The 72,089-nt window shown below is 37.2% G+C and overlaps 4 protein-coding genes and 1 non-coding gene across 5 annotated transcripts; 2 read left to right on the top strand and 3 right to left on the bottom strand.

Moving 5' to 3' along the window:
• Nucleotides 1–33,405: 33,405 nt before the first annotated feature.
• On the top strand, nt 33,406–43,461 carry LOC142643302 (uncharacterized). Its single transcript, XM_075817866.1, has 10 exons — nt 33,406–33,588; nt 33,688–33,798; nt 33,886–33,951; nt 34,565–34,741; nt 34,850–34,963; nt 38,226–38,297; nt 38,471–38,554; nt 38,663–38,763; nt 39,103–39,187; nt 42,656–43,461. The coding sequence occupies exons 1-10, from the start codon at nt 33,505–33,507 to the stop codon at nt 43,043–43,045; spliced, it is 1,284 nt and encodes a 427-aa protein (XP_075673981.1). The 5' UTR covers nt 33,406–33,504; the 3' UTR covers nt 43,046–43,461.
• Nucleotides 43,462–46,095: 2,634 nt separating this feature from the next.
• Nucleotides 46,096–50,432, top strand: LOC142642255 (uncharacterized). Its single transcript, XM_075816589.1, has 2 exons — nt 46,096–46,955; nt 49,985–50,432. The coding sequence occupies exons 1-2, from the start codon at nt 46,248–46,250 to the stop codon at nt 50,069–50,071; spliced, it is 795 nt and encodes a 264-aa protein (XP_075672704.1). The 5' UTR covers nt 46,096–46,247; the 3' UTR covers nt 50,072–50,432.
• TRNAQ-UUG (transfer RNA glutamine (anticodon UUG)) lies at nt 48,386–48,457 on the bottom strand. Its single transcript has one exon. It is a non-coding gene; the product is annotated as a tRNA-Gln (tRNA).
• A 1,245-nt stretch (nt 50,433–51,677) lies between the features above and the next one.
• On the bottom strand, nt 51,678–53,362 carry LOC142644037 (uncharacterized). The gene is made up of 3 exons (XM_075818726.1): nt 53,090–53,362; nt 52,564–52,661; nt 51,678–52,185 (listed from the first exon to the last, which is right to left on the bottom strand). Exons 1-3 carry the CDS (start codon nt 53,360–53,362, stop codon nt 51,678–51,680), a joined length of 879 nt encoding a protein of 292 aa, XP_075674841.1.
• Nucleotides 53,363–55,308: 1,946 nt separating this feature from the next.
• LOC142644036 (uncharacterized) lies at nt 55,309–56,537 on the bottom strand. Its single transcript, XM_075818725.1, has 3 exons — nt 56,354–56,537; nt 56,009–56,125; nt 55,309–55,607 (listed from the first exon to the last, which is right to left on the bottom strand). The coding sequence occupies exons 1-3, from the start codon at nt 56,535–56,537 to the stop codon at nt 55,309–55,311; spliced, it is 600 nt and encodes a 199-aa protein (XP_075674840.1).
• Nucleotides 56,538–72,089: the final 15,552 nt, after the last annotated feature.

The following is a 72,089-nucleotide window of genomic DNA, read 5'->3' as shown; positions in this document are numbered from 1 at the left end:
AAACCCATCTTCTTCTTTTTCTTTTTTCTTTTTTCATTTACTCACATATGAGTATAACATCAATTTATAATATATGTATATATATAGTATTTGGTTCTATTAAGTTAAATTATTGAAATCAATTTACTTAGGGTTACAGGTTTTTTTATATTTTTAAATGGCTATTAATACTTACATAATATATGCTGCAACCCAGCAGCCTGAACACATTCCCTTTGCCCTCCAAGCACTTATAGCTTTAGGGTGGTATCAACTTGACAACTAGGCAGTGGTAGGTTATTATAGTTATTAGTTATTGCAATTTGTGCCCATTCGCTTCGCATGTAAGAAAGCAACAAATTTCAGTTCATGAGACAGCGGTGGAGTGGAGTAGCCGTGACATGAAATGGGGAAGCTAAAAGATTTTGTACTAGAGATTCTTGCAATTGAGAGCATTGAAGCCTAGAAATTCAATGTGAAGATAGCCAAGCTATGAAGAACCACTGCCATATACAATTCTGCTTCCCCTTTGTGCTTCCAAAAAATGAGATCTACTAGTTGATTAAAGATTTAGGTGAGTCAATCCATTGAGTTATTAACCAGTGCCACAATTGTTTGGGAATCCAAAATGAAAGAATAGCACAAGCCACTATTGCTCTGGAGCCTCCGCTTTGCTACAGTAGCAAGTACCACGAGCCCCTCTATCCCACACATCTATCGAGAAGCAAGTGTCGTTCACTAGTTCCATTGAATGCTCCTATCTCTCTGTCTGAGTAAATCGGAAACTAGGGCCACTAGCTCTATTTTTGAAGAAATACCCGATCCAAGATTTCTTCAAAAAAAAAGTCAACAAGTATTCTAGGAAATGGTGCCCGTGAAGTGAAATTGTATCATGTTAGTTAAAGAGGTTGATGTTCATGTTTACAATTCATATCATAAGTCTCTTTGTTATATGTAACAATTATGTTAAAAATGTTTACTATATAATTTTGAACTGATAATTTGATATGTTTTAACAAAATGTGATTAATATATATAAAAAATTAATGGCAATTTTGAAATGATAGGCTGAAATAAATTAGTGACGAAATATTTAGTTTTAATAAATAAACTAGAACAGCCACTAAAAAAGGGAATAGGCAATTTGGTGTGATACTTTTTCCAAATGATAATTTTTTATTTTGACATGCATATATGGTAAACTCATTAGGCTTTATAGATTTTTTTTTTTTTTTTTTTTTTCTGATGGGGGTATAGATCATTATTATTACAGTACGAATGCCATACAATTGACGGTAACTTGTACGCCTCATAAAGGGATTTTTTTTTTTTTTTTTCTATATAAAATATAAAGACATAAAGGTTCTAGTTATCTACTTCTAGTTCTACCGGCATAAACAGTGCCTAAATTTGCGTAGCCACTAGCCAGGATCGATCAAGGGATCTTCTCATATTACAATATTGGTAAATTTTGGTTCACAATTGCGTATTGTAAATATATTTTAGACTGGATTACAGGTGTGCAGTCCCTTAATTTAGTGTGTGTAGTATTTAGTGAGATCTGAATCTAAACATGAAGTCAACTCTTGTTGAATTTTTAAACCTAAAACTAGCCAATGCTGGAGCTTACACTCTATATACTAATCAATGTGTACATACAACCATACTTCAAAAAACAATTCTTCCACAGATGTGCTACCTTGAATCATGATAGATGACATTAATAAAAAGTTTACTAATTGAGTAAAAAATCTCTTTTATGTGATGTTTGAATAGAGTAATACTCTCAGAGCATGGAAAATGTTGCATCTTTTGCTCATACTCATGGTAAGGTTCATTATGAATGCGAGAGATCGAAGTGAGCATCATTTCTCCATGCTTCGAGAATACCTAAGAATTTTCCTTTTGAATTTTGAATGGAGCCATTATTTTTTCTTGATGATGATATAAATATAGAATTGGAGGAGCCATTGTCTAATTTGTGTATATCTTTGGAAGAGCTTATTATTAAAGTTTAAAACAAGTCACACGACCTAATAAATAGGTTATGTGATTAAAAATATATATGAATAATTTTATATATCATCATATAGTGAGTTAGAAGAATCTTTCTCCAAACTGATTTAGAGATAAACTTTGTCTTTAAGATTTATCAATAGTCTCTTATCAAAATAATAATTATTATAATTATTATTATCAACAATAATATCTGCAAAGGCAAAAGAATATAACTTTTTAAGGGTCAATCATTCTCTCTTCTCTCCCATCTGCTCTCAAATATCCATGAATTTTTTTTATTTAGTGCAATAAAATATATAGTTGAAGCTTTAAACACAATCAATTTGAGTTGAGTTTTTTACAAGTTTGGCTTGTTAAATATTATAGGAACTCCCTATTCAAATATATATATATATATATATATATATATATATATATATATATATATATATATTTTAGGAACTCGAGCTTAACTAAAGCTATTTTGAAGCTAATTAAGTAAGCTTGGCTTAACATAAGCCTCTAAACCGCTCAATAACTTGATAAGTTTACGTCCAATTTAAAAAATACGGCCACTTCATCACTAATGGCCTAGCCATGATAACAAGGCAATAGCTCAATAGGACAGCTGATAATGGATATTGGTGCAGGCCTACATATTAGAGTTCGAAAATGGAAACATATTTTTATATGAAGTTTGAAAAAATAAGATTATTTATAGCGCAATAAGTAATAAGTCAGCAGTTCCTCAATTATTCACGACCCTCCCTTAAAAAAAAAAAAAAAAAAAAAGAAAAGAATAGTCCTTGAGCTTTGTAACTTTAAATAAGGCAAAGCAATGAGAACAAGAAAGTCTTCGTAAGAGGGCCATTTGGTATGCCATTTTAAGCAATATTTTTTTAGTTTTTTAACAATATTATACATATTTTCACATACTTTTTTACCCATACGTATTTTTAAAAAATACAAATAACGTTACTAAAACAACGTTATCAAACGGCCCTAAGTTTCAAACATTTGTGTGTATATAAATATATATATATATATATATATATATATATATATATATATATATATAAAGATTTAGATTAATTAAGATCCCACAACCACTCTTAAAAAAAGACTACTAATCAGTTAATTTGATAATTTTTTTATTGGATTAATATCAGTTTATTTATCTTTTTGTTGATTGTTTTTAAGTAAAAATGAATTAAAATATATTTATATTTGAAAAAATTAAATGAAATTTTAAAAAATTATACATAAAAAAAAAAAAAAAAAAAAAAAAAAACTAAAGACAATTGAAGGAGTACGTGGCAAATAGACATTGTACATGAGACACACGGCAACACATAATCAAGAAAAGTCAAGCTTTGCCTTAAATTTGGAGATAAGCTTTATTTATTTAATAAATAAATAAACAAATATAAAATAAGTTTTCATCTAGTCGAGTTTTCAGCTACTCACGAATAATTTGGCTAATTTGCGAACTGGAATTGATCATAAACAATTTTTTTTATTTATTTTTTGGTAAATTGCAAATTATCCAAAAATTTTGGGAGTAATTTGATTTTACACCCTAAAATTTCAGAAATTAGATTTTACCCCCTAAAGTTTAGGGCTGTTTGGATTTTACATTCCCAAATTCTGAAACTTTGGGGTGTAAAATCTAAACACTCCAAAACTTTAGGAAGTAAAATTCAAACACTCCTAAACTATAGGAGGTAAAATTCAAATTTTGAAATACCAGGGTATAAAATTCAGACATCATCAAACTTCAGGGGGTAAAATCCAAATTCTGAAACTTCAGGGTGTAAAATCTAATCACCCTCAAACTTTAGGAATGTAATTTGCAATTTACCCTTTATTTTTTGTTATTCTTTCTCTCTATATTGCGTTATTTGAAGGGTTGTACAAGACCTGTGCTTCTGTCTTCGACAGGTTTTAGTGATGCTGATTAGGTTTTTAGCCGTTCTAATTGGTGGTTCACTTCTAGCTATAAGGCTATTGTACCTTTGTCGAATGTAATCTTGTTACCTCGAAAAGTAGTTGTTGTTGGGGTTTATGCCCTAAAATCCAATTTATTGGCATGTTATAAATAATTAAATTGTTTAATTATATGAGACTATTTATAATGAACTAATGAGACATTATCATAGTCCATGAGATGCATTATATGTGATTTATGTGAAATGTCACAGAAGCTGTAAATCACAAGTTTCTTGTAAACTCAAAATGTAGTTCGTAGTCGGTGATGAAATTGGGCATTTCATCTACGAAGACTATAACATATCAACTGAGATGATTTGTCTTGATCATGGAAGTGGAGACTTCTAGTTGATGTGTTGATGTGTCTTAAGAGTTAAGACATATTAAACTAAACCGCTGTGAGATTAATTATTCAATCAACAACTGTCACCTGAATAATTAAACTCACGACTTTTAATTTCATAAACTCTCAATCCTGAGAGGGTAGTGGACCTAATCATGAAATGTAGGTTATTTTGATATATCAGGAGTGAGATCTAATATTCACAGTCAAAACCTCAGTATGTTGGGTAACCACACATAGTGTTGAGGGAACACATATTCTCAAGATAGAATCCATAATTTCTTTTTGTAGAGACATGAAATATCCCCTGAAGATAAGTTTAATGGGAACTGGTTATTCAAGACATCCACTTTAGTAAGGAGTTACTAAAACTTATATTTATTGAAATTGGATTTCAATAAATGTGAATAACTAAAAGATTAAACCTGGTACTCAAGGATAAAACAGCTATTTACAAAGTAACAGTTCATTATGACTTTGTTCACTATGGATTTTTCATGGGGGGTCAAATGATATCATTAGAGTCTTGAGATATAATTTATTAATAAGGCCTAGAGTGCAATTATATTTATATAGTGATATTAAATATAATTAATGGTAACTTTGGACTTGTCAAGAGTTGATAGAAAACCCAAGACCCATTGGAGCTAGAGTCTTATTTGTTCCCTTTGGTCCCATCTCAAGTTACAAACTAAAGCTTAAGTGGAAAGGTCCAATAGGCCAGCCCAATTAGATAATCAATTTTTATTTAATAAGAGTTATTAAGTAGAGTAACTACCAAGGTAGTTAGAATGTACATATGATAAAAGGAAAGAAATAGTTTTTCTCTACAAGGAGAACAAGAAGTACTTTCTTTGAGAATCAACGTACATGAAGACTAATTGAGAGACCACACTTCTTGAGCACCATGTGGAATTGAGAAGAAGATTAAAGGTATTCTCAAGTCTTGGTTTTGAATTACACTGCATCAAGGTATGTTTTTTATTCTTTGTTCTAAAATTTAAGGTTACATGTTATCTTCCATGTATGAAGTAGATCCGTATTTGTTGCTTCCGCTATGTGTTTTGTATGAGATACAAAACCAGATTTTCCAACAATTGCATGTTCCAGTACTAAGGTTCAATATAGTAGTGTTTAGCAAAAAAAAAGGTTCAATATAGTAGCGTTATGATTCATATCGCTTTTGTTATGTTATGGCTTTGCTCTCTTCTCGTGACTTGGGTATTGATGTTCCTACTTTTATAGGTATAGGGACGAACCAAGTGGGGGCTCAAGGGGGCCGGGCCTCCTGGGTTTTTTTTTTTTTTTTTTTCTATATAGTTATTATATATTTCATTTTTGTAGTTGGGTCTTTCAAAACCTTATGCCCCATTCTCTCACAATCAGTCAAAGGTGGCTCTATAGCCAGCATAGGAGGTTCAAATGAACCCCCTAACTTGACCAAAAACTATATATAAATTTTTTTTTTTACCCCTAAAATAAATTTTGAATACTCCAACCCTAAATTTTGTTTAATCCCAATTGAAATAAGCTTGAATATAATCATTTTAGTGTTATTTTCACAATAATTTTACAATAAAAGTTAAGTGGTAAGTTTTAATTGGTTATTATCTAAACTCACAAATGATACCACTTTTTTATATATCTTTAACAACTTAGCCACCTAAATTTTGTTGTGAAAGTGTCGTGTTAGTAGCTAGCTGTACACTTAAAACTGCTACTTCATTTTAAAAATAAATAAATCCTCTCTCCGGAATTTGGCTTACTTTGCCATTGGCCGCGGAATGAAATTGTTTTTCCTGCACTTTTCTTCTTCATTAGCAAAAAATTACACAACTTTTAGCACAAAAATTACAACATTACTAACCCCCTTAGAAAAAAAATCTTGGAGCCGCTGCTACAATTAGTCTAGCTAGCAACTATATAGCCCAAAAACTTATCAAAAATAATAAAAACATTTACACTGGTGATTGTATTTTAGCAAAAAAACTATTTTATCACCAAAAAACCAAAAATCATATGTTATTGGAAAAGCTAAAGCTAATTTTTTTGCAACTACAATAAACTAGTATAAATACCAATTGACTGTAGCAAGTTATTAAAAATTAAATACAATATTTTATTAAGATTATATCTCTTCCTTCAATTAAAAAACTCAAATTATCTCTCTTCCTTTATTATTTTAATGAGTTGTTTATATTATTTTTAAATAAAGTGATAAAAAATAGAACATTTGATATTGGATGTATTGTAAAGTGATGTGGTAAATTAGATAAAGTAGTTTTTTGAGGTACTAGTAGCTAAAATTTTTAGCATCACCACTGTGAGCACAAAAAGTCCAGGGCATGTTCTTGGGCCTTAGGCGTGATCCGAGGGTACTTACTTATCTGAGGACGGTTTAATGGTAATAATGATATCAAACTTAAAGGGCCACGAGCAAACTGTTACGAAAGAGGTTGGTAAAAGTAGTTCGAGAAGGGGTATCTCCTCGACTAAGAGAAGTGAAGATCAGATGGTACGCTATGTTGATTAGAATAATATTCTAAAAGGTCTTGTGGATGAAGATATGTTTCACAATGGCACAGAGAGGAAGAACGGATGAGAAATATTTTAGAGAAAGCTGCTACCACTGCATTAATTGCTCTGCACCTACCTCTCTGGCCACATTAATAAGGAAATGACATTTGAACAGTGATGATGAGTCTTACAGCTAATGTCTGAAGACTTCAGGAAGGGGCTGATGAGACAAGTATCTTGATTGGTGATCTGATCCATACGTGGAAGATGGGAAGAAAGAGGAGGATGATATAAAAGGAAAAGAAAGGCATTCAGGAAGGGGGGATAGGAGAAAAGAGAGAGAAAACACTGTACACATCATCATCCATAATTATAATTTATCTTTGAAAGAGGAAAAGACAATACAAGTCATCATCGGCTTGTGTATGAGGATAAATTCTGTTACATAAACAGTTGATGGTGTGTGACATTGCAATAGAGCCCATCATTTTTGTTATCTAACATCATTAGAACCTAAATTTCAAGCCCACTCTTTACAAATTTCATTGTATTGGGCTTTTTGGGCCTATCCTCTTCTTACTGTTGGGTTTTGGTGCAAATTGTGACCTTACAATTGGCGCCGTCTGTGGGAAATCTTGTGTTTTAGGAAGTTTAACATTATGGTAGGCTTAAGTCCATACCATGTAGAGTCTATGGGGTCCCAACGTGAGGACCACTTCTTGCATCTTAAGCAAGAAAGAGATCAGGAGGGCAGTGTGCATATGGTGCACACCAACAGGAGTCATTCACGAGGTGGAAGTAGAATTCCTCACGAGGAAAATGTTAAGGCCATGCAGCAGGAGATTGACCACCTGAAGAAGAAGTTGTGCCGCGAGAGGCGAAGGTGAACTCCTTCTTTTTTTTACCCTTCTTCTGAGGATTCCCAGGGTAGTAGTTACAGGCTTAGGTCAAGAACTCCTTCTAATGAGTCTTTTTCCTATGAGGAGGATAATCTTCATGGTCATGGTCGTGAGAGCAAGAAGCCTTCCTCCAGAGGTTTGGGAAATGATGCTATGAGTAGGGCATTGCACCAAATTTCCAAGTCACCCTTCACACGTAGGGTGGAAAAAGGGAAGCTCCTTCGGCGCTTCACCCAACCAACATTCACCATTTATAACGGCCGAATGGACCCCGTAAAGCATGTGAGTCATTTCAATCAGAGGATGGCTGTGCATTCGAAGAATGAAACTTTAATGTGCAAAGTCTTCCCCTCCAGCCTAGGACCCGTGGTGATGAGGTGGTTTAATGGCTTTAGGGCAGGTTCTACCGATTCTTTCATGGAACTTACCCTGGCATTTAGGTCTCGCTTCATCACATGCAGTAGAGTTCCTTGACCCTTGGATTCGTTATTGTCCATGGTCATGAGAGAAGGGGAAACCCTGAAAATATACTCTGATAAGTACTGGGAGATGTTCAATGAGATCGATGGTGATTTTGACGATGTAGCAATAAGGACTTTCAAGGTTGGCCTCCCTACTGAGCACGACTTAAGGAAATCTCTAACCAAAAAGCCTGTAAAGAGTGTATGTCGGCTCATGGATCGCATTGACGAGTATAAACTGGTTGAGGAAGATCAACAGCAAGGTAAGGAAAAGGCGAAGGTTATCCCTCAAGAGATGAGGGATTTCAGGTCAGACAGATACACCAACAACAAGCCCCGGAGAGATTTTGCCAGGCAATCTGATCCTACCACTTCTCAAGTGGTTAATACTGTATTTTGGGAACCTGTGCATTAGGTGTTGGAGAAAATCCAGAATGAACCATATTTCAAATAGCCCAACAAGATGGCAGGGGACCCCATGAGGCATAATCATAACCTCCATTGCCACTATCATCGAGAAAAGGGTCATACCACTGAGGATTGTAGGACTTTGTGGAATCATTTGGAGCAGTTGGTTAAGGAGGGAAGGTTAAAGCAATTTTTATATCGGCCCAATGGGCAGGGAGACCATTCAGGTTCGGTGAACTAGGGGAACACTTCATCAAGGCCTCCTCTAGGAACGATCAATGTTATTTTTGTTGCTCTTGGGAGGGCTGGTTCTCGTCCTTTCAGGGTGATGTCTGTAGCACGAACCCTTGCCGAGGATTCTAGTTCTAAGCCAAAGAGGATTAAAGGGAATGTCCCACCAATTTTAGGTTTCTCGGAAGAAGACAAGATTGGGACTATCTAACCGTATGACGATGCTTTGGTGGTTACGCTGAGGATAAGGGGCTACGATGTGAAGATGGTGATGGTTGACCAAGGGAGTGGTGTAGATATTATGTACCCTAACTTATTCAAGGGCTAAACTTAAAGTTTAAGGATCTTACGGCTTATGATTCGCCACTGATAAGCTTTGAGGAGAAGGCTGTCATACCAAAGGGGCAAATTAGGTTGCTTGTGCAATCAAGTTCAGAAGTGGTAGAAGTGGATTTCATTGTGGTAGATGTGGATTTCATTGTGGTAGATGTCTATTCTCCCTACACCGCCATTGTGGCAAGACCTTGGTTACATGCTCTAGGTGTCGTGTCATCAACTTTACATGTCAAAGTCAAGTTTCCATCTGGGGATCAGATCGAGGAACTAATTGGGAGTCAATTTGTGGCCAAACAGTACATGCCGGCTACAATTCTGCATCAGCCTAGGCTAGAGTCCTCGGCCTCAGCTGAGGGGGGCTCATAGCAATCAATGTCTTTGGCCATGCCCAGGGTAGCAGCGGTAGCAGAGCTTGTGTGTGAAGAATTAGAGAAGGTTCTTATAGGGTCCGTTTGGATAGAACTTATTGTTGAAAACTGAAAACTGAAAACACTGTAGCAAAATAATTTTTAAATGTGTAAATAGTGCTGTGGGACCCATTTTTAATAAAAAAATGCTGAAAAGTGAAATTTGTGGGTCCCGTGAACAATGCACGGAACCCACTTATACACAGAAAAGTGGCTGGAAAGTTTACTTTTGCGGCTACTGTTCATACACAATACATGAATAGTAGCCCTTGTCCCTTAAAAGTTGCACAGGAAAAAAAAAAGCTGAAACGTGAACTGGAAACATAGACGCAGATAAGCTGGATCCAAACGCCACCATAGATGATGACCCTGAAAAATTCTTTCAGGTGGGGGTTCAGTTGCCACCTCAGAAGAAGGTGGCGCTGGATATGTTTTTGAAAAAGAATGTGGATGTATTTGCATGGAATGCTTACGAGACCCCCGGGGTTGATCTGAGTTTCATTTGTCACCATTTGAATGTCAATCTAGTTGCGATGCCGAGGAAGCAACCACCTCGGCGCTTATCTAAAAAGCATTCCAAGGCCGTCAAGGAAGAAGTACTCAAGCTTAAAAAGGCTGGTGCTATCAAAAAGGTGTTTTATCCTGAATGGTTGGCTCATACAGTGGTGGTGAAGAAGAAGAATGGAAAGTGGAGAGTATGCGTAAATTTCACAGATTTGAACAAAACTTATCCTAAAGATTCTTTCCCAATGTCTCGTATAAATCAGTTGGTGGATGCTACTGTTGGGCATCCTCGAATGAGTTTTTTGGATGCTTTTCAAGGTTATCACCAAATACCTTTAACTTTGGATGATCAGGAGAAGACAACCTTTGTCACTCTTACAGGGAATTATCACTATAAGGTGAATGCATTTTGGTTTGAAGAACGCAGGAGCTACCTATCAAAGGATGATGACCAGAATGTTTGAGCCACAGCTGGGAAAGACTATTGAAGTGTATGTAGATGACATGGTAGTGAAAAGTAAAACGGTTTCCATGCATGTGGAAAACCTAAATGATACTTTTTAGACACTAAGGAGGTCCAAGTTATGCCTTAATGCTTCCAAGTGTTCTTTTGGTGTGGGATCTGGTAAATTTTTGGGTTATATGGTAACTCATCGGGGAATTGAAGTTAACCCTGCGCAAGTCAAGGCCATTAATAGCTTACAGCCACCTTAGAACCCTAAAGAAGTTCAGAGGTTGACAGGGATAACCGCTACCCTCAACCGGTTTATTACTCGGTCCGTAGATAGGTGCAAACCTTTCTTCCAATTGCTGAATAAGTGGAAGGTATTTGAATGAACCGAGGAGTGTGCTTTAGCTTTTCAATAGCTTAAGGAGTATCTTTCACGACCACCCATTATGTCTCGACCAAAAGTGGATGAAGTTCTGTTTGCATATATTGCTGTGGCTAATCATGCCGTTAGTTTGGTTCTAATACGGGTTGATAATGATGTACAGAGGCCAATTTATTACGAGAGCAAATCTTTACATGAGGCCGAGGTGCATTATTTACCGTTGGAAAAAGCAATCCTAGTAGCGGTGCATGCTATGCATAAACTTTCCCATTACTTCCAATCTTATACAGTTGTTGTTTTAACTTAACTTTCTCTTAAGTCTATACTTTGGAGTGCTGACTACACGGGAAGGATTGCCAAATGGGGTACCATCTTGGGAGTTTTGATATCAAGTACATGCCTCGCACCTCTATGAAGGGCCAAGTCCTTACTGATTTGGTGGTGAAATTTGCTGAGCCTTCATTAGAAAAGAACGCTAAGAGGTTGGACATGGATGAAAAATCAGTTGACATAATTTCGTGCAAGGAACCTTTGATGTGGAAAGTGTATGTTGATGGAGCAGCGAATCAAAGAGAATCTGGTGTGGGGCTAGTTTTGATGTCCCCTAAGGGAATTAATTTTGAGAAATCCTTGAGACTGGATTCTTGGCCACCAACAATGAGGCAGAATATGAAATTTTACTGGTAGGAATGGATATGGTTCAAAAATGGGTGGAAAAACAATGCAAATATTCTCAGATTCACAATTAGTGATGGGCTAGGTGGAAGGAAAGTTAGAGGCTAGAGATCCAAGAATGCAAGAGTATCTAACTCGGGTCAGGTATTTACAATCAAAATTTGAATCTTTTACCTTGTTACATATCTCTAAGAGTATGAATACCAATCCTGACTCCCTAGCCACCCTTGCGACATCCTCAGCACAAGGCCTTCCTCGGGTCATCCTTATTGAAAATCTGTGTAAACTCGCTGGAACGAATAGTGACACCATCCGGATTCATTAAATTAGGGTGGGATCTAGTTGGATGGATCCTATAGTGTCATTCCTTAAAAATAATATCTTGCCCGAAGAGAAGTCTAAAGCAGATAAAGTACGCAGAAAAGCACCTCAGTTCTGGTTGTCCGAAGACCAGAAGTTGTACAAACGCTCTTTTTCAGGACCATATTTGCTGTGTATACACCCTGAAGCAACAAAATTACTTTTGGAAGAGTTACATGAAGGGATTTGTGAAAGTCACACAGGAGGAAGGTCTTTATCTCATAGAACTCTTACACAAGGGTATTAGTGGCCCAATATACAGAGAGAGACACAAGATTATGCAAAAAAGTGTGACCAATGTCAGAAATTTGCTCCCAACATCCATCAACCAGGGGGTATTCTTAACCCTCTGTTTAGTCCTTGGCCTTTTGCTCAATGGGGCTTAGACATTATAGGGCCTTTCCCAAAAGCAGCAGGGAATAGGAGGTGATTGCTCGTTGGAACAGATTATTTCACTAAATGGGTTGAAGCTGAGCCATTGTTAAACATTAGGGATGTGGATGCGAAGAAATTTGTCTGGAAAAACATTATCACCAGGTTTGAAATCCCTCATACTCTTATTTCAGATAACGACTTGCAATTTGATAGTAAGGCTTGCAGAAGATATTATTGTGATCTAAGCATCACGAATAGATATTCCACTCCAGCTTATCCGCAAGAGAATGGGCAAGCCGAGGCGGTCAATAAAGTATAAGTTAATGGGCTCAAAAAAAGACTGGATGATACTAAGGGGAGGTGGGTAGAAGAATTGTCACATGTTTTGTGGACGTATCGAACCACACCTCGAAGATCCATTGGAGAGACACCCTTCTTTATGACTTATGGAGCCGAGGCTGTAATCCCTTTGGAAATGGGGTTTCTAACATTGAGGACGAGCTCTTTCATCCTAGGCAGTAATGACAGTTTATTGAAAAAAAAAACTTAGACCTAGTTGAGGAACGGTGAAAAAATGTCGTGGTTTAGCTAGCTTATTATCAGCATAAACTCAAGCAAGGATATGATTCCCATGTGAAGCTACGGCCACTTGCACCTAGAGATTTGGTATTGAGGAAGGTTTTGGGTAGAACAAAGAACCCAGCATGGGGAAAATTATGACCTAATTGGGAACGACCTTATTGTATCACTTCAGTAGCTAACATAGGGGCATATTATCTTGAAGATCTAGATGGACATGTTGTACCACGTCCCTGGAATATAAATAACCTACGAATGTACTATTATTAATGAAAGACCTTTTTGCCTATGTTCCGTTGATTATTATTTTTCTAAGTATCAAACTGAAACTTGGTCATGTCTAGCTCCTCGGACCACATACTTTGAATAAATTGATATTTTTATTAAGTGTTAAACAGAATCTTAGTTACGTCTGGTCCTCGGACTATTTACTTTGGGAAAATTAACACTTCAGTTCATTTTTCTAAGTATCAAACTGAAACTTGGTCATGGCTGGCTCCTCGGACCACATACCTTGAATAAATTGATATTTTTATTAAGTGTTAAACAGAACCTTAGTTACATCTGGTCCTCGGACCATCTACTTTGGGAAAATTAACACTTCAGTTCTTTTTTCTAAATATCAAACTGAAACTTGGTCATGCCTGGCTCCTCGAACCATATACCTTGAAAAAATTGATATTTTCATTAAGTGTTAAACAGAACCTTAGTTATATCTGGTCCTCAGACCATCTACTTTGGAAAAATTAACACTTCAGTTCTTTTTTCTAAATATCAAACTGAAACTTGGTCATGCATGGCTCCTTGGACCACATACCTTGAATAAATTGATATTTTTATTAAGTGTTAAACAGAACCTTAGTTACGTCCGGTCCTCAAACCATCTACTTTGGGAAAATTAACACTTCAGTTCTTTTTTCTAAATATCAAACTAAAACTTGGTCATGCTTGGCTCCTCGGACCACATACCTTAAATAAATTGATATTTTTATTAAGTGTTAAACAGAACCTTAGTTACGTTTGGTCCTTGGACCATCTACTTTGAGAAAATTAACACTTCAGTTCATTCTTCTAAGAATCGAACAGAATCTTGATTATGCTTGGCTCCTCGGACCACATACTTTGGCGAAATTGGTATCTTTCGTTGTTTGCCTGGGTATTACATAAATCTTAGTCTTAGATTATATTTCTCTCGTTTTAGGTTTATGCACATTCACTGGTTTTCATTTGTTTAGTACTGCTTGTTAATCTTGGAAAGAAAATAATCCCAATATACAATTGTATTGAGAGTTCACTCATCCATTCAAGAAATGAAATTATTTCCTTGTTAGATTACCTATATTATCCAAATCTGTATTAAGATTTACCCTATTCAATTGAACTTCAAATCATTCATATTGTGTATGTGAGTCGCATAAAGACAATTAAAAATCCAAAATAAATAAAATATGTACGAAATGAAGGATAAAAAATCTTGAACTTGTCATTATAACTGTGTATAATTACATTGAAGATAAAAACATGGGCAGATTTGCAAAAGTAAACTCATAACAAACTAAAGCTATCCTAAAATTGGGTAATGGTGAGGAGAGAGAGAGTCTTACGCAGTTTACGCCTTGGTCTTCGGCAGAGGGTCTTCTTTGGACTTTGATTCAGCTTCTTTTATTTTGTCTCCTGTTCCTTTTGGTTTTGGCTCAGTCTCTTTAGATTTGGGAGCCATTTCTTTGATGGTGAGGGGAGCATTTGGATCTTTGGCCTCAGACTAGAGCATAATCTCTTTTCCTTTGTTTTTCTCTCCTGCCCGAGGATTAGCCTGACTAATCTTCCCACTCAAAGCCTTGTCAGTCTTCTCACCTTGCTCTGCAGCTTGGTCAGAACTTGTAGATGCTTTAGGAGGTGGAAGAGAGCCTTGGACGATGGATGGTTGTGTAGGGAGCACTATCTTGGAGGCAGTTGGAAAAGGAGGGATGGCTTCAATTGCATGGATATCTGGGAGATACCACACGTTTTTAGCCTTTCTCCACTCAGAGGTAGCAGGGACACCTGCCACATTGAGGGCTTCTGCCCATACCTGTTGGCTACTGGCAGTAGTCCTTACATACTTCAACAAGTTCTTCAGCCAGCCGGATCTCCGTTTCTTCGACCCCCTTGTTGAAGGAAGCCAGTGATGTGGCCTCCACGGTCTCTTTGATGGTGCGAGCCGCTTCCTTAGCCTGAGCTAACTCACCCTTCAAGCCCAGAATTTCTTGTTGGGCAGTGGCTAACTCTATTCCTTTGTTATGGAGCTGTTTGCATTGCTCCTCCGCTTGAGTCTCGGCTGTTTTAAGTCCAGCCTCAGCGCTGTTCCTCCCTTTCCCCTCTTCTACCAATTTATCGGTAAGCTCTTTTTTCTCTTGCTCGGACTAACCCAAAGCTTTTTCAATCTCGATCCTGATATCGACCTTGGCCTTAGCCTCGTTCTGAGCATCTTCTACCCATTTCTCCACTACAAAAACCTCTTGGATGGCCTGCGTGAGGATGATGAACAAGTGCATTATGACAAGGATAACATAAAAGTATATATATATATATATATATATATATGCTTAAAAGGGTTGGAAGAAAGTAAATCGCAATGATAAGGTAAGCGAATGGCACATACCAAAGCCAAATCCCTTTTTAGGGACAGAAAAAGTTCTGGTTGCCTCATTTTCTTCAGGGCAGCCATGTCCTTCGGCAATAAGATTGGCTGCTCCAGGGCCTTAGCTAGATAGTGAGCGTGCCCTTTTTGGAATTCCTTTTATAGTTGAGTGGCAGGGAATGGGAACTCCATCCAATTCTAATCGAGGTGCCCAATTGGATTGAGTTTGGCACACCTCGGCCACATCATAGCTCTCCTTACTCTCCACAGAAGATGCTTGAGTTTGACCTTTTGCCGTCTTTTGTCGTTTCTATTTTTTTTGCTGTGCCAACTCCTCTTCCTCACCCTTATCTATTCTATTCTTTTTGAGGTCAGGTATGGGAATAAGGGTGCCTAGAAGAGGAGGAGGGGGTGGGAGATTGGCAGGAGGGTGAGATCCCGAAGCGCCCTTCATAATGGTCTGTTTACCCCTTGCAGCAAGAAGAGTCCTCAACCTTTTTCCTTGTTGTAGAGACATGTCTTCTTCCTCTTCCTCGGCGCTACTATCCACACGCACAACTACAAAACCTCTAATACCTGAGCTATCGTCGGATTCGTTTTCTTCGTTTGAGAGGTTAACAATGTGGCCCTCTGAAGTTTTCTCTACTTCCTCAAGTCAGAACTGGTCTATTTCCTCCTCGAGGGACAAATGTAAAGATGTGGATTCTTCTCGGATGGCTGCTGCTTTAGGTTATACAGGTGGGGGGACTGTTGTTATTGGACGTACGTAGAGGATGACAGAAGGGTCGTCCGACAGATCACGTGAGGCAAGGAATCCCGTTATTGAGACGTTTATCCTTTTACATCTCCGGTCACCCATGATGATTGCGTTACCGATATCTTGGAAGGTAGTCGATAGAGGTTCGTACCCCAGGATGAGATGGGCTGCCCTCAACTGTCTGTCTTCACTCACAAATACCTCAAATCTTAAAACTCTGTTGAGGTCATCAATGTTGGGCAGGCTCAAACGAGGTGATTCATGCTGTTTATCTGCAAAGACATCCGAGAAACCAAACATGGTTAGACCAACAATAGACGTCAAACAAAGAGAAAGTAAAGTGCAATGTAAATCTAGATGATAAAATTAGAAGAACTAAACCCCAGGCTAGGGGACCTAAATTCTATGGAATCACACCTAGTGTTCCCTCTTTGACTAGACAATGAGGACCATCGTACCACTCCCAAGAAGCGATTAGGTAGTCGGCCTTCATGCCTTTGTTAGATTTGGGAAGACACGATATGAGTCTAACGGTGTTGTACCTAAACTTAAGGTAATACCCCACGTTCTTAAGTGAGTGATAGTCATATATATGGACAACGTCGTGCCATGTGAGTCTCAAACTCATTTGCTCGTTGAAAGCATTGACACAGCCTAAGATTCTAAACATGTTAGGTGTACATTTGTCTAGGCATAATCTATGATTATACAAGTAGTCACGGGTTACGTTCTACATGGGAAGTGTCATTCCTCTTTCTAAAAATGTGATTATGGGAATGACAACTTCTCCTTCTTCCCTATCGTCATATATGACGTCTGGGGCACAGTACCTCAAACCCACTCCTTGGGGAATGTGGTATTTGGCTCGGAAACCCTCCATACCTGCGGGAGTATCTACTAAGCATTTGAATCTACCCATTTGGTTGAAATAAAAGTGAAGATTTAGAAAAGAAAATAGGTAAAATTAATGGCCGAGAACGATAGCCGAGGAGAAAAAGAATTTAGAAGCGTGAAAAACTTACGAGAGAATGAGTAGGCGACTATTCAGGAACTTCTTGGGAGTTAAGAAAATGAGGAATTCTTAAGAGTTGGTCGATTTCCAGAGTAATGGAAAAATTGCAACTTCCCAAGCATTTTATATGAGAGGCGGCACCGAATGGGGGTTATCCCGCTCAAAATTCAAGGAAAAATCCAAACTGTTAGATGTACATCTCACCATTGGACGTGGAAGACAATGCGTTGCTTGGAGCAATTAATAGGGGCATTGTGGATTTGGAGGCGTCAGAAACAGTTTTAAAGGAGGGAAATGACGTTTTAACGCGTAGCGGTTTAAGAAGCGTGTGAAAGCTGTGGCATTGGGTCAAAACCTCAATTTTCTCCTTGGATGGAGGAGAAAAATGAAGTTTTGAGGGGCTATTGTTAGGACAAAAGGTCCAGGGCATGTTCTTAGGCCTTGGGCTTGATCCGAGGGTACTTACTTATCCGAGGACGGTTTGATGGTAATAATGATATCAAACTTAAAGGCCCACGAGCAAACTGTTGCGAAAGAGGTTGGTAGAAGTAGTTCGAAGAGGGGTATCTCCTCAGCTAAGTAAAGTGAAGGTCAAATGGTACGCCATGTTGATTAGAATGATATTCTAGAAGGTCTTGTGGATGAAGATATGTTTCACAAGGGCACAGAGAGGAAGAACGGATGAGAAATATCTTAGAGAAAACTGCTACCACTGCATTAATTGCTCTGCACCTACCTCTCTGGCCGGATTAATGAGGAAATGACATCTGAACAGTGATGATCAGTCTTACAACTATTGTCTGAAGACTTCAGGAAAGGGTTGATGGGACAAATATCTTGATCGGTGATTTGATCCATACGTGGAAGATGGAGAGAAGGAGGAGGATGATATAAAAGGAAAAGAAAGGCATTCAGGAAGGGAAATCGGAGAAAAGAGAGAAAAAACACTATACACATCACCATCCATAATTGTAATTTATCTTTGAAAGAGGAAAAGACAATACAAATCATCCTTGGCATGTGTCCGAGGATAAATTTTGTTACATAAACAGTTCATAGTGTGTGACATTGCAATAGAGCCCATCATTTTTGTTATCCAACATCACTAGAACCTAGATTTCAAGCGCACTCTCTATAAATTTCATTGTATTGGGCTTTCTGGACATATCCCCTTCTTACTGTTGGGTTTGGGTGCAAATTGTAACCTTAAAACCACTGTGAATGCTTTAACTTTAACAACAACAAAAAAAAACCTAGCCAACCTAGTATTAAAAAAACATTATTTTGTTTTTGTTTTTGTCTTTGTTGTTTGATTGCATCTTATTGCATTTAGAAACAATGATTGTGTATTTTGATACAATATGGATGTCTATTTAGAGTTTCTTTTTCTTTATACTCTAGTCCTCGCTAGCTTAAAATCCTGGATCCATCCTTGTACTCTTATGCTAATGTTTTGTGACTACCAGACGACTATCATTATTGCTAACAATTTTGTTTTTCACGAGCATACCAAACATATCAAGTAAGCAAGAATTGCACCACCACAAATCTACTAGCTATTGTACACCCTTAAAGCTGGAAAGAGCATGCAACCACCTCAAGCACACGTTTTAACTCCCATTCACGAATAAGGAGGCCCCAATCAAATAGAGGATAAATGCCCTAGCCATCCATGCCTAATCACCCTATGTCACTTGGGTCTAGGACATGAAAGGACCTAGGAGATCATAATTGCAGACAAACTCACCCACAATAATTTACCCAAGCATAACTTGATCTAGGGCTTAGCCCAAGACATTTCCCAAACCAATCCACTTACCTTCTAGTAAACCTATAGAAGTTTAGGGGAGCCATAGTTTTTCCCCCTGCAATTTGAGCAAAGGACCGTTTCCCATGGAGTTTGAGACAAGGACATCTTCCTAACACAAGGCCACTTTTAACCCAATATAAGGGTTCCTTTTGTGATCCAATATGTGTAACCACACCTTCATTTGGGTTCGAGATGAACGCCAAAATAAGAACTTCGTAGAAAAGCTCAAGTTGTGTAGCTTTCCACTTTAAGTTTAAGACATGGAACTTAGTACCAATTTGCTTAAAGACGAGTAATGACTCAAGCAGCTCATGAATTAGACACTATTCAACCCGAGAAGTTGGAAAATTTTCACCCCATGTATGCATGATGTGTAATGCATGTGTAGGAAGGCTTAAGTTGTAAATTGAAGAAAAAATGGATCGTCTCTTTAAGCTTTCTACTCTACTTGTTTCACAAGTATCTTCAAAAGAGAGGCAACTATAGATACCACATTTTGCACCCTATATGACTTAAGCCCTTGTTCTCCAATTAACACATATGAAGGACCCATCACTAAGAGACTTTAGTTAAGCAAGACACAACATAACTCAAAGATTTTCTAACAATAAATTGCCTTACCCAAACACAAGCAAGTAGTCAAAGAATACTCAATCAAATTTCTATTAAATTAATTCTTGAGTAAAAGTGAGTTTAATTTCAAAATTAGTTTTGAGCTTAAGTTTTGCTTGACCAAGGCCTCTATTAGGTCATTGTTCCTTTAGTTCAAAGTTTGCTAACTCTTGTTTGTGTGGTAGAGTAGCTGTACAAATCGACTGAGCAAGTGGTCAAATTTCAAGTTTTAGTTCTCGCTTAGAGGTAAGATCACTTTTTTTTCTTTAATTTTACATTCACTTTAATCTATGGTTTTATTTTAGGAATTCAATAGTTTAATTGCTTTCTAGTCTTAGATTTTTATAAGTTATAAATATATTAAGGGTCGAATAGATACATTTTAGGGCTTCTACCTTCGAGTGCTGCAGACTTGACCCTACATACACAACCTTAGTCATGCGAATGTAGGTTCGTCCAAAAACCCAAATTTTTAGTGTTCTATGATTTGTATGTTGTTTTAATTAATTTTCTATTTTTCAATAACATGTTAGTAACATGCCTAGAGGTGTAAATTATTAGAAACATGCCTAGGTCGTTGTTTGAATCTTGTACATGTTTAAGATTGAATGAATTCTAGGTTCTATGGTCTTTTAATTTAAATTTTTCATTGAATCTTGTGTGTGTTGTTACTTTACAAATTTTATATGATTGGGAAAGGCCCCTTAAGGGTGTCAGAATATAGTTGCTAGGAGGTATGTAAATGAAAGCCAACCAACTTGACCAAACGGGTTTAAGGGTGTTTAACACCTTCCCAAGTTCGTACATTAACTTCATACTCAATTTTTGGTTCGTTATGCCTTTGCATATGGTTCAAGATCAATTCCTGCACCTAAAATAGATGGCAACTCCCATTTTTTACCTAGCCCAAATGACTAACGGCATACTCCCAAGCCCGTGTTTAGTTAGGGCTACACCAGGCTGCAACCATGCTTTCCAAACAAGGCGACCATAATCACATTACTTGAAAAGTTAGATAAAAAAAATTATAAAAAAAAAGAAGAAGAAGAAGAAGGCAAATATCTCCTTTAAGCCTAACTAATTTAATTAACTTGCATCATTGTTAACTACTCTTTTGGTTACCATGTTAATTGTTAGTTTTTTATATTCTACCAAAACAAGAAAAAATAAAATGTCAAACCTTTAGAAAAGAAATAATATTAGGTCCCATAAAAAGGTAGGAAGAACAAATATGAAGAAAATTTATATATTACTGTAAGTGCACAATTGCACCTGGACCCAAAGAAGGTTATGGGCTCAGGCCCAATGAGCCTTAAACAATGAAACTTGTAGAGTGTGGGTTCGGAATCTAGATTAAAGGTACTGAGAACTTGATAACGGGCTTTTATAAGCAAACACTTGTAAATAATGAATGATAATTGCAAATGGATCTCCTCGGACTTGAGCCGAGGACTATTTCTTTACTATTTCTCTTTCTTCCTTAAAGATTACAATTCTTAATTTCTTTCTTAGTTACCGATCCCTCTTTCTCCTTTAGCGTTCATCCCCCCTTAAATACTTCTTTTCCTTATGCTTTATCCACTTGTTGCTCCAACCCCCTCCCTCCTAGATATTTCTTTTTTTAGTGCCTTTGAATAGTAATCAGAAGTTTCAGTTCTACTGTTCAGGGGTCACTTCCCCATTAATGCAACCAGGGAGGTAGGTGTAGAGTCTTTGATGTGGAGGTGTCAGCCTTTGCTTTTGGTATTTTTCTAACACCGGTGTACCTCGAAGGTTTAGGGTTTCCCCCTTTTAACCAACAATATTTCTGGAATATTGCCTTGACCTTCATAGTGAAGTTTCGAGTTCTCCTGGGCCTATCCGAGGAGAAACTTACCCTCGGATGTGTCCTCGGATCCTCGGCGTATGGGCCAATTCGTAGAGTTTAATTCTGGAGCAGGTCGGCTCTCCATGCTACAGTCCAAAGGCCCATATGCCCACTTGGGTCCTTTTACTCCCCACAATAGCCCTCAAAACTCTATTTTTCATCATCCGAGGAGAAAAAATAGGGTTTTGATTCAATGAGGACTTACCCCACACGTTTTGTAAATAACTGCACGTATGGAAACCGTTTCGCGTTCCAGAGGATGCCACTTGGCGGTTTTATTTTCAAAAACGCGCGCATTTATTACCGTAAGTTACACCTTGTCCCCCACGTTCAACAGTGAGATGAGCATCCAACAGCCCTTGTTACTCCATGAAAATTTGGGCGGGACAAATGCAATTTCGAGGCCGCTTCCTGCACGTCGTGACGCTTCGGGAACCTGCGCCCTCATTTATTTCCTTAGAGGCTAATCCCATCAAAACATTAGTAATCTCCTTTTGTCTGCAGAAATCTGTGGAAATTCGTACAACTTGAAATTTGTAAGTTCTTATTCCTTTTTTTCTTAACCCTTTCTTCTCAGACCCTGTCCTCGGCTCCCCTTATAACCGTTCTCCCTCTTAGAACTTAGCCTTTCATTCCTTTCCGATGGGAAAGTTTAAGTGTCTAGTTGATACCACCGCTGGGATGGAAGGTTTTAGAGCCAAGTATCATATTCCCAGCGACGTAGGTCTAAAATACTGCCCGGTGGAAGCCGTGGCCGGTTCTAGTAAACCGGAGAGGTCATCATTCCCATGGTCGCCTTCGTAGAAGGTGGGATGACCCTCCCAATAAAACCTGTAACCAGGGAGTACCTCCACAACCACCGGTTGTGTCCCGATCAGTGCGCTCCAAACGTTTTTAGAGTTTTAGGAAGCGTCGATGCTCTAAACGAGCAAATGGGTCTGAACCTCACTTGGCATGATGTTGTCTTTATGTATGAATGCCACAAATTCACTGGAGTAGGTTATTACATCAAATCCCGCTCTAGCGTAGTTAGGTTGATCTCCTGTTTGCCCAAGTCCAATAAAGGCATGAAGGATGACTACCTCATCATTTCTGGCAACTGGCACGACGGCCCCCACTGCCCAGTTGAGTGGGGAGATCCAGGTGCGACACCTTAGGATTTAACATCCCACCCCATAACTCCCTAAATCATCTAGGAATGTGCATTCGCATTTACTTAAGTGTCTAACTTTAATTTATTATATGTTCTACGCATCTGACCATGTTTGTTTATTTGGGTGTTTTTCTTTGCAGATAAGCAAAACGTGCGCCCTCGCTTAAGCCACTGCAACGTTGTAGATTTGAATCGAGTGCTACGCTCCGAAGTGTTCGTCAGCGAAGACTTATAACTTAGGGAGGCTTATTTGATTCTAGGGTACAAACCTATCTCCGCGGACTTTCAGGAGATCGAGAACGCAATAATAGCGGGTGACCGGAGGCGAAGAAGGATTCACTTGGCCAGGCCGCACTTCCTAGCTGACAACGACCTTCCTGACGACCCCAACACCATTCTATACAACCGTCCTATCGCGGCAACCCCCCTCTCAACACACTCCCAAGCAACTGCTGTCCCGGAGGAGCAGGTGTCCTCTTCACACACACTAGACGACGAAATAGATAACTTTCAGCTCGAGGACATCGAAAGACCCCGAGGAAACCAATTCGTCATACTTTCTGACGAGGAAAAAGAGCCCACCGAGGCCTCCGAAGTTGAAGGGTTCGTTGTTGCCCACCCCCCAGTCAAATCTGAGAAGGACATGGACAGACTTCACGGCCTTCTGACCAAGAGAGGCGAAAAAGTCGCCCAGAAGAAGACAGGAGGGTCCCAAGCTCTTCCATCCTTGCCACCTCCCCCTCCTCCAGCTGAACCCAAGCTTCCAGCTGAGGAGCCGAAAAAGAATTGAAAGGGGGAGGCCGAGGAGACTGCTGGCGAAAAACAAAAAAGACCAAGACAACAGCCGCAGCCAACTCAGCAGCAGAAGCTAGATAAGGGCAAAGGCAGGGCTCGTTCAGTTGAGAGTGGGGAGATCCGAGATGTGGCCGAAGTGCGCCGAGCACCGGCCACCTGGTCTCCTGACCTAAGACTGGACGGTGCACCAATTTCCTGCCAGTCTAGTATCAGGGCAATCCAACAAGGCCACGCCCACCACCTGGCTGATGCGTTGGAGCGCCCACTTCTGCTGCCCAAGGACATGGAAACCTTGGAGAGAATGAGCCAACCCCAACTATTCCTGTCTTTAAAAAGGGAATTAGCCCTAGTAAGTTTACTTTTTTATGAATATTTCATTCTTCATAATACTGGATTATTAATGAGTGTCCTGCTACATCTAATTCTTTAACACTTTATGTAGGCCGTTCAAGAAGTCTTTGTAGCCGAGAAATTTGTAGAAGACTCTCGAAAGAAGGCCAGACTGGAGCTTGACATTCGAATGGAGACTAAGAAGTCCCTAGGCCAAGCCCTCGCAGAAAATGAGAAACTCGTCTCTCAGGTGGCTGATCTCAAAAGAGAAAGAGATGGTGCCGAGGCCAGCCTGAAGACTATGAAAACTCAAATAGAAGGGCAGCGCAGGCTTCTCCGTGAAAAAGATGACGAGCTGGCCCAGGCCCAAAGGGAGCGCTCGGATTTGGAGAGGGAGCTTGCGCGAATGAAGGAGGAAGCTGGCACATTCAAACGCTCTCTGGAGGCCGCCAAGCAGGCGAGTTATGAGGAAGGGGTAGCTGCAACAGAGGAGCAACTGACAGAGGCTTTCGCGGCCTTATGCCGGGAGTACTATCAGCAAGTCTGGGGGGAAGCTCTAAATGTAGCAGGGGTTCCTTCAGCCTCGGAGCTGAGGAAGTCCGAGAACGTTTGGCTTCCCTTGGACATACAGGAGATAGAAGAGACTCCTGCTGTTGCTCCTGCCCCTGAGGCAACTCTTCCTGCTCTTCCTCCTATGGCCCCAAAGCTCGTTCCAGATCCTACAGAACCTTCAGGTTCCAACAAAGAGATGGAAGGGGGTGGGGATGCCGAGAAAGGCTTGAGCCAGACTGTGGAGCCCAATGTCCCTCCAACAAATGCAGCAGACAAAGGGAAGCAAGTTCTGTCTTCCTTTGAGTTGGAGCTAAAAAACACCGAGGCAACCAGCACTTCTCAGCAAAACCCCCCTCCAAGAGTTTAGGGACCAGCCTAGGACTTCTCTTTCTTTGTAATCAGAACTTAGCATGTAATGTATGCCAGAATTATTAATGAAAGACAATTTTTGTACAACTTTGTTTTATGTTGCATTTGTTTTACTTTATTATTTTTGGACTTGTCGTAAAAGTTCTCATGAATACATAGTTAAAGGTAGGTCAGAACAAACAAATCTAACTCCAAGGGTTGCACAATTATAACCTCCACACAACCATGCGCACATTTGCTTGGCAAAGTAGAATACTTAAGAACCTGACAGAGAGTAACTTAGTTTGGATATCAAACAATGCCTTAGTTAAACAATACCTTGTAATCTATGGTATTGCTTTTGATAGGATGTAAGGTCCGAGGACCATTCCTTACAAAAATTTGCTTAACACCTAAAGACATAGAACTTAAAAATCCGAATTAATGAATGGTAAGATACTGATTTCCACAAAACGTGTAATAGGAATGAGAACAGTGACAAGATATTAAGAATAGTAACTTTAACTGTTAATTTTCCCAAATTAGGAGGTCCGAGGGCCCGGCCTACCTAAGGTTCTGTTTAACAAATAATAAGATATCAATTTTCACAAGGTTTGTGGTCCGAGGACTACACTTAACCAAGTTTCTGTTTGACTCTTAAGAACAGTAACTTCAAATATTAATTTTCCCAAAGTAGGAGGTCCGAGAACCCGGCATAACTAAGGTTCTGTTTAACAAATGATAAGATATCAATTTCCACAAGGTTTGTGGTCCGAGGACTACACTTAACCAAGTTTCTGTTTGACTCTTAAGAACAGTAACTTCAAATGTTAATTTTCCCAATGTAGGAGGTCCGAGGGCCCGGCATAACTAAGGTTCTGTTTAACAAATGATAAGATATCAATATTCACAAGGTTTGTGGTCCGAGGACTACACTTAACCAAGTTTCTGTTTGACTCTAAAGAACAGTAACTTCAAATGTTAATTTTCCCAAAGTAGGAGGTTCGAGGACCCAGCATAACTAAGGTTCTGTTTAACAAATCATAAGATATCAATTTCCACAAGGTTTGTGGTCCGAGGACTACACTTAACCAAGTTTCTATTTGACTCTTAAGAACAGTAACCTCAAATGTTAATTTTCTTAAAGTAGGAGGTCCGAGGACCCGGCATAACTAAGGTTCCGTTTAACAAATGATAAGATATCAATTTCCACAAGGTTTGTGGTCTGAGGACTACACTTAACCAAGTTTCTGGTTGACTCTTAAGAACAGTAACTTCAAATGTTAGAGGTACTTATAACTTTGAAATGCTAACTAACAAAAGCACATTTTATTAATAATAATACCTTCTAAGGTTATTTACATTCCATGGGCGTGGTACAATTCTTTCATCTAGGTCAACTAGCCGATATGACCCTATGCCTGCTACTGAAACAATGCGATAGGGGCCTTCCCAATTGGGTCTTAGCTTACCCCAAGCTGGGTTCTTAGAAATGCCCACAACTTTTCTTAGTACAAGATCACCAGGTGCGAGCGGCCTTAGCTTCACGTAGGCATCATATCCCCGTTTTAGCTTCTGTTGATAATAAGCCATTTGGATCATAGCTGCCTCGCGTCGTTCCTCAAGTAAATCAAGACCTTTCTCCAGGAGTCCATTGTTATTCTCCGGGCTAAAAGAACTCGTCTTCAGGGTGGGAAAACCAGATTCCAGGGGTATAACCGCCTCGGCTCCATAAGTCATAGATAATGGTGTTTCTCTCGTGGACCTGCCCGGCGTAGTCCGATACGTCCACAGAACATGTGGGAGTTCTTCTACCCATCTGCCTTTCGCATCGTCCAACCTTTTCTTGAGCCCACTAACTATGACCTTGTTAACAGCCTCGACTTGCCCATTTCCCTGAGGATAAGCTGGGGTGGAGTATCTATTTATGATGCCCATATCACCACAGTATTTCCTAAAAGCCTTGCTGTCGAATTGAACGCCATTGTCTGAGATAAGTGTGTGTGGAATACCGAATCTAGTGACGATGTTTTTCCAGAAAAATTTCTTGGAGTCAACGTCTCTGATATTTGCTAAGGGCTCGGCCTCAACCCATTTAGTGAAATAGTCTGTCCCCACGAGAAGCCATCTTTTGTTTCCTGCAGCTCTCAGAAATGGCCCCACTATGTCCAATCCCCACTGCGTAAAAGGCCAAGGGCTGGAGAGAGGGTTAAGAACCCCTCCAAGTTGATGAATATTTGGGGCAAACCTCTGGCATTTATCACAATTTCTGGCATAGTCCTGAGCCTCTCTCTGCATATTGGGCCACCAATAACCCTGAGTCAGGGCTCTATGGGATAAGGACCTTCCCCTAGTGTGGCTTCCACAAATTCCCTCATGCAGTTCCTCCAGAAGTGCTTCCGTTGATTCAGGATGCACACACAACAAGTACGGTCCTAAGAAGGATCGTTTATACAGTTTCTGGTCCTCGGACAACCAGAAACGTGGCACCTTTCGACGTATCTTATTTGCTTCAGATTTGTCCTGAGGAAGGATGTCATTCTTAAGAAAAGATATAACCGGGTCAATCCAACTAGGTCCCGGCCTTATCAGATGAATGCGAACTGCGCTAACAATGGTAAGAGTTGGCTCTAGCAAATCCTCCACGAGGATAATCCTGGGCAAACCCTGAGCCGAGGACGTTGCTAACGTAGTCAAAGAATCTGCATGGGTGTTTCCACTCCTAGAAATATGAGCTAAGACGAAGGAGTCAAATTCAGCTTGCTGATGCTTGACCTGGGCCAAATATTCCTGCATTCTGGGGTCTCTAGCCTCCATGGTCCCCATGACTTGGCCGACCACTAACTGAGAGTCCGAGAACACATGGATTTTCTTTCCACCCATCCTACGTACCATCTTCATGCCCACCAAGACTGCTTCATACTCGGCCTCATTATTAGTAGCCGAGAACGACAATCTCAAAGATTTTTCGAAGACAATCCCCTTAGGGGACATTAGGACAAGTCCAACACCAGACCCTCTCTGATTAGCTGCCCCATCCACATACACTTTCCAAGTCAGAGGTACTGTAGCTGTGATCACACCAACTAGTTTTTCATCCATGTGTGCCTCTTTCAAGGTTTCTTCTAGCAATGGTTCGGTAAACTCTGCCACCAAGTCAGCGAGGACCTGGCCCTTCACCGAGGTGCGAGGCTTGTATTTAACATCAAAGGCTCCCAAAATGGTTCCCCATTTTGCCACCCTGCCAGAGTAATCGGCACTGTATAACACCGCCTTAAGAGGCAATTGGGTTAGGACCACCACAGTGTGAGACTGGAAATAATGAGGAAGCTTGCGCGTGGCGTGAACTATGGCCAGAAGCGCTTTCTCCAAGAGCAGATAACGCACCTCGGCCTCATTCAAAGACTTACTAACGTAGTAGACCGGTCTTTGCACCCCGCTTTCATTCCTTATAAGGACCAGGCTGACCGCTTGGACGGTCACTGCCAGATAAGCAAACAAGACCTCGTTCGCCTTGGGGTGAGACAAAATGGGTGGCCGAGAAAGATATTGCTTAAGCTGTTGGAAAGCTAACACGCAATCCTCGGTCCATTGAAACCCTTTCCACTTATTCAACAATTGGAAGAAAAGACGACATCGGTCAGCTGACCGAGAGATAAACCTATTCAATGCAGCAATCATTCCGGTCAATTTCTGGATCTCTTTTGGGTTCCGAGGCGGCTGCAAATCCTAAATAGCCTTGACCTGCGCTGGGTTCACCTCTATGCCTCTGTGAGTAATCATGTATCCCAAGAACTTTCCGGACCCCACGCTAAAAGAGAACTTTGAGGCGTTAAGGCGCAACTTGTACTTTCTTAACACCTGAAAGGTGTCGGCCAGATCTTTCACGTGTGAAGGTATTGTTTTACTCTTCACCACCATATTATCCACATATACCTCAATGGTCTTCCCTAGTTGCTGTTCAAACATTCTGGTCATCATTCTTTGGTAGGTAGCCCCAGCATTCTTCAAACCAAATGGCATGACCTTATAGTGGTAGTTCCCTGTTGGAGTAATAAAAGCAGTCTTCTCTTAATCCTCCAATGCTAATGGAATCTGATGGTAACCCTGGAAGGCATCCAAAAAACTCATACGAGGATGCCCGACAGTGGCATCCATAAGCTGGTCAATACGCGGTATTGGGAATGAATCATTGGGGCAGGCCTTGTTTAAATCCGTAAAGTCCACACATACTCTCCACGTTCCATTCTTCTTTTTAACCACAACCGTATGCGCCAACCACTCGGGGTAGAAAACTTCTTTAATAGCCCCGGCCCTCTTGAGTTTGAGCACCTCTTCCTTCACAACCTCAGAATGTTCTTTGGAGGAACGCCGAGGTGGCTGCCTTCTCGGGACAATGGCAGGGTTGACGTTTAAACGATGACAAATGAAGCTCGGATCTACACCTAGAGCCTCATAAGGATCCCACGCAAAAATATCGATATTGTCTTTCAGAAATTCCAACAACTCCATCTTCTCCTGGTGCGGCAAGCGTATGCCGACCTGGAAGAACCTCTCTGGGTCATTTGCTACTAAAAACTTCTCTAACTCCTCACAAACAGTCTCATCTCCTGTCACCGCTCCAGGTGCATTCGGAGCTGTTAATTGCTATGACCCTTGGATGGGCAAAGCTAATGACTCGGCTTCTGACTGATGAAGCACTGCGGCCGATATGCATTACCTGGCCACTGATTGGCTGCCGAGAATTTCCTCAACATACTCCCCCGAGGGAAACTTAACCTTAACATGCAAGGTAGAGGAGACAGCTCCCAGAGTGTGCAGCCATGGCCTGGCGAGGATGGCTGTATATGGGGAGTACGCGTCGACCACAATGAAATCCACCTCAACCGTTTCTGAGCCGGATTGGACGAGCAAACGAATCTGTCCCTTTGGCACAACGGCCCTTCCTTCGAAGCTTATGAGTGGCGAGTCATAAGGAGTAAGATCTTCCAACTTCAGCCTTAGCCCCTTAAATAAATCAGAGTATATGATATCTGCACCGCTGCCCTGATCAATCATAACTCTCTTGACATCAAAACTCCCTATCCTGAGAGTGACCACAAGAGCATCGTCATGGGGTTGAATGGTACCAACCTTATCTTCCTCCGAAAATTCCATAACGGGTAAGGTCACCTTCAACCTCTTCGGCCTATAGCTTGGTTCCTCGGCCTGAGAATAGGAAACCGCCATCACCCTAGTGGGACCTGAGCCAGTCCTGCCAGGTGCAGCGAAGATAACATTAATCGTTCCCAATGCGGGCCGAGATGGATTATTCTTTTGATTGTTTGAGCCAGATTGATTGCCCTGTCCACCAGGTTGACACAAGTGCTGCTTTAGTTTCCCTTCACTGACCAGCTGCTCCAAGTGGTTCCAAAGGGTCCGACAGTTCTCGGTAGTGTGACCTACATCCTGGTGGTACTGACAAAAGAGGTTCTGATTCCTCTTTGCAGGGTCTCCTGCCATCTTACCAGGCCATCTGAAGAAGGGCTCCTTACGAACTTTCTCCAGCAACTGATGTACTGGTTCTCAAAACGTAGTGTTCACGGTCTGAGGTGCTGCCGAGCCGGACTGCCCAACATAATCTCTCCTCGGCTTGTTGATGTGGTACCTGTCGGACCTGAAATCCCTTCTCTCCTGCGGGATAACCTTCTCCTTATCCTTTCCTTGCTGCTGGTCTTCCTCCACTCTCTTGTACTTGTCAATACGGTCCATGAGGCGACGTATGCTGCGGACGGGCTTTTTAGTCAAAGACTTTCTCAAGTCATGATCAGTAGGAAGGCCTACCTTAAAAGTATTGAGCGCCACCTCATCAAAGTCAGCATCTATTTCATCAAACATTTCCCAGTACCGGTCAGAATATGCTTTCAACGTCTCCCCTTCCCTCATGGTCATGGATAGCAGCGAGTCCAATGGCCGAGGTACTCTGCTACACGTAATGAACCGCGAAGCGAATGCTCTAGTGAGCTCCCCAAACGAACTTATAGACCCCGATTTAAGGCCGTTGAACCACCTCATAGCAACAGGTCCCAAGCTAGAGGGGAAAACTTTACACATCAGGGTCTCGTTGTGAGAGTGCACCGCTATCCTCTGGTTAAAGTGACTCACGTGCTCCATCGGATCAGTCCGGCCATTGTAGATGGTAAAGGTGGGCTGGGTAAACCTCCTGGGAAGCCTACCTTTCTCAATCCTCCGTGAAAACGGAGATTTGGAGAGTTGATGCAACGCCCGACTCATAACATCGTTCCCTAAGCCCCTAGAAGGAAGCTTCTTGCGTCTGCGAGATGGCTGGTCGTCCTCCTCACCAGAGGACATTGCACTGGGGGGTGAGCATGACCTTGAGCTGTAGCTACCTCCCCGGACCTCCTCTGAGGAAGGATTAGATGAAGACGGTGAAAACCTACGTCTGGCGCGGCGTAGCTTCCTCTTCAAACGATTAATCTCCTTCTGCATGGCTGTAGCACCATCCTCATGGGTGGTACTACCCCCACCATGAGTATGGCTAGCCCCGGGGTATTCTGTATGGACATTTCCCTCACGGTCCCTTCGACGCTCAAGACGTTCGAAAAGATCCTCCGGTTGTGATTCCTGTGACTCTGCATGGTGAGAACCCAGGCCTGCCATAGTATCCCAACCCCTTCTAGACTAGATTCCCCACAGACGGCGCCAATTGTAAGTGCACAATTGCACTTGGACCCAAAGAAGGTTATGGGCTCAGGCCCAATGAGCCTTAAACAATGAAATTTGTAGAGTGTGGGTTCGAAATCTAGATTAAAGGTACTGAGAACTTGATAACGGGCTTTTATAAGCAAACACTTGTAAATAATGAATGATAATTGCAAATGGATCTCCTCGAACTTGAGCCGAGGACTATTTCTTTACTATTTCTCTTTCTTCCTTAAAGATTACAATTCTTAATATCTTTCTTAGTTACCAATCCCTCTTTCTCCTTTAGCGTTCATCCCCCCTTAAATACTTCTTTTCCTGATACTCTATCCACGTGTTGCTCCAACCCCCTCCCTCCTAGATATTTCTTTTTTTAGTGCCTTTGAATAGTAACTAGAAGTTTCAGTTCTACTATTCAGGGGTCACTTCCCCATTAATGCGGCCAGGGAGGTAGGTGCAGAGTCTTTAATGTGAAGGTGGCAGCCTTTGCTTTTGGTATTTTTCTAACATCGGTGTACCTCGAAGGTTCAGGGTTTCCCCCTTTTAACCAACAGTCTTTCCGAAATATTGCCTTGACCTTCATAGTGAAGTTCCGAGTTCTCCTGGGCCTATCCGAGGAGAAACTTACCCTCGGATGTGTCCTCGGATCCTCGGCGTATAGGCCAATTCGTAGAGTTTAATTCTGGAGCAGGTCGGCCCTCCATGCTACAGTCCAAAGGCCCATATGCCCACTTAGGTCCTTTTACTCCCCACAATTACCACATAGCAATCTTACATGTGATTCTTTTTTAGAGTGATCTTGCAAATGATCCTAGTCATTTACGGTAAGTAGGATTGTACAATCATACTATTTGGAGTCGTGATTTCAACAAAGCATGATTGAGAGACCCAAGGGGTTTGAGACAAATTATTTCTTTTTTATGGTTATGTATATTTAAGCTTTTAGAAAATATTTTCTATTTGTGACAATGCGAAAAACATTTTCTTATAAAATGCATAGTTTTTCATTGATCTTTTTGTTTATTTTTATATTTCAATTCTACTAAATATTGTAAAACTCAGAAAAATGTATTCAAAAAATATTTTCTATAGAAGCAAACATAACATTAAATTCTCTTTATAAATATATAAATATATATATATATATATATATATATATATATATATAATTTGATAATTTCAATAAGTTAGGAGAGATTTGAATCTTTTACGTTTTGATTGAAAATACTAGGCCAAGCTAAAGGCTCTCGGCTAAATTCTCTTATATATTGTAGGTTTTTTTTTTTTTAATACAATATAGAAGTTCTACTCTAGCCAAATTAATGTGTATATATATATATATGTGTGTGTGTGTGAAATTCCCTTCTAAAGACTCAAATTTCAATCCTTATCTCCCACATCCAACAAGTACTTAATACTTATAAGGTGATTATTGCGCCATATATGATAGGTTTCAATTATAAAGCTTTTTTTTTTCCTCTCAAATAAGTGATCTCAGTTCAAACTCTAGTTATAACAAAAACCAATTATTGTCCATTTGGATCCAGCGTTTTGCTGGCTGCGTTTTACTGGCAGCGTTTTCTTTTTTTTTTTTTTTTTTTTTTTTTTTTTTTCTCTGCTGCGGGCCTGCGGAGACAAAACTCTCAGTGCGTGTACTGTGTGCACTGTTCACGTACTTTTTTATTAATTTTTTATTAAAAATAGGTCCCGCAATACTATTCACACATTTAAAAATTATTTTGCTACAATATTTTCAGTTTTTAATAATAAATTTTATTCAAACATACTCTTAGTATCTTGAGTTCGATAATAAAGAGGGATTCCAACTCTTTTTATAACAAAAATGAATTGCGTCTTTGAGTTTGATAATAAAGACTAATCGCCTAATTAAATCGAAATTTAAAAAAAGTCCAAAGTCCAAACCCACTTGAAAGACTTGGGGCCCCACACAGTACGGCATAACTTGTGAGGGTTTTATTTCTTTATGAAAGTGAAACCCACTCTGAGAGCATCACCTACTCCTTCTTCTTCTTCAATCGAATTCGAGCCCCAATGGGTAGCACAGCAGCGGCAGCTGAAAAATCAGAGGAGGAGCTCCGAAGAGAGATCGATGAGCTCCTACGCCAACAGCGCCAGGTCTCTTCTCTCTCTCTCAAAAACTCTCTATGCTTGCCTCTCTCTCTCTCTCTCTCTCTCTCTCTCTCTCATTTTCTTTTTTAACTTAAAAAAAATCAGATAACGGAGCGTCTACGAGATCCTCGTGGACTCCGAAGGGGAGGCTTTTCCGGCACCGGCCCTCGCAACCTCGCCGCCAACGGACCTCGTCAGCGTGGTTTCCTTCGACCCGTATGTATCCCCTGCTTGTTTCCACAGAAAAAAAAAGTTTGAAAGGAATTTGATTTTTTTTTATAATTTTATTTCTTTTGGTTTCAGGCTGATAGGACTGACTCCGATGATCAACCTCCAGCCAAACGCCGACTTTCGTCTGCGGTTGTGAAGGTAACAAACAAAACAAAACAAAATACCCTCTGTTTCGTTGATGAGGATTTAGGAAAGTAACAATTTGAAGTTATGTTTTGCTATGTTGTCTTGGTTTGATGATAAATGAGTCAAATAAACAACATGGTAACCTAGGAAGCACGGACACTTCATTTGGGGTGCGTGAACCCATGTTGTAAGGATGTCCTAATTGCGGTGTCATGTTATAATTTTTCAAAAATTGCTTGTATCATATCCATACTAGTGTCTGTGTCTGTGCATCCTAGATGGTAACATTTGGTTAAGTTGAAAATGTTGTCCAATTAGACCATTTGTATGTGTAATGAGTCCAAACTTGTACTATATGTGTAACTTTTGTAATCAAGAAGAGTGGTTTGTGGTTTTTGTAATCACTATTGGTCCAATTGGTTAGGAGTCTTTCACCTGTATAAATACTTGTAATCCATGGCATTTCAGAATTGTAGAAACAAGTCCTAGGTATTATGGTTTTTTGGGGGGTTAAATTGTGGATACTTTTATGTATTATTTGTCCATTTTGAATTATGTTCTGGAAGACCAAAAAATAATTGTCCAGATGGTGCTTAATTGAACTTTTTCTGATTTGCAAATGAAGCTGGAGGATGGAGAGGCCAGTGAGGATGTAGAAGTAGCAGAGGATGTGAAGAGTAAAGATTCAACTAGGGAGGAAAATGCTGGAGCCGGCACTGTTAATCAGATCGACAGAAAGCCATTGAATTTGCAGCAGAGTGGCTGGTCTAGAAGGGATGGAACCCTAAGAGCAGCAAAGACTGTAAATTTCATATTCTTTTGTCTTCTTGAGGAGTGTTGGTTTGGAGCTCTTAAGTCTTAATTCTTTCATATATATATATATATATTTTTTTTTTTTTTCAATTTCTAGGATTCTGAAGCTCCAATGATAGAGCATGTTCCGAGGGTATTGCCGAAAAATGAGGATCCAAGGTTGGTTAATAGGAACAAAAGAATGCTGGGGCAGCTTTTGGGGACTTTAGAGGTATGTGTATGATAGCTTCTTGATTTTCGATAGAAATTGGGACATTAACTATATTGACAATTAGAAGTTGTTAGTTCAATATACAGGCTAAAACCTATTGACTTATTGTTACTATTATCATGGTCTTAAAATATTTTTTAAACTTCCTAGTTTACTTCATGATAAATTCTTTCCTGTGTTTTCTTAAACATTTGTATATGATTGAAACTGTTGTTATCTTAATGAAGTTTTGTTGGGGAAAAAAATAATGGACTTTGTTTCTGTAACTGGAGAAGTACATATGTTGTCAAAAAAATTGGTGGGAATGATTTCTAAGTCATTGGACAAGGACCCATTTTTTGAAGTACATCTTATTAGAGGAGAAGAGTCAATTTTGCACTAGATTATCAATATATAAATCATGTACTGTATAATAAAATTGGGCTTAGAAGCGGTGGATGTGCCAAGTAGCTGTAAGGACACTGGTGGTTAGTAGCTTAGTGCTTTGTTGAGGGAAATTTTAATATTCTTTGGGGTACATGGGCTCCCCTGGGGCTAAAACTTATCAAAAAAAAGAAAAAGAAAATCAGTGAATATAATTAATAAAGACGCTGGTGGTTTGTGCTTTGTTGAGGGAAATTTTATATTCTTTGGGATACTTGGGCTGGACAAAATAAACTTAAGCCCTTTTAGAGGAGTTGAGAGTTGACAATATGTACAGAATGATACAGTGGTTTAAGACTTGATGAAATGAATTTTGTATCTGAATTTGATAACTAGGATTATCAAATCCATTTGAATTCCTCTTTATTTGACAATCTGATATTTTATGAAGGCTAAAAATGTTCCTTTCATCTATAAAATATAGCCCAGGTTCTGTTTTCATCAGGAAAGCACCAACGTGGCTACAGGGGTGCTGCACTTGCGTCTGACGTGGGGTACGGTGGGCGACGCCGCTGCCTGCACGTTGGTGCTTTTTTTATTTCGTTTCCCAATTTGCGTTGACTCAGCGCCGACTTGGGCCGATTTGAGCTGAATTGGGCCGATTCGCACCGATTTGGGTTGAATAGTTGGTGCAAATTGGTTTGTATCGGCCAGCTGAAACTGACCGATTCAGGCTGATATCAGCCGATTCAGTCTGATACCGATTGATTCAGGCCGATACCAGCTTTGAATCAGGCCGAAATTCAAGAAAGAATTATTTTATAAAAAAAAAGGAGTGCAAAAACATCTTTAAAAATAAATAAATAAATAAATAAATAAAAAACCCCTAAAACCATCACTGCCTCCTGCCTCTCTGCTCTCTGCCTCTCTCTGCTCTCTGCCTCCCTCCCTGTATTCTACTTTCAATGTTTTAGTTTCAACTTTCAAACTTGTGGATTGTATTTAATTTATGAACATCATGTTTAGTTATCATCTACTATTGCTCTTAAATTTAGTATATGTTTATATAATGTGAAAAAGTATGCTTAGCAATATATAGAAAATATAAATAAAAATATTTTTAATAATCTGTTAATTGCCGCACCCCGCCACACCCGCACCCTACTTTTCATAAATTGCCGCGTCCCGCACCCTTACCCGCACTCGCACCCTTGCTTCATGGGTTTTCAGTTTTATTCTTGTCCTTGAAAATTAAAAATGTTCTACATTTCATGTTTTCATCCTCTCCTAATAAGTTTAAGGAACAAAAACAAAACATGGATGATATTTCAGGCACAAAAGTAGAACCTAAGCTATATCATTTTTGTCCCTAAGATGTAGTTTAGTTTCTATTTTTGTCTCTAAAATATGCATTTGTTTGGACATGCTGACAAAAAATTTAACGAAAGTGGACAGAAGGACAAATGAGGTGACATTTTAAATTTTTAGGGATGAAAGTAGACCTTTTAGATTTTAGTGAAAATAGACAATGTGCTATATTTCAGGGACGAAAAGAATTTTTTTTTTTTTCCTTTTATTAATGAATTTGTTAGGAGATACAACCACCACAAGTCAATAATTTAAACATCTATGGTTCACTTTTTCCTAAGGGATTTAATTTGTGAAGGAAGTCAGTTATGACTAAAGCGAGTATTTTCAAATGGAGGACTTGAAATTGTATATTCTAAAAATTGGTCATGTATTTGGCATTGAATTTATCTGTAATACTCTCTAATATGGGCATTCAAACCTTATTTACACAATGTTCAAAAAGTTATCCTTAATATGGACTAAAGTGTGCTGTTTGATGAGAGGCAAAATAGATGGATGGTATATCAATCCTAAAATGATTTTGATTCTTGAAATAAATCATTCAAAGTTGGATTTTTTTTTTAATATATATATATATATATATATATGTGGGTATGGGAGATCTTATCACGCCATGATTTGATGGTAGTCACCACGGTATCTGCTAAAAAGTTTATCTTAGACTTGTATCAGATTAAAATATATGTATTAAGGCTTTGTTAGCAAATTAGGCAACCAATAACCCCAAGGAGTTGGTCCAGTGGTTCTAAAGGTCTTATGAGATCCATGAGGTCTTGGGTTAAAAACTCCTAGCCAACATCTTGGGGTTACTTGCAAGGGATTTCTCCTTGTAGTTACCCGGTGTGTGTGTGTGGAACGGGGACCACTCACACTCAAGGAAATAGTCAGGCACTCAAAGAGGTGTGGACACCTAAAAAAAAAAGTAATGTAGGCTGTCTACGTTATATCTCTCTCTTTATTATTATAAATAAATAAAAAATTGTAGTGTCAGTTAAAAATTGTCTTGGAAGAATATGACAACAGCACCCCAGTACACAGGAAGTAGGATTGCACGCAATATCTTCTATTTTAATATAATTTATTACTTATGAGGGGGAAAAAACACTCAAATAAACTTGGTTTGAAGGAACTTTTTCCAAGCTTTTAGGTGGCAATTCTAAAGGCTATCCATGCGTGCTTTTAATCACATGATGCAATTAAAATTCACTTGGTTATTAAATAGTTCATGTGACTATCTTTTAGTAATTAAATAGGTCATGAATGGATTGTGTGATGAAAAGCTCAAATTGATGTTCTTCTAAGTTTTCACCTAGTAGTTTGGAGGAAGTTCTTTCAAACTGGTTTGATTTGATTGAAAATTCTTTCCCTATGGCGATATCTGAAACAATGTTATAGTGGTTCTTCTGCTGAAATTTGTTTTCATGAGTAGTCATTTGTGCATCATATTGTCAATTGAATATCCTGTTGTTTGTCTTCATAAATTTATAGGCGTTCATATATTTACTGCTTGTGTGAAATTGTGTTCCAGAAATTCAGGAAAGAAGATATGCAGCTGTCAGGAACTGAGGCTTACATGCGAAGGTCGAACTCTCTACAAAAAGTGAGTTTATTTAATATATTGATTTATTTCAACTGAGAAACAAGGATTTTAGGTGAACTGTAATAACCATGCCATGACTGAGGAACTCAGTTATGATTGTTTTGGATGGTTTTCATCTTGAGTTTAACAATGAAATTGTTTTATGAAACATAAATTCCTTAAATATTATTCAGGCTGAGCAACGAGCACGTGAAGAAAGCGAGAAGCTGAGGCAACAAGAGCGTGAGCAAATTGCCGAAAAAAGGAGGAGAGATCTGGTTTGTTGTTTATTATAACTTTGTGTTTACACCTATTGAAGCTTCAAAGGTGATCTTTTATTATGATCCTTACTCAATATCTAATTCTTGTGCTTTTATTTTGTTCAGACTCTCAGAGCACGTGTAGTTGCGAAGACAGAAGAAAAAAAGTTGGAATTGCTGTTTCTTCAGTGGAGTGACCACCATAAAAAACTATGCAATTTTATAAGGTAGATTTTTTTCAGATATTAATTTTTCATGCACTCTTTTTATTGCAAAATTGTTTTGGCATGTGACCATCCTTGACAATTGAGGGCTAGTACGCTATTTCTAATGAAATCTTTCTGCACTCTATTTCTACTGCAGGTTATGTTTAATTTTGGTCCAAAAGTGTCCATAGAATTTTATTGAGACAAAGATAAGTTTCTGTTCATGTGGATTGTAGTGATGAAGCATTTTGATCAGTGGATGGTTCTTGCTTCATTGCAGGGCTGTAGGTAGAATTACACAGTTAATTAATGTCCCATATTTTACCGGTTGCTGATTGGTTGTGGGATTTTTTTTTTCAGGACCAAGGCAGAACCTCCAATATATTATTTACCCAAAAAACCTCTAGAAGAAGACGAAACTGTGGTCCAGCAGCGTAAAGAACAGGTGAGTCCTCTGTTGCACTTCTCTGATAATATGGAGTTTTCCTGGAGGAATATTAAGAAGTTGGCCAATCTTTTGAATTAAAACTGATTATCTTTCCCTGATATTTCATAAGAAACTAAATGTTCTGAAAAGGGAGTTGATGGTTTACACTTGGCATCTCAGCTGTAGTTTAAACTTGCACCAATACATTATCTATTCAGCATTAGGGAGGGAGGACCATTTGAGGCAAGAGGCCCAAGACGCATTGGCAATTTGAGGAAACAATTATTAAAACCCAATCATGTATGGAGTTGGTTTTTGTTGAGAAATTAGGGGTACCCAAATTGGTCCAAATTTCATGCCTATAATAATAACCCCCATATGTTTGTATAGTTACCTCAACTAGGGTTCCTCATCATAGTTGTCTGTCTATTCTTGTTAATCAATCCACTTCTCTCTCATGCAACCATGTAGGGGGGTTCATGGGTCAAGTTGGTCTGGTTTAGGGTTAACCCGCCACTTAACCCCAAGCGTGTTAGGTTGAGAAAGTTCCCAACTATTGTTGACCAAACAATCAAATGAATCCTACCAAAAGACTAAGCAGTCGCATTGCCATCCATGCAAAGCCAATCAACCTTATGGAGAGAAGCAGTGACTAAACCTCAGGTGAGGGTGTTGGGCTTGCCATTGCAGGACTGGGTCTCGGAGGTGTAGAGGGTGAGGAGGGCAGCCTGAAAGCTGATGAGAGAAGGGAGGGAGAGGGGAGTTAGCTTGCTCACACTATTGTGATGCCTTGATGCCCAAGCAGCTGATGAAGATGTGAGACTAATTTGACTCAAATCAGAGAGAAATGAGGCGGGGGAAGAGGGTGGGAAGTATTAAGAAAAATTGGGGAGGGAGGGAAATGAGAGAAGAGTAGAGTCCTGGTGGCTGGATTATACTAATATTTCTGGTCACATTCCCTCTCTCCTCTCCCCATCACCATCCTTCCAAACATTCAAGCTCAAAGCCCCAAGGTCTAAGCACTGCACTTGGCTGAAGCAAAACTAGTTCAAAGCATCATGCCTTTTTTTTTTTTTTTTTTTTTGCTAAAAAAATATGAATAATTAAAACCTATGGCTCTATCTTGAAGGAAATAACAGGGGCCATTTATTTATTATACAAAAACTCTTCTTTAAGGTGTAGTACTACACTATACGCAAACCTTTTTTTTATGGTTTACTAATCAAGAGAGAGAAACAGGGATAATTTATGTGCTTTTTGGTCTTTACCTTTTAGATATTTTTTTTTGGCAAAAATTCAAAACCAACCCTCTAACTTTCATCATTTGTCATTTTAGTCCTCTAACTTTCATTCTTGTCATTTTAGTCCTCTAAATTTCAATTTTTGTCAATTTAGTATTTTGTTAGACGTTAGTTAAGTGGTGCTGTTAAGTGAGTCAAAACAATGCCATTTTGCCTCTATTTTTAAAAAAAAAAAAATTTTGAAAAAAAAAATAAAAAAATGTTATAAAAAAAACACTGAAAATTGGGGGAAAACCCAAATCCCTAATTGAGAAGTTTGGGTTGGCAGGGGATTGAGAGAGACCCAGATTGAGGGATATTTGAGAGAGATACCAATATGAACTTTAGCTATTTTTGACACCAAATCAATCTCAACCTTCCCAACCAGCTTCAACCCATTCAACAAAACCTTCATATCACTCGCAACCTCAACCTCCTCCTTCGCCGAGAACCCATCCCCGGAATCCATCGAATTGAACACCACCGCCACGTCAGCCTTAATGGCCTCGCATGACAATGCCGCAACTGCATTGGAAACCGCTGATAACACCGCTGATTCATGATTCAACAAAGCAGAAACTCCAAACAAACCCGTAGGATACAAACTTTCAACCAATGAAGCTTCCTCTTTGCTCAATTCGATCGAATCCAATTCTAGGCTTTTGTCGAGTTGGGAATTCTTGAATTTGTTGAGGGCTTCGGAGATTCAGATCGGGAGTAGTGTGGAGTGGTCGGAGCAGAGGAGCTTGTAGAGGACGGTGAGGAATGGAGAATTGAGAATGGACAGGTGGCGAGGCTTGATTGGAGGAGGGAGATGAGAGTCTATCGAGTGCGGAGGAGTCGAGTTGTAGTGAAGCGAAGTCGGTGCCACTGGCATAGAGTGTTGGATTAGGGACTTGGAATGTTGGTTTCACTTTTTTAAGATGATTTGCACCAGAATCCTCACTACGCAATGGAACTTCCTGGCGTTTAGATTATTGTTCTCTCAAGTGTAACATCCACCTTTTCTTCTTCATCTTCATAACTAGGATTAAACATAACCTTTGGAAAAGAATGTTGAAGTTCTCCACCTTCTAGTTTCCTCAAATAAAGAACATCCATCCCATTTTCATCAACAATCAATCCTCTCACATTTCCTCCAAGTTTCATTATCTCGGTCTCTCTCAAATATCTCTCAGTCTGGGTCTCTCTCTCAATCCCCTGCCGACCAAACTTTTTAGTTAGGGATTTGGGTTTTCCCCCAATTTTTAGTGTTCTCTTTTTTTCTTTTTTCTTTTAAATTTTTTTTAATAACAGTTTTTTTTTTAATTCCAAAATTTTTTTTTTTAAAAAGCCAAAACGGCGTTGTTTTGACTCACTTAACAGCACCACTTAACTGACGTCTAACGGAATACTAAATTGACAAAAATTGAAACTTGAAGGACTAAAATGACAAAAATAAGGACTGAAATGACAAAGGATGAAAGTTAGAGGGTCAGTTTTGAATTTTTGCCTTTTTTTTTTTTATCGAACTGTATGCTTCATTATGACCATAGCTATTACAGTTTATATTTATATAATCACAAGAAAATTAGATAAAATGTTATATTTAAACACTATATGACTAGATTATTATCGTATTGTTAATTGATACTTGTTTTCAAATTTACCATATAAAAATTTTAAGAAATTGATATCACTTTTGTAGAATTTGAACTAATCAACTGTGTAATCGCACAATTCATTTGAGCTAATAGGTGAATGAAAATTCTATTTTGTGTTTATTAAATTTTTTATCATGTGTTATGAATCTTAGAGATTATTATAAATTATGTTCGAAAATATGCACTTTAATCATGCTCGTGCTTGTGCTCACACTTTACATCTAGGCTCTAGAAGTCTGTGTGCTTAAGTGCACTTGACACTTTTAGAGGTTATTATACATTGTATTTGAAAAATATGCACTTTACTTTAATCAAGCATGTGTTTATGTTCTATGCTTTGCACCTAGGCTTGAGAGGCTTGTGTATTTAAGTGCGCTTGATGTTTTTACCAACGCTGAATTGACATTTTTGATGTAAAATAATGGCTTCACTAGATCCCAAAGCTGTTGGGAAGGGTGATGGTATAATTAGATTTAGAACTGTTACTTATATTTGTCAGATATAGATTCATATGAAATATTTTGTACTTGGACCATTCAACTTTTACAAATCTGTATATCCAGATATTTCAAGAGTGGAGAACTGCCAGGAGGGAGGAACTGTCGGAGTATCAAAAACAGGTCCAGGAGCAGTCTGTTGCCAATGTTGAAAAGGAGTTGGAAAGATGGCAAAATGCAAGGAAAGCAAGGAAAACAAATAATGATATGTTGAACTTACAAGAAACAATGGACAAAGAATTGGACACACATAGGCTTGAGCATGGTCCCAAGAAAAGACAGATCCCGGGTGGAAACAATGAAGATGAGGAGGAGGATGATGTGGAAGATATCAATGTTGGGGAGGATGACATGATGGATGATGTACTGGATGTCGATGACACCAGCAGCAGGAGAGGTGATGAAACAGTCAGGCTGGAGACCGATTCTACTGGTCCACAAGATGACAATGTTTGATCACAGTAGTCATTAAAGCCATCCTATTACACCTCTTTCTGGTTAACCCCTTTGAACTATTTTTACATTCTGTAGCTGTTTTATTACGTGGCAAGCAGGCAGTTTCTTGGGTTGTCATTGTTTTTTTCTTTTTCTTTTAATTCTATTTTGGCCTTGATGGGTTCCGAGTTTCTGTTTCTAGAATGAACATATCTTTTTTATATTGCCTGTATTAGTGTATTGGATTGCCTAGATGTTGATGAAAACAGTGAAACGTAGAAGTATCTGAAGACTTTGTGCGTGGAAGAGTGATTGTCATCTAATGAGTCTTTTATTAGAGGATACCAGCTCATTTGTGTTTTGGTCCCTTTGGAATGCCATCAAAAACAGTTGAATGAATTAATCATCAACGCAGAATTTAGTTCTTATCCAGCTGATATGAACTACTGTCCTATGGGGTTTCGTTTGGGTCTTTTTTTTTATGGATTCTTGAGTATTCATGTCCCAATACGCCTCCCTTTCGTTGGAACTACCGAACTCATATTATGTTGGTAGAAAAGACAATTTAATTAAAATCATACATTAAATAAAGGATTTTTAAAAAAAATAAAATGAAAGGAAATCTCTCTCTCTCTCTCTCTTAAAACTACTAAATGAGAGTACAATGTGAAAGATTGAATATTTTTATAAATTATAATATAAAAGACCCGCTCCCTTGAGAGTTCAAGAGAAATGGAAAAGATTTTTTTTATTTAGAAGTTTAAATGGGAGTGAATGAAATAGTTGAGGGAAATTTTTTTTTTTTTTTTTTTTCTTTCCTCTCTTTGGAATCACATAAAATAGAATTTGATAAAATTTTAATACCCATAATGCCCTTTTATATTTATCAATTTCATGTAATAATGTAATACCCCTTTCTTATTATTTGGCTTTTACTACTCTCCCTCCATCCAAACTAGTCATTAATGAATAATGATATTTGGAGATCACCTGTATCATTTTTTATGTTTTACTTTATGTTTCATCAATTATAACTTGATATATATTTATTTAATTTTTCTTATAAAATAACCAAAGTTTGAATGGAATAAAAAATCAAATTAAATCAAACACATGACATACCATAATTGATAAAAGATAAAGTGAAATATAAAAAGAGAACATAGGATTTGTATTCCTTAATTATAGTGGTGTAAAAACTATGGGGCTACTTGCATAAATCAACTATAACATTTGGCACTACTTGCACTTTGCACACTAAATTATGCAACTTAATATTCCCTCAATTTTGGCAAAGATCACAAATAAAAAGTAACAACATTACCCTTCATTTGGAGGTTAACTTTAACAAACATGTGCAAAGCATGTGACCACTAACTGTGTAAATGACAAAAAATGTCACTCATAATGAAATTTACTTCAATGCTTCTCACTCTTGTTACACCCCAAACTTGATCAAGGCTCAAAGAGTTAGAGTGCGTTAGGCATTAACCTATATCTCTTTGTTCAGTCTGTAGCTAACCCTTTTTTAAAAATATCAAATCAAATTGACATTCATATGATGAGTTTTTAAGTTGTTAACTCTAATAAAAACATCCAAATTGCTTTATTAGAATGCTAGTGATCCATTTCCTAAAAAAAGAATGCTAGTGATCCAAAATTCTCCCAACAACATAAAACATATTCTATTATCATAGACATAGAGCCTATGTTCCTAATGGATTTTTATTAATCATTATTTTTCCCAAATAAGACATCCTTACTAAAACAAAACCGAACATTTTTAAACACATGGCCCAAAATATCAATAATGTAGTTTTTAACTTCAACTAAATTAACTGTAACCGCCTTTACCCAATAAGTCTTTAATCCAAGGCTGCCTCAAGAATCTAAAAAGGATGAGATAAATAAGGTGAGATAACTTAGTAAGTTGTACTTGCTAACTGGGAGACGGGAACGAGTTTATTTAGAAAAATATTAAAATTCTAGAAAACTTTTACACGCTTAAAATGCCTCAATAAACATAAACATGTACTTATTAAAATTTATCTTATTTCTTAGTGTTTTTTGTGCGAAATATATAATTGCTAAAAAAATTCACCTTTCAAACGTTATAATAAAATACTTGGATAACAAAAATGTTCAAATAACAACATTCTTTTTTCTTTTTTTGCTGAATAACAACATTCTTATTTTTCACTCCCACTTTTCTATCTTTCGTAATTTCTTCAGAACATACATGCTATTAGGCTACAGTGAGCAATAATTTGAAGATACCAATCTTTGTATAAGTTTTTACATAACTCAACTAATTATCACCTGTCGACGTCTTTGTACATTTTAGAGTAAAATTTTGTCCACGCTCATCATTTGAGAGACAAAATAAAGTTTCTAACATAGAAAGACGTCACAAATTTCACTCAAAAAATATCTTAACTCTTAAGAAACGGTGGAACAATTATCCATTTATAAAAATTAAGAGATAAGGTTACATATTTATAAATAATACTAGCCAATAACAAGTTTTCAAAGAGTGGAAAGAGTTTTTAGTGTGAAGTGTGTGACTGTCTCTTATGGGGGCATGTGCGGGTCCTCAAGTCTTTGGTGGAGTCCACCATCAATCATGTGAGTGTGAGAGAGCATGACTCTTTCGCCGAATTTCTCATAAAGTCCACTTTTTCTTTTTTCTTATTATTTAATTAATCACATTATATAATTTATATTACTAATATCTTACTTTGCCAATAAGACCACGCTGCACTCCAACTTCAACTATGTCTGCAGTATGCTATGAAGACATCGGGTTGTTTGGAAGGTGAAATAATGTGAAAATATGTTAAATATTGTTTAAAAATTAAAATATATTATATAAATAATTATATCAAACAGTTTTATAATTTTTATATTATTTACGTGATAAGTTATAAATAATAAAAATATGACGAGAGTTACTGCTTTTATTTAATTACAGAGTTGTAGCATAAATTATAACATTTCACGTGATCCTACTAGCATACCCCCCTCACTCATTTGTATCGCTGTCTGTCTTGTTGGCCCTTTTTATTATTCTCTTTCATTTTTATCTCTCAACCAAAAAGCCATACTCTCACTCTCTCACTCCCTTTTTCTCTCTCACTCTCTTCCTTCAAAACCAAGAAAGACCACTGTAGAAGAAGAGGAAGAAGAAGAGGAGGAGGAGGAGGAGGCGCACAATAGCGCAAAGATGACAACAAGGGCTAACGTGAACGGTCAGCACAGGCCACCACCACCACGCCCACGCCAACAGCCACAGCCACAGCCACAGCCACAGCCACAGCAACAGCAACAACAGCCATCATCGCGGTCTAACTCTCACCACTCCCATTACTACCCAACGACGTCGTCTTCTTCATCTTCAGCTTCCTTCAAAGGTTGTTGCTGTTGCCTCTTCCTCCTATTCTCTTTCCTAGCTCTCCTAATCCTAGCCGTCGTTCTCGTCATCATCCTAGCCGTCAAACCCAAGAAACCCTCATTCGATCTCCAACAAGTCGGTGTCCAGTACATGGGCATAACCACACCCGATTCCAGCTCCGCCACTGTCACCACCGATCCCAACAACCCGACAACCTCGGCCTCCTTGTCCTTAAGCATAAGGATGCTGTTCACGGCGGTGAACCCCAACAAGGTTGGGATCAAGTACGGCGAGTCCAAGTTCACTGTCATGTACCGCGGAATCCCATTGGGTGAAGCCTCCGTTCCTGGGTTTTACCAAGAGGCCCACAGCGTCAGACAGGTGGAGGCCACCATCGCCGTTGATCGAATCAACTTGCAGCAAGCTGACGCCGCCGATTTGGTTCGTGACGCTTCCTTAAACGACCGCGTTGAGCTCAGGGTCCTCGGTGATGTCGGTGCTAAGATCCGTGTCTTGAACTTCGACTCTCCTGGCGTTCAGGTCATTTCTAAATTCGACTCTTTTTTTTATTCTTGGGTTCTCAATTTGCTGCATTATTAATTAATTGCTTTTTTGGGCTTTTTTTATTTTATTTTATTTTTTGGTTCTGTCTCTGATGAATTGTCGGTGTTTCTGGACTGAGAGAGCGGTTTTGTGCAAAAATCTTGGTCCAAATAAAATTATGGTTCTATCTCTATCTCCCACTTAATTATCATAATAAAAGTAATGAAGTACTAGCAGTGAGTAGTTTATCTGAAACTCTGAATTGAGACTGAGATATCTCCCAGAATTTAGCAACTCAAAATTAAATAAAAGTTTATCTGTATTCGCATTTATGCCCCCTGAAGTTCGGTGTATTTCTTTTTATGCATTTTGCATTCTGTTCTCTGCTGTGTACTTTTTTTTTTTAGTTGTTGCTTTTGAGTGATTGAAGTAGTGATTGGCCTTTCGGTTTGGTGCAGCTGTTTCTTTTTCGTTTTCTTTTTATTAACAGTGGGTTTTGTTTTTTTTTGAGTCATCCTATATTTTTGTTCTGAACTTGTGGAAGTAGCGAAAGCTTGTCCCCTTGATCTGGCATTATGCTAACTTTTATTATTATTACTCTTTTTTTCTTTTTTCTTGTTAGTTAATCCTAGTCTTTAGATATAATAAAAAAGCATGCGGAAAAGTCACTAAAGTCAGTGTTTACTTTAATGGTGCTGCAAATTTTGCTTTCTTTTTACGCTCCTTTTTTGAAAACCCGCTCCAACTGCCTCAGGGCCCTTGATCTTTTTCTCACCATTTCTTTTTTACTATGGTAAATTTTGTTTACTGTTTTTAAGGTTCTCATTTTTTGAGTTCTTTAATCTAATATAATCATACCTATGGTTGGTTTCATTGATCGTTTAAGAGTAAAAAACTTAGTTGTAAATTTTTAGGTGATATAACTTTTTTTTTTTATTATTCCATGAATCAAGGTGGCTAGAACTTAGATCTCCCGTCTTGCACCTAAATTAACCGTTCAGTTTCATTAATCAAAAACCATTTAGGGCATGTTTGATACATTTGTTTAAACATATATTTTTAGTTTTTAAACAACATTATATATATTTTGACATCCTTTTTCCTCCAGACGTATTTTTAATATTTTAAAAAAAATTAAAAACTATTATTTAAATACACTTAACAAACTATTCATTGATAAATAGTTTTAACCTTCGTTGAAATTTGAAAGTGTTCCTAGATGTATTGTTGGGTCCATTGTTGTTTTTCATTCTAATGTTTCTTCGTTTGTCATTAATGTTCCTATATTTTTTTTGTTTTTTCCTCGTTTGCTTTGCCCCCAATTTCCATATTGATATTTTGTTGTCTGTCATTATTGTTCTTTTCTTTTGTCTTTTTCCTCGTTTAATTTGAAGTGAAAAAAATAATAATAATAAGGAAAGGCAAAGAGGTCCCACCGGGAGTCGAACCCAGGTCGCTGGATTCAAAGTCCAGAGTGCTAACCACTACACCATGGAACCCTGCTACAGTCTCACTGTTCAATTTTTTAATCCTTATTAAAGTAACGTGGTTTTCTAGATTCGGATTCAAGGTCGTAACAGATCACCTTAACATGTGTCTCGGTTTATATAATGGAAATAACTAAATGAAAGCTGCAGGGATAATAAATTGGCTAATATCAGCAAAGACTTTTGAATATTGGTCCCTTAATCATTGTGAGAAATAGAAGAAAATGAGTAACGGTTTAGAACCAAGTTAGTTAGTTTTGAAAAATTTTATACTGGTTAACATTAGCCCAAGTCTTAGAATGTTAACGGTATTTTATCTTAATTTTTTTTTTTAAAGGAAAATTTAGAAACGGCTTTCATTGTCATAGGGGAGACGAAGTCTCAGTAGTTTGTACACTCACTCTCCAGTCTCCATTATAAGTGTAACCATGTGACTTATGCGTTTTGGACCCCATGGGGGCCCGTATTATGTGGTTATAAACCAGCTTCAGCGTACAGTAGGTAGAGATGTCCTATAAATTTTCTTTCTTCAAAGCACCGTATGTTTTTGTTGGGCTGTTTTGTACACTTTTTCAGTCCATAATTAGCCCCTAGTTTCTGTTTGCTAGTGAAAATTCCGTTACTTCTTGTATTAAAAAAAAAAAAAGATTCCATTACTGTCCACCTCACACGCTCAATAATGCTTTTCTAGTTGAAGTTTAAGCCATTCAAAGATATCGTGGAATTAAATGATTGTCTTACTACATTGGTTAAATTTGAGTTTATTTATTTATTTATTATAGTCGGTAAGTTTTTCTTCATGAGTGTTAAAAATGTATTTACTTATTTGCTTTTGTTACTTCACAACATAGGGATCCATTAAATTCCTCCTTATTGGGTGCATTAACAAAACTGAAAAGCCATTATAATTTATTATTTAATAGGATTTAAGTTAAAATAACTAAGGGTCCCTCCAAAAAAAAAAAAGGTTAAAAATAACTAAGGGTCCGGTATATTTATTTTTAGATAGAAATGTCTTATTCTATTGATTTTATTTTAGATAGAAATGTCTTACTCTCTTGATTTGCGGATAAGAATTAGAGCTAAGATGCATTTCCTGTATAGATACTAGAGCATTCACATTAGTCCGTGTATTATAGAAAAATGTGTAGAATTTTTCAAGCTTGCTACAGTAATCATATAAATTTATACTAAATCTATTAATTTTGTATTTAGTTGTTTGTTCTTTCTTTAGGTATCTCAAAGATGAAGGAAGAGAGTAGATGATAGTTGTGTATGACGAAAGATAAAAAATTTAAAAAATAAAAAATTGATATTATTATGAAATGTAGTATAAAATAGATAATCCGATGTGAAATGTTTTGAAAAGTATGTAAAATAGAAAAAGTAAGTTTTCATTCTAAAATTGACAGAAATTTTTGCACTAACTTATGCAAATGCTTACTAATGCTTCATTTTATTTTTATTTTTATTTTTTTGTAGTTTTCCCCTATCTTGATGTATATATGAGTTTCACACTTTATTTATTTATGTGAGCAGGTATCAGTGGACTGTGCAATAGTAATAAGTCCGAGGAAGCAGTCTCTCACCTACAAGCAGTGCGGTTTTGATGGATTGAGTGTATGAAATCTAAACACTTAGTAACAGTAACAAATTCCACACCCTCTGTTATCATTGTTATTATTTTTGTTTTGTTTTCCCTCTCTACATTTAGAGAGCAAAATGAGAAAAGCCACAGAAAAGAAGGCTGGAAAGTAAGTATGAAGGGCCCAAAAAACCTCTCACGTTGTAGTAGTTGAAAAAGCAAAGCTATAGCTTAGAGAAGTGAGCAGATTCTAAACTTGAGGAAAAAAAAATTCCCAAAGATTTTGCAAAAATAGATTTGTATAATTTGTTGGTTCACTTGGATGGAGAATTTTCTAACTTCGTGTAAAGTGAAATCTAAAAAAGTGTGGAATTGAGATATTCCACGTCTCATTGCCTTGTACTCTCTCAGTCTCTCTCTTTTGTTCAAGTTTCAAGTAGTGTAATCTGGTTTGCATTGGTGCTGCTCCACTAAAAGGGAATCCTAGAATTCCACTTTTAATTTTGGCTAAAAACACAAACGGAATCCAAGAATGCTACACGGGCAAGACTCGTATATAAATTTTTGCGCGAATAAATTTATTACATACATCAAAATGTATGGTGCATTGAGATCACTAGACGCATCAGGACCAACCGGTAATTAAAGAGTAAGTCTAGTATCACAATTTCGCCACTCGTGAGTGGTCGAATTATGAACTCATAAAGACTCACTATTTTATTTCTATCATTCATAACTCGCTACATAGACAGTTTGTGGCAAAAATAATGAAAATTATTATGGTACTAGACTTATTCATAATTGGATGGTTGTTTATTAAAAATAAAAGAAAAAATAACAACTTTTATTAGAAAATAATTACAACATACTAGCATCATTTTTTTATTAGAATAATTGAATTTTATTGCATGGGGAAGAAAAAAAAAATCTTAGAATATGAAATTAAACTTGTACATATAGTCAGAACAATAACATAATCTTAAAGAGTGCGGCTAGAGATTATTAGTGAATATAAATGAAAAAATGAAAAAAGGGGGGGGAAGGTGGGGAATAGAAAGAGATGATAGAAATCAAGTGAGTGGGTAAAAGAAGCAAAGTTTTGTAACATGACAAATTATTTAATTATAATTTATATATTTATTTTAGATAAAATATAGGCGAGCAAGTTAAAAATATCTCAACCCATTAATTTAGCTATATAACCCGCCTAATCAACCTACCTCACTTAAGGGTCCGGATCGAGCGAGTTGGTGGGTTAGGTAGTGTTTTTTTGCACAACCTTATGAATAACTTGTGCTCAATCTCGATCGTTTCAAAATGTGATCAAGGTTCTGTTTAATACTTATATAAGTAATAAAAAGTATTAATTTACCTAAGGTATGTGGTCCGAGGAGCCAAGTATGACCAATGTTCTGTTTAATACTTAGCCAAATAATAAAAAGTATTAATTTACCCAAGGTGTGTAGTTCGAGGAGCTAGACATGACCAATGTTATGTTTAATACTTAGATAGGTAATCAATGCAACAAATAATATCATAAGAAAAATTTGGCAGAAATGTCTTTCATTAATAGTAATACCTTTACAGGTTATTTACATTCCAGTGACGTAATACAACTTTTTCATCTAGATCTTCTAGGAAATACACTCATATACCAGCTACCGAGGTGATACGGTATGACCCTTCCCAATTGGGCCCTAACTTCCCCCATGCTGGGTTTTTTGCAGTACCCAAAACCTTCCACAATACCAAGTCTCCAGGAGCTAATGGTCTTAACTTCACATTTGAGTCATACCCTTGCTTAAGCTTTTGCTGATAATATGCCAACTGAATCATGGAATTTTCTCTTCGCTCTTCAATCAAATCCAAGCCTTTCTCTAATAACCTGTCATTGCTGTCCGGAGTAAACAAGTTTGTCCTCAGCGTTAGGAATCTAGTTTCCAAAGGAATTACAGCCTTGGCCCCATAAGTGAAAGAAAAGGGAGTCTCCCCCGTGGACTTACAAGGGGTAGTGCGATATGTCCAAAGAACATGTGGTAGCTCTTCCACCCATTTTCCCTTGGCATCGTCCAACCTCTTTTTGAGCCCATTAACTATGACTTCATTCACCGTCTCGGCTTGTCCATTTCCCTGGGGATAAGCCGGAGTTGAATATCTGTTCTTAATACCCATTTCACAACAATACCTCCTAAAAGCCTTACTATCAAACTAAAACCTATTATCTAAGATGAGGGTGTGAGGAATCCCAAACCAAGTGATAATATTTTTCCACACAAATCTCTTAGCATCCATATCTTTGATGTTTGCTAGGGCCTCAGTTTCAACCCATTTAGTGAAGTAATCAATGCCAACTAAAAGTCATTTCCTGTTTCCTGCTACTTTAGGGAAATGTCTCACAATGTCCAAGCCCCATTAAGAAAAAGGCCAGAGACTAGAGAGAGGATTACAAATGCCCCCAGGCTAATGAATGTTTGGGTCAAACCTCTAGCATTGGTCACACTTCCTCCATATTCTTGTGCTTCCTTTTGCATACCTGGCCACCAATATCCTTAAATGAGGGCCTTGTGAGACAGTGATCTGCCCCCTATATGACTTCCACAAATCTCTTCGTGTAATTCTTCTAGGAGGGCTCTATTGCCTCAGGATTAACACATAACAGATATAGCCTAGAAAAGGAGCGCTTGTACAATTTTTGTCCTCGGACAGCCAAAAACGAGGAGCTTTTATTCGCACTTTATCGGTCTCTCCTTTCTCCTTGGGCAAGATGTCATCTTTAAGGAACATAACAATGGGATCCATCCAGCTAAGTCTCACTCTAATCTGATGAATCTGCGCCCCCTCTTTCTTTACCTCGGCAGGTTTACACAAATTTTCAACCAAGATTACCCGAGGTAAACTCTGGGCCAAGGAGGTTGTGAGTGTGGTCAGAGAGTCAGCATGAGTATTTTTGCTTCTAGGGATTTGCTGGAAGGTGAAAGACATGAACCCTGATTGTAAATGTCTGACCTGACTTAAATACTCTTACATTCTCAGATCCCTAGCTTCCAATTCTCCCTTACTTGTCCAACAACCAGCCGGGAATCTAAAAACATTTCTACCACCTTTCCTCCCATTTTCTGAACCATAGTCATCCTTACCAACAAAGCTTCATACCCTGCCTCGTTGTTTGTGGTCGAAAAGCCCAATCTCAAGGATTTCTCAGTAACAATCCCCTTAGGAGATACCATGACTAGCCCCACCTCAAATCCTCTTTGATTAGTAGCAGCATCAACATATACCCTCCAAGACAAAGGTTCTTGTAAGAAGGCCATTCCAACTGATTTTCCATCCATGTTCTGCTTTTCTCCCTCTTTCTTCCCAATGAGGTTTAGCAAACTCGGCCACCAAATCCGCAAGGACTTGGCCCTTAACAGAGGTGTAAGGCATATACTTGATATCGAAAGCCCCTAGAATTATACCTCATTTGGCAATCCTTCCTATGTAATCAGCTTTCCATAGTAAAGTTTGAAGAGGAAGTTAAGCCAACACCACCACTGTGTAGGCCTGGAAGTAATGAGGGAATTTACGCGTAGCATGCACCATCGCTAATATGGCCTTTCCCAATAGTAGGTACCGAATCTCTACTTCATGTAAGGACTTGCTCACATAATAGACTGGTCTCTGCACCCAGCCATCAACCCGTATCAGTACCAAGCTAACTGCATGGGGAGCCACAGCAATGTAAGCAAACATGACCTCATCCTCCTCAAGCTTGGACATAATGGGTGGCCGAGAAAGGTATTTCTTCAACTACTGAAAGGCCAGGACACACTCCTCGATCCATTCAAGCCCTTTTCCACTTATTCAAAAACTAAAAGAAAGGTCTGCACCTGTCTGCTGACTGAGAGATATATCGGTTCAAAGCAATAGTCATTCCTGTTAGTCTTTGAACTTCTTTGGGGTTCCGAGGAGACTGCAAACTATTAATCGCTTTAATCTAGTCAGGATTGACTTCAATTATGCAATGAGTGACCATGTACCCCAAAAAATTTCTTGAACCAACCCCAAAAGAGCACTTAGAAGCGTTAAGGCGGAGCTTGTGTTTCCTCAATATTCCGAGGATATTTCCGAGGCCACTAACGTGCTCGAATTCTAACTTACTCTTCGCCACCATATAATCTATATAAATCTCAATATTTTTTCCTAGTTGTAACTCAAACATCCTAGTCATCATCCTCTGATAGGTGGATCCTACGTTCTTTAAACCAAAGGACATCACCTTGTAGTGGTAATTTCCAGTAGAAGTAACAAATGTTGTTTTCTCTTGATCATCCAAAGCTAACAGTGTCTGATGATGCCCTTAGAAGGCATCTAAAAAACTCATCTGAGGATAGCCTATAGTGGCATCCACCAACTGATCTATCCGAGACATAGGACAGGGATCCTTGGGGCAAGTTTTGTTCAAATCTGTGAAATCTACACATATTTGCCATTTACCATTTTTTTTCTTCACCACCACCGTGTTGGCCAGCCACACAAGGTAGAACACCTCCTTAATAGCCCCAGCCTACTTGAGCTTACTCACCTCCTCCTTGACAACCTCAAAGTGTTCTTTAGATGAGCGTCGAAGTGGCTACTTTTTGGGGATGATGGCTGGATTGACATTTACATGATGGCAAATGAAATTTGGATCCACCCCAAGAGCTTCATAAGAACTTCATGCAAACACATCAATATTCTTCCTAAGAAACACTATCAGATCCTTCTTCTCCCGAGGAGGCAGCTGAGCTCCGACCTGGAAAAACTTTTCTATATCATCATCTATAACAATTTTTTCTAACTTCTCGCACTTTACCCCTTCCATTGCCACATCCACAGATAGCACTAACATTTTTTATTGCTATAAGCCCTTTCTAGCAAAGGCAGAGGACTCCATCCCAGTTTGATGCCTAATTGTAGCCACCAAGCACTGTTTAGCCATAGATTGGCTTCCAACCACTTCCTCTACCCGGTCCCCGGATGTGTACTTCACCTTGAGATGCAGAGTGGAAGAAACAGCCCCCATGGCATGAAGCCAAGGTCTCACCACAATGGTAGGATAGAGGGAGTAAGCATCCACAATAATAAAGTCCACCTCGACCACCTCTGAACCTGCCTAGACCGGTAGTCTAATTTGACCCATCGGGTCAATAACTTTCCCATCAAAACCTACCAAAGGTGAATCATAACATGTCAAATCCTCAAGTTTCAACTTTAGCCCCTTGTACAAATCAAGGTACATGATTTCTGCACCGCTGCCCTAATCCACCAACACCTTCTTCACATCATAGCCCCCTATTCTAAGAGTGACCACTAGGGAATTATCATGTGGCTGCACAATTCCAACCTTATCTTCATCTGAAAAACTCAATACTGGCCGGATCTCCATCTTACTTCGCTTTGGCTCAGGGGATGAGTCCTCTACGAGTGGCTGAGCTACAGATAGTACCCTACAGTGGTGGGAACCAGTCCTTCCCGGAGCGGTAAGAATAACACTGATTGTGCTTAGAGGTGACTTTGAAGAAGCATCTCTCAAAGATCCTGACCCTACCTGGCCTCCTTACCCATTGCGTGATATAAAAATTGCTTTAACCTACCACCTTAGACCAGCTGCTCCAGGTGATTCCATAAAGTTCTACAGTTCTCCATAGTATGCTCTCGCTCCTAGTGGTATTGGCAATGAAGGCTTTGGTTGCGCCTCGTGGGATCCCCTCCCATCTTATTTGGCCATTGAAAATATAATTCATTCTTAATTTTTTCTAGGATTTAATGCACTGATTCTTGGAATACAGTGTTAACCACTTAAGCAGCAACAGTTCCAAATTGCCCAGCAAAATTCCACCGAGGATGATTATTATTGTACTTGTCGGACTTGAAGTTTCTCCTATCCTAAGGGCCCACCTTAGCCTTGCCTTTACCTAGCTATTGGTCCTCCTCGACCCGCTTATACTTTTCAATACGATCCATGAGTCCACGCACATTTTTGACAGGCTTTCCAGTCAAAGACTTTCTCAAACCATGCTCAGCAGGTAGGCCGACCTTGAGTGTCCTTATAGCCACGTCATCAAAATTCTCATCTATTTCATTGAACACTTCTCAGTATTGATCAGAGTATGTCTTCAGGGTTTCCCCCTCTCTTATAGTCATAGACAACAGAGAGTCCAGAGGTCAAGGAACTTTACTGCAAGTGACGAAACGAGAACCAAAGGCTCTTGTAAGCTCTTTAAAGGAGGCAATAGAGCCTTCCTCCATACCATTGAATCATATCATCTCCACAGGCCCCAAACTATATGGGAACACTTTACATATCAAGGTTTCATTCTTGGAGTGAATAGCCATCCTCTGGTTAAAATGGCTCACATGCTCCATAGGGTCTGTCTTGCCATTGTAGATAATGAATGTTGGCTGAGCAAACCGCTGATGAAGCTTCCCCCTCTCAATCCTTTGAGTAAAAGGTGACTTAGAAATCTGATTCAGGGCCCTACTCATAGCATTGTTGCCCAGGCCCCTATGAGACGGACTTTTCCCTCTCCGCCTACAGTAGTGCTCCTTGTCACACAAAAAAGACTCACTGGGGGGAGTCCTTGAACTAGGCCAGTAGCTATTGTCACTATCACCGCCAGAAGAATGGTCAGAACTAGAGGAAGTCCCCCTACGTCACTCGCGGCGTACCCTTCTACGCAACTGGTCAATCTCCAACTGCATGCTTCTAGTATTTTCTTCATGGGATATGTGACTCCCACTATGAGATTGACTCCTACTAGTATGTGTGCTGTGCACACTAACCTCTCGATCCCTTCTCCACTCAAGATTAACAAAATGATCTTGACGTTTAGACCCAACGGACTCCTCCCGGTTTGGCCTCGAGCCTACCATAACTTAATGTTAATCTCACCAAAACTCAAGTAGTTTCCCATAGACAGCGCCAATTGTAAGACGCAATTTGGCTGCATGACCCAAAAAGTAAAAAGATCTTGGCCTAAAGAACCCAATACAATGAATTTGTAGAGAGTGGGCTAGAAAACTAGGCTTTAATGAGTTAGATAATAATTATAGTGAGCTAAAATGACAAGGAAACAAGAATAAATTGGTTTTGCCCAAAGAAAATCGTCTTCGGCACCGTCCGAGGAAACTAGTTCTTATATATATTTCTTTTGAATTTGGTTACAAGTCTAGTTCTTGTTGCTACAATGTTTTCTTCTCTTGAATCTCAAATCTCCTCTCATAATGGTGTCTCTCTTCCTTATATTCCCTTCTTCCTCCTTCATCTCTACCTTCCACATGTAGGTCAAGTAGTTAGCTTCGACCCTTGTCCCATCAGCACCTTTTTGAAATCTTTAGGAGCAGTTGTAAGGCTAAATATCACTATTCAGGTATCACCTCCACATTAATGCGGCCAGAGAGTTAGCTGCAGAGCATTCAATACTGTAGTAGCAGCTTTCTCTTAGATATTTCTCAGCTTCCTTTTGTCCTGTTCCCTCCTGATATTTATCATTTTCATTAGAACCGTCCGGAGTGTTGCTTTGGATGGCAGATCAGACCTTCTAACCTCTACTTTGCTCAGCCGAGGAGGCATTCCTCCTCGGACTATCTTCCCAAACCTTCCCGATCATAATCCTTCCATAACTCACTGATTCGTACTTCTTCACTAACATCTACTTGTCCTCGGACTACTAAACGTCCTCAGATGAGGCCTACAGCCCAACGCGCACTACTGGGCCTATCCCCCTACACATACATATCCATCAAAAATTCAAAAGGAATGGAGATCATAATAAGCAATCAACTAATAATTAAAGGAACAAAGATCATAATTAAACAATCAACTAATAAATTAACACTTTACCATAAATAAAACAAGGAAAAATTACACTTTACCATCCTAAACTAAACCTCATATTACACTTTGTACTCTAAACTTTTCGAATGCACGTTTTGCACTCTAAACTATGACACTTGTTACACTTTCACCCCAATGTTGAGTTTGTTGTTAACTTGGGTGGAAATTGAAAGTTTAGAGTGCAAAGTGTAATAAGAAGTATAGTTTAGGATAGTAAGTATAATTTATCTTTTGTTTCTGAAGGATTGAGAAGATAGGCAAACGGGTCTTTTCACGTGGTGCCATATTTTTCCATCCAAGTTAGCGGCAAACTTGATGTCAGGGTGCAAAGTGTAACAAGGATCATAGTTTAGGATATAAAACGTGTATTCGAAAAGTTTAGAGGGCAAAGTGTAATAAGAGATATAGTTTACGGTAGTAAAGTGTGATTTTCCCTTAAAAACAAGTCAAAAAATGATCAAGTAATGTTTGACTAGACAAGTGGACATAATAAAAACTCTCTCCACTTCCAAAGGTAATTTTCTTTTTTACTTGAGAAAAAATGAAATAAAAGAAAAATAAAGACTTTCATTCACTTTTTTTTTTCTTTTAGGTAAGTAGATATAGAACCTTATGAAGATGGAGTAAAATTATTTTAACCAATCCGTCGTTGGGGGGTTGAAAAAATTTCAAACCGCTACTAACCCACTAAGAGCGGGTTGATTGAACTTTTGGGTGGTTTCAACTTCGTGGATTTGACAAGTTAAGGCTAGTTAGTTTTAGTTATGTTTTGTATACTAAACTTGAAAATTTGTATTACCATTTATAGATTAATTTATGTTATATTTCCTCTAAATCCTAAAAATAATTGAAAGAGATCATAGAAAGTGATCAACTTTCCCATAGATCAAAGTACACAAGTCTTAAGCTATGATTATTTTCTTTTATTTTTTTTAAAGTTAAGAGTACTATATCCATGTTACTATTTATGCTTATGAATACGTTGGGTAAAGTATCATTCATTTTTCATGAAGTTAACCCATAAAAAAAAAATCTTATATTTGATAAGAGATAAAGACTAAAAGGAGATGAACACACACACACACACACACACGTGTGTGTGTGTTGACTAACCGGTTCAATATTGACTCCTATGCGCCTCTCACCCTTGGGTTAAAGTAGAAAACAAGCCAAATTTTTGTCAAGTATTGAATGTTCGAGTTTGGCTTGATAACAAAAGAAAATTTTACAAACTTGGCTTGAGCTTGAACCAAGCTTGCAATCAATGTTCAAGTTTGAGCTCATCAAAAAGTCTAAAAACTTTATCTCGGCTTGATTTATTAGTCACATTAAGCTTGAACTTAATATCAAGCTCAAACACGAGCTTAACATTAAGCTATTAAGCTCGAAATCCAAAAAAGTGCATTATCAAGCTCATATTAATCATACCGTGAAATTCAATTGGCTTGGACGAGTGGTTCTAACTCTCAATTAATTAAAAGCTTAGTAAGATATAAGTTTATTTTTCAAACTCATATCAAGATTATTACCAAGCCTATAATTGAGCCAAATCTCAGCTTATTTTTTATTAAGCCCTATTGTTCGAAAGCGTGTTCATGAACAATTTTTTTTCTTGGGCTTGGCTTGTTTATTAAACAAGCAATCTGTTGGGGGCGTTTTTTCGTTGCCCACATGGAATTTGGGAAGTCAAGACTGAGACTCGATTTTGGGCTCGAAATATGGACCAAAGGCTATCGGTGAAGTATGAAAGGCCCATTTTCTCTCAAGGTACAGGTTGCATCCAACAAAGATTATAATAAGGCCCCAAAAATACCTCCTGCAAAGATAAGCTAACACAAAGGATGACCCACCACAATAATTGCTTAAATAATAGTCTAACAGTAAACAAGAGAAACGTTTAGCAACAGATGCCTGAAAAATTGATAAATGTATTTGCATAGTAAAAATTATGAATTTCCTCCATAGTCGATTAATATAAAAGTGGTCCCATTATAACAAGTACACATGAGGAAAAAATTGTCCCATAGTGAATATGACAAACCTCCAGCGGTAAACGTCTAATAGATTAATAAGTGTGTTTACATGATAAAAATCATATATTTTTCTCATTATTATTAAGTCAACATAAGGGAAAACTTCCATAGTGTCCAAGGCATTATGACCTTCATTATAATAGCTATAAACAAGGATTAAAGACCTCATAATTACAAGTAAAAGAGGGAAAATGAGGATGGAATGAAGGGAGGGAAAGAGATTCTAACTCAATGCAGTAGATGTTGAACTAAGATTCTTATGAAATATATATGTGGGGTATGAATGGGGTAGTAAGGGCTGTTTTGTGGGAGTGAGTGTATAGGCTTGTAATGGGAAATGCTAAAACTAAAACTTTAACGGTGAAAATGGTTGTTTATGGCTGATTAGGAAGCATTTATGATCTTAAAATATGCAGAAAAAGGGAAGGGAAGGGAAGGGAATGTCCGAAGCTAAGTGGGTATGGACAGAAGTGGCTTATTTGTGGGTTAGTGGGGCTGACTACAATCTGAAATTTGACTGAATAACAAGAATAACAGAGGTTTTTAGAGGGTTTGGTGTGTGTGTGTGTGTGTGTGTGTGTGTGTTTTGTGGGCGGTATGTTTATGCTTTTATAGTGGAGTTTAGGGAAGCATTAATTAACAAAAGTCCAAAAACGTAGGACTAATCAGGGGGTAAAATAGCCGACTTAATTATCCTAGGATTTGACCATAAATAGGAGATTTGCTTTTGGGGTTGCTTTGCTACTTTGGATAATATTAGCTCTTATTTGTGGTGCACAATTTTGTGGAATGTAGGTAGCGGTTATGATCGGTTCGATAGAAAAAGAAGGAATAGTGTGGATTTTTCGTTGGGGATTTCTTGGAAAAAAATTGTTGCATTTTCCTCCAATTCTTTATGAAAGACATCCAGTCCATCAGAATAGAAGTGAAAGAGGGTATTTATGCTCGTCGTGTCCTTTACATGGTGGGTATTTGGGGAAATCTTGCATTAAATGCTACAAATTCTAAGATTGTGTTTAGCCAATGGGATTAAGGCAGGTATTAAGGAGGAATCCTAGTGCTGCAACTGAGATTTAGACCCTAGGAAGTAAGATTCAACACCCCCAAGCCAAGTGTCAAGGTTTAAGCCCACTTTAGAGGGTTTTACTTGAGATTCTTTTATGCTCTCCAAACCACATGTTCCCAAATTTTACCCTTTAGGATTCATAAGCTTGGTTCATGAATCAATCACATACATTTTTAGTAATAAAATAAACTATGTAGTTGAGGATTTCATGAGCTTTGAGGTCTTGGTCAAAACTTGGAGAAGAATGGTATTTATTGCCCATTAACTTTTAGGGGTCACCTCAGCCTCTAGTGCTATTCAGATCATGATTGGCAATGCCAGAGAGGCTGCTGAGACAGATGGCTAGCTCCTAATCTGGTTTGTGAGCTTAGTTGCTTCTCGAGGTGACCTCTAGCGGAAGGCAGAACTGAATGGAGTTCTCTAGCTGAGTCAGTTTGTACACATGGGCTGTTTTGGCTGAGACTTCATGTTGGGCTTGGTCATGAGGGCTGAGTACTTTGGTAAGCCTCATGTTGGGCTGAGTTCTCTCCACTTGGACCTATGCTTGCTTTCTCTTTGTGAGCCCTACAAAATGGACAAAGCTACCATATATTGCCATGGATTTTTATTCCACATGGGCTTTAGTTGGTAAAAATGAAATGTATTCATGAACTTTAATAAATATTTATGATAAGTTTTGGATATTAATTTTCATGGGAATTAAATAACAATTTGAATGGTTTCTCATAATTTTTGCCATGGATTATTTTGTAAATGATATTTTCTTTGGGGTTTTTAAATAATGACCTCCAATATTTTTTGAGAATAATATTTACCATGAGTTTTAAATAAAATATGGTAACAACCACTATAGTAGAGTAATGTGATATTCTCGTGGGTTTTTCTATAGATAATCATGATAAGGAGAATAATTATCATGAGTTTTGGAAATAGATATTAAGATTGTATAAGATAAATAGTGACCATGGATTCTTATATAAATTCCATGGGTTTATAATATGGTATAAATAAACAAATGTTATGGGTTTAAGATAATCATAACTTTCTATGGGCTTTTATAAGATGACTACCATGGGTTGAGAATAGATAATTGTCATTAATTCCATGAGGTTGTAATATTATAGTAATAGGTTTAAGAACTTAAAGTACTGTTCATTATTGATAAAATTGTTTTGCCATGGACTTGAATCATGGGCTTTTCAAATATTGCCAAGTAAAAGTATTCTTGGGCTTTAAATAGAATGGGATGTGTGTATAGGGCTTATAGGGCCGGTTTTGGGCTTACTAAATAATAATAAAAAAATTTGATAAGATATGAGTTTTTTGTGCTTTTTGTGATAGTTTATATCATTTCCCAACTTAGATAATAAGATATGAAATATTTGTACTTAACATAATCATAGGGCAAAATATATTTGTGAAAGCCCAATAACTTATTAGTGGTGTTTGAAAGTAAATAAGTGGTACTTAAATAAAATTAGTTGTAAAAAAAATGTACCCTAACACAATCAAGGCTTAAGTTTGACTTGTTTATAAATAAACAAACAAACATGAGTGACCTTTTACTGAACCAAGCCCAAGTTGTTTATGAACGGCTTGGCTTGGTTCATTTTCAACCATAATTACCCCATCATCTATGAACCCCCCAGTTAAAGAGTCCACCCCTACCCACCATGGGTGAGAAGCACCTATAGTAACTCATTGTAAATAAAATTCATTAAAGGAAAACGATTTTCCCCTTTAGGTGGGTGGGGTTTGGATTGAAATTAGATGTTGATAGTTAATAAAATTTTTCCTTTGGGGGGATGGTTACCGACGGAGAAGATGGGGATGGAGATTGATTGAGATTGAGATTAAAAAAAAAAAAAAAAGGCAATATAGACGAGATTGTGAACAATGTTACCTATTAGAGAGAAAAAAATATATTAATTTGGTAAAATGGGGTGAAAAAAAATATATTTAGAACTACTTTTTAATCATTAGATCTTATGCTATAAAAAAAAATGTAACTCTTATCGAAACCATAACTGGAATGGAGGCCCTGTATTCAGACCAGGCCATTACTAGATTCCTCAGAGAGTATCTTTGAGCCTTCAAACAGAGAAAGGAACTAGCATAAATTTTTCTACTACAACCAAAAACGAAAGGCTAATTTTGTTTTATGGCACTATTTGGCTAGTTATTTAGGCACACAAATCCTGTTTCAAATTATATAGGGTGGTAGCCCTCATTTACAACTCAAGTTTTGAAAATTTGAGTTCCTACTACATCTTGACTTCTCAAAAATCAAGTTATAAGTCATATTGGTTGAGGTGGCCGCTATTGATGTCTTTATTTGATAATATAAAAAAGTGCCCATATGGAACTTGAGTTAACGAAAAAGATTCAATATAAAACTTGACTTTCAAGTCAGGTTTTATATTGAGTTTTTTTCGTTAACTCAAAAAAAAAAAAAAAAAAAAAAAAAAAAAAAAAAACTTGACTTTTGGGAAATCAAGTTTGAAAGAGTAAGAGCAAAATTTCAAAGTGAACTGGAGTTATGTACAGTAAAGCAAACTAGATAATCAAGAAATCGAGTTGCATTATTTTGGGGTGGACACATTCCGTATAAAATATATTTATAGTAAAAATAACTTTAGTGCACGTTTGGATTGCACTGAAAAGGAAAGCAAACTCGAGTCTGCGTTTTTTGTGTGGGTCTTGTGCACTGTTCACGGTACCCACAAGTATTTTTTTCAGCAAAAATCACTTTAAAACTGAGTCCCACGATACTATTCACATATTTAAAAATTATTTTACTACAGTGTTTTCAATTTTTAGTTTTCAGTTTTCAACAATAAGCAATATCCAAACAGACCCTTAGTATACAGAGCTTGAGTTGCATTTAAAATTTTGGGTTTCATTCCTAGAACTGGTATAGCTCATCTAAAGATTCTAAAACCCTATATCTTCATTTTCAATTTTCTACTACTCTTAGGATTTATGATATATCAATATACAAGTAAAAAAAAAAAAAATTGATTTTTAGTCTATAAATTTTCTTAGATCTAGTTTGTATACATTTTCTTTTCTTAGATTTAAATGATATACATTTTCTTTTCTTAGTTGTTGTTCAATTTTTAGAGTATAAATGATATTTGATTTAATAATTGTATTAGATTGAAGTGTTGAATATGTGCATGAGTCTTCAAATGGTTTATGATATATCAATATACTCTTAAGATTTCTACTACTCTTAGGATTTATAATATATCAATATACAAGTAAAAAAAAAAAAAACTTGATTTCTAGTCTATAAATTTCCTTAGATCTAGTTTTTATACATTTTCTTTTCTTAGATTTAAATGATATACATTTTCTTTTATTAGTTGTTGTTCAATTTTTAGTGTATAGATGATATTTAATTTAATATTTCCTCCGTCCCAAATTGTTTGGCCTATATTCCATTTTGGGATGTCCCAAAATTATGTTCTGTTTGAAAAGTCAAACACCATTAATTTATTAACATTCCCTTTAGGCCCTTAATTGATTTGTGAGAGCATTTTTTTTTAAAATTAAAAACCTAAATTTTGAAATCCACTATACACACCATATTTATTCAATTTAAAAAAAAAAAAAAAAAACCTTAGAGATAAGGCAGTTAATGATAAATTTGTTTAAGGCTCATTTAGGAAATTTCTAACTTTTTTTAAAGGGATAAGGCAGCTAATGATGTTTCTCTAAATAATTGGGTTTTTCTAACTAGGCCAAACAATTTGGGACGGAGGGAGTAATTGTATTAGGTTAAAGTGTTGAATATGTTTATGAGTCTTCAAATGGTTTTGTATATATGTAATGGGTTTTGCAAGAATGATATGAAAGTGCATGAGTTTTGTATGCATTTAATAGGTATTGTATGGTTTTTTTTTTATGTATGTATTGGTTTTATGTATATGTAGTGGGCTTCTTATGAATGATATATTGAATATGTGCATGGGTTTTGTATATATGTAATGGTTTTTGTGTGAATGATATGTTGAACATCTGCAATGTTTGTATGTAAAATCTTCAAATTGAATTGAGACTCGTAGTTAATCTATTAAAAAAATATCATTTTATTTTAGAGAAAAGAAGGAAAGTCATTTTACATTTTAATAATTCCTTCAATCAATTCAAAAAAGCATTGCTTAATTATTTTGAATAAACGAACTAAAATACATAACTCTTACTTTATTGGGTTAAGTTATGGGCTGTGTTTGTCTTTTTTGAATCATATCAAAATAAAACTACTCTTTTTGGTGTGAATATTTGTCCTTACTCACTCTAAAGATTAAAACATTGTAATACATAAATTGTAATAAATAATAGTAATTTAAATTTTCATTTTTTGAAGCTTCAAAAAAGTAAGTATTTACTTTTGATCAATTCTAACTTCTTGATTTGAAATGTTTTTGTTTTGAAGATAGTATAATTTAATTTAAACAATAAATAGAGAATTAATAGTATTAATAGTAAAGAATAATTGGTTTATATGTATTGAATCAATAGGTGATGGTTCGAGACTTTCCCTTCCTTTTAGCTTAGGAGCTCCTAGGAAAGCCCTTAGTTAGTTAGGAAATTAAAATTAATTAGTTAATAGGTAACCAATGACATCTTAAAAACCTATGATTTATGGGTTCACCAAAAAAATGAACAATTAATTAAAAAGACTCGTTTCTCAAAAAAAAAATTAAAAATTAAAAAGACTCACTCACACACACGCACCTCAATGTCACACATTGCAAACACACATACTACACATTTCACAAGACAACTCAACGGTTCAGGTAAGTAGGTCTAGAATACCAAAAAACCTGTGCTACAAAGTTCGTAGAAACTCATAACCTGTAAATCACAAATTGATGTAATAATAATATTAATAACAATAACAATAACTATAACAAGAACAATAACAATTATTTTTATGTTGACATTAAAACCAAAACTACACCTAAAAATTTGTTGATGTATTGTGCACAGTACAACACATATAACATATCCAACGAATTTTTTGCACATAAGAATTTAGAGTTTTGACATCGCCATCTTAAGTTTAAATGTAAATAATTATGGAAATCAGCTTTGCTTGAGACCAAAAAGTTTGAAACATTTGCCATCATACAAATTTGTAATCCATTAATGGACTTTATTGTTGAACGTGCTTTCAAAACTCTTAACCCATGCCATCATTGATATGGTAATGGTGAATTCACTGTCTTATTTTTTGTTGTTACATTTTTTTTTGAAGAGAAAAAGTACAAAAAGTCATACTTTAAGTTTCAGTTTAACCTCAATTTCTTCAAGTGGTTTGAGTATAGGTTTTAAAAACCCAATAATGAAAATTCACAAATCTTAAAAAGAAAAAACCCAAATTAAATGTAGCAAATGAAGCGTTTGTAGCTTTATCTCATAGCTATAAATGTCACACTGAATAAGTGTATGGACTAACTTTTTTGTTGAGAATAAGGACAATCTTATGGCTTGCGAATGTTTTATTATGCTTCGTTAGAAATAAGTGCGGCTACATAAATTACATTGTGACAAATTTGTGTTATTTAAAGCTAATAAAGTAGAAGATAGTATTCTTAGGGACTGGGAAAATCCTGTAATATTCACAATCAATGGGATTGTCCTAATTTTCAGCGAATAAGCTAGTCCATTCACTGATTATAAACATTTTGCAAATATAATGATGATTGTAGATTAAACCAAGCTATGAATGATACAAAATAATAAGGTCCCATGTGCCACCAAATTAAGGCCCAAATGTGATGTGGTATAGAATAGAAATTGTTTCATTTTCATTTCATTAATAAATAAATAAAACATACTTACAATTGCCCTGAGCATCTCTAGGATGAGATATGCTGTTGCTTCAAAAACTTTAAAACAACTTGTTGCTCAAATACAAATGATTTTAGGTATTTAACTACAACAAAGTTAGTTGCTTAGGACAAAATTTGTAAGACATGATCCTTTTGGATAGACATTGTGGGGCGTGGAAAGAAAATACGTGAGTAGTTCTAGTTGTAATAAGGGTCATTGTTGTGCAAAAATGCACGTTAATGTGCATGATAGTGAAGACACCTTATTGGTTAATCATGATGAACAAAATATGAGAGGTCTTGGACTCATCGTCCAAGATATTCCTAAAAGAAGCAATTTGAGTGGTGTTGAAAAAGTTGAAGGATGTTATCCCGTAGAGAGAGCCAAGAAGTCCAACAATGGTTTCCATAAACATTGCTATACAAACTTAAGACATTGTTTAAACTTTATGCTTATGTTTGAAAAATATTGTTGGATGTGTTATAAGGGTTATACTATGTACATCAAGACATTGTTAGGTGAAGGTTTGGTTTTAATGTTATTTTTATTTAAAAATGTTATTGTTATTGTTATTGTTATTATTACATCAACTTGTGGTTTATAAGTCATGAGTTACTAGCTACCAATTTTACGGAACCCTTTTTTTAGCCTTTGGGAACTACTTACTCCAACTTTGTGGAACCTGTTTTATAATAGGGGTAATTTTAAAATTGCATAAATGTGATAGCTAAGTTTCTTTAACATCCTCTTAAAATTGAGTACACGCGCTTTACACGTACAGTGGAGGTTATTTTTCATTTTGGTTTTGTATCAAAATTTTTCATTCATCAAAATTTTTAGGTATACACATTCAAAATTATACATTTGGGTTTAGTGTCATAATTTTTCATTTATAACCAAATTTTCTATAACACGTTTCATATAGTTCACACATCATAAAAGGTCAAAAAGTTACTCATTCACAATATATGTATTTAAGAAAGTATGATAAATAATATATAATTCAATTAAAAAAGTAGTATATAAATTTTGCTCAAAGGCTTTCCAATTTTGACAAGAAAACACCTGACGATTGAGAAGAATTCAGTATATGAAACAGTGAGTGTGGAAGACGATAGTGTCAGTTAGACATAGGATGAGAGAATGAAGAAGTAACTAACGCTATGTTTGTTTCAGCATCAACGTTTTCTGAAAAATAGTTCATTTTCTAAATAGCATTTTCTAGAAAACTATATCATTTTCTAGTGTTTGGTAACGACCTTGAAAACAAGCTTGAGAATGTTTTCTGGTGTTTGGTATGCAAATTTTTATTTATATTTTTTATATTTCTTGTGTAATTTAAAACGTGTGTATTATGTAAACCAACTAATGTAATCAATATAAATAATAATAAAAAACCAAGAATGAATTTTGTTTTCATACTAAAATTTCGACAATAGATACAATCAAAATTAGTTGTCAAATTTTCATGATCTCTACCACTTATTTCGCTCATATATATATAAATAGGAACGTCCACACACACACACACATATCTATATATATATATATATATATCAATCATTTGTCTATATACATAAAATTGACAGGGGAATACATCTTTGATAAGTACAAATAACAATAACTTTTAATTGTCTACTCTTTTTGTTGGTACACTAATTGTCTACTATGGTCAACCACAAGTCTTTTATATTACTCAAAATTATGTATTTATATAATGTATCTACATAATATATCATCACTACATAGTATCTGCATAATGTATCTGTCAACAAAAAAGATTATCCTATGTAAAAGTAATTTAGAGCCATATAGGCACTATGTTTAAAATTTTCGTCTTTTACTTCATTCATTCATTATTTCTTCTTTTTAAAATTTTTTTAGTACTTTTATGTGCAAAAAAAAAAAAAAAAAAAACTTTTACCTGGAATCTATCAAACCAAAAATTTCTTAGAAAAAAAATAAAATTAAGTTTGAAATTCAAAGTAAAGAATTGGGATTTTGGTAGAGAGGAATGAAACAATGACCGTTGAAAATATGTTCTCTTTTGCTAGTTGGTATAGAGAAATGAAATAATTACTGAGAAATGAGCGAGAAAAATCTAATCAGAGAACTGTGTTATAAAGGGGAAGAGAAATATGGAGATAGAGAGAGAGAGAGATCTATGGAAAATGAGATACCAGAGTTAGTGACAATGAGGGTGTGAGGAAAGAAAAAGAAAAGGGAAGAGAGAAAGAGTGAGAGAGTGTACTGTGAGAGAGAGATTATTTTCCAAAAAAAAAAAAAATTGGAAAACAACCTATAAATTAAAAACAAGCCTTATTTTTATTAGGATTTTCCATTGACTAAAGATAATTTTCTGTTGACCAATTTTTTTTTTGTGCTACCAAACACTGAAAAATGTGGAAAAATATCTTTACAGAAAGTTTTCTAGCAAAACAAACAAAGCGTAAAGGAATATTATGAGTTTGGAGTTTATGGGATATAATGTTATTAGAATTTTTCCTTATGCATTCCACAACATTGAAAATGAGAAGAGAAGAACAAACAAAAAGAGAAGTTTTTTTTACCATTCCTTATATGATGTGGTAGGTTTTTTTTTTAGAAGGTGGGAATGAGATAGTCCGAAAAGCTTTTTACATTCTTTATAGCATGAGTATTGGTGGTGCTAAAAAGCTATATTGCTATTTTTAGCACTACCAAATGCAAAAATGAGACTCCATTGGTGGAGCTATAGCCAATTTTTTTTACTTTTTTGCTATTGTGCACAACTATTTTAGCTGTGCATTGTAGCTCAAAGGTAAAAAAAATAAATAAAAAAATTTATTCTGCATTCACACTACTTTAATTTTTTTTATTGATTTCTTTTTTTCTTTATTTTTTCTCTTTCTTTTCTTTCATCTCTGTTCATCCGTCTCTCTCATTTTCTTGCTCTTTTCTTTTCTCAAAACTTTCCCTCTTTCTTCTCAAAATTTTCACTCAAATTCTCTCTCTTTCTTCACTTCTCTAGTCTTCCTCCACCTCGCCGATCCCAGTCGCCAACAGACCCACAAAGCCTGCCCAACTCCGATTCATACCACAATGTTATACTCAAACCCTTATCTACACTAGAGAATACTAGTCTCATCACACGCGCGAAGCGCGTGCGATGAGACTTTTCTTTTTTAGTTGTACTTTTTTGTAGAAAAAACTGTATTTAATTATTTTATATATATATATATGATTTTTATTTTAAAAATCTAATTTATAAGTGAATAAATCAATTTAAAAATTAATAGGAGAGTGTTCCTATTTTTTAGGCAATATTTTAGTGGGAGTTGGAGTTGCATTTTTACCAGATTGTCCTTTAGTTTTGTCTTTACTTAAACATAAGACTGTAGGGGTATCTTTGAACTAAAAAAATGAGTTTTTACCGGATTGTCCTTTAATTTTGTCTCTATCTAAACACAGAATTGTAAGGGCATTTTTGAACTGAAAAAATAGGAATCCAAACAGGGGAAGCCCCTTAAATAGTAGTATAGATTCCAATAACCCTTATCAACACCCTCCTCCATTATGCTTCAACATCCAACTAGTCTCATCACACGCGCTTCGCGCGTGCGATGAGACTTTTCTCTTTTAGTGGTTTTATTTTGTAAAAAAAATTGTATTTAATTATTATATATATATATATGATTTTTATCTTAAAAATCTAATTTATAAGTGAATAAATCAATTTAAAAATTAATAGGAGAGTGGTCCTATTTTTTAGGCAATATTTTAGTGGTAGTTGGAGTTGCATGTTTACCAGATTGTCCTTGAGTTTTGTCTCTACTTAAACATAAGACTGTAGGGGCATCTTTGAACTAAAAAATGAATTTTTACCGGATTGTCCTTTAGTTCTGTCTCAACTTAAACATAGGACTGTAGGGGTATTTTTGAACTATAAAAATAAGAATCCAAACAGCGGAAGCCCCTTAAATAGTAGTATAGATAACACATTCCGCATGGCCTACGCAGAGCTTAAGCAAATCTTTGATGTGCTTCGAAAATGTTCATCCCCATGCAATTTTCTTGTATTTGGGCTAACCCAAGAGACCCTTTTATGGAAAGCACTCAACCACAATGGCCAAACCATGTTCATTGACGAGAACCGCTACTACGCCACTTACATGGAAGAGAAACACCCAGAAATTGATGCCTATGATGTGCAGGCTTTGTGGCTGATTTGGGGTTCGTGGGTTTGGAGTTGTTGGGTTTGTGTTTTTGTTTTTGTTTGTGTTGTGGCTGATTTTGGTTCTTTCTTCCCAGAGGAGTTTCACACTGGTGGTGGTGGTGGTGCCACCATGAGTGCTTGAAGATAATGAAGAATAGAGAAAAATAATAATAAATAAATGAATTATTTATTGGAATAGATATATGATATTATTATGTTGTTTATCTATACTACTATTTAAGGGGTTTCTCCCATTTGAACCAGATTTTTTTTTTCTAAAATACTCTTATTTTCCTATGTTTAAGTAGAGACAAAACTAAATGATAATTTAATAAAACTACGTTTTTTAACTTCCACTGAAACATTACGAACCAAATAGGACCATTTTTTTGGGTGATAAATAGGACTACGCTCTTGGTTAAAAGTTTTCAATTTTTTTTTTAAAAAAAAAAAGAACTTGCTTATCTTACTCCATGACTTCACGTTTGTTTCTTTTTTTTTTTTCAAATATCTTCTTATTTATTTTGAATTTAAAGGAAAAAAACACTCCTATTAAAAAAATATTACTATAACTTTCCATCCGTATCCTTAAATTTAGCAAATTATCTATACTACTATTTTAAGTTCCACATACAATATTGCCTACAAAATATAACTACTTTTCTGTTGATTTTCAAAATTCAATCTATACTACAAATTTATTTTGTCTTTTTAAATAAAAATATATATTTATTTTATCTCTATCTCTCATTTCACGGTGACGCCCACGGCTCCGTTTGCCATCGGAAATGTCATGGTTCTTCCTCACACCGCGTTAACCTTCAGCCACATGGGGCCATTTTCCGTCAGCCACATTGACGTTCAACGTCTCGACCTCTTCTCTATTCAATCACTAGTGAACTAAAGTACGCACACATTCAAGGTTAACTATTAATATTTATGCTTTTCACTCTTATACAAATTCCTTTGCTTTCTGATTGTTTATTTTTTAAACAGTGAATTGATAGGCACTAGAAGTTAAAATCCTCCAAATCTGCCTTCAACAGCTCTACTAATAACTTAT

This window comes from Castanea sativa, chromosome 7 (assembly GCF_040712315.1).
Source record: "Castanea sativa cultivar Marrone di Chiusa Pesio chromosome 7, ASM4071231v1".
NCBI classification, from domain to species: domain Eukaryota; kingdom Viridiplantae; phylum Streptophyta; class Magnoliopsida; order Fagales; family Fagaceae; genus Castanea; species Castanea sativa.
This window is presented reverse-complemented; position numbering and strand designations above follow the sequence as displayed.

Coding starts and splice junctions, on each gene's coding strand:
- LOC142643302 (XM_075817866.1), top strand. CDS start 33,505: ATGGGTAGCACAGCAGCGGCAGCTGAAAAATCAGAGGAGGAGCTCCGA. Junction 33,799..33,885: donor AGCGTGGTTTCCTTCGACCC/GTATGTATCCCC, acceptor TTTTGGTTTCAG/GCTGATAGGACTGACTCCGA. Junction 34,742..34,849: donor CCCTAAGAGCAGCAAAGACT/GTAAATTTCATA, acceptor TTCAATTTCTAG/GATTCTGAAGCTCCAATGAT.
- LOC142642255 (XM_075816589.1), top strand. CDS start 46,248: ATGACAACAAGGGCTAACGTGAACGGTCAGCACAGGCCACCACCACCA. Junction 46,956..49,984: donor TCGACTCTCCTGGCGTTCAG/GTCATTTCTAAA, acceptor TTATGTGAGCAG/GTATCAGTGGACTGTGCAAT.
- LOC142644037 (XM_075818726.1), bottom strand. CDS start 53,362: ATGGATGGAAAATCAGTTGGAATGGCCTTCTTACAAGAACCTTTGTCT. Junction 52,662..53,089: donor CCCGGCTGGTTGTTGGACAA/GTAAGGGAGAAT, acceptor CTGAGGCAATAG/AGCCCTCCTAGAAGAATTAC. Junction 52,186..52,563: donor TTAAGGATATTGGTGGCCAG/GTATGCAAAAGG, acceptor TATTAAGAACAG/ATATTCAACTCCGGCTTATC.
- LOC142644036 (XM_075818725.1), bottom strand. CDS start 56,537: ATGAGTAGGGCCCTGAATCAGATTTCTAAGTCACCTTTTACTCAAAGG. Junction 56,126..56,353: donor CAAGAATGAAACCTTGATAT/GTAAAGTGTTCC, acceptor TCAATGAAATAG/ATGAGAATTTTGATGACGTG. Junction 55,608..56,008: donor TGTGCGTGGACTCATGGATC/GTATTGAAAAGT, acceptor GCAATGGGTAAG/GAGGCCAGGTAGGGTCAGGA.